Below are 70062 nucleotides of genomic sequence, written 5' to 3'. Positions count from 1 at the left end.
GGGGTCAGTGTGTTCTTCCCTGGGTGTGTTACATTGACAGAGTGAGGTCAGTCTGATCTTCCCTGGGTGGGTTACATTGACAGAGTGGGGTCAGTCTGGTCTTCGCTGGGTGGGTTACAATGACAGTGTGGGGTCAGTCTGCTCTTCCATGGGTGTGTTACATTGACAGAATGGGGTCAGTCTGCTCTTCCCTGGGTGTGTTACATTGACAGAGTGGGGTCAGTCTGCTCTTCCCTGGGTGTGTTACATTGACAGTGTGATGTCAGTCTGCTCTTCCCTGGGTCTGTTACATTGACAGAGTGGGGTCAGTCTGATCTTCCCTGGCTGTGTTACATTGACAGAGTGGGGTCTGTCTATTCTTCCCTGGGTGTGTTACATTGACAGATTGCGGTCAGTCTGCTCTTCCCTGTGTATGTTACATTGACAGAGTGGTGTCAGTCTGCTCTTCCCTGGGTGTGTTACACTGACAGAGTCGGGTCAGTCTGCTGTTCAGTGGGTGTGGTTCATTGACAGAGTGTGGTCAGTCTGCTCTTCCCTGGGTGTGTTACATTGACTGAGTGGGGTCGTACTGCTCTTCCCTGGGTGTGTTACATTGACAGAGTGGGGTCAGTCTTGTCTTCCCTGGGTGTGTTACATTGACAGAGTGTGGTCAGTCTGCTCTTTCCTTGGTGTGTTACATTGACAGAGTGGGGTCAGTCTGCTCTTCCCTGTGTGTGTTACATTGACAGAGTGGGGTCAGTCTGGTCTTCCCTGGGTGGGTTACAATGACAGACTGGGTCAGTCTGTTCTTCCCTGGGTGTGTTACATTGACAGAGTGAGGTCAGTCTGCCCTGCCCTGGGTGGGTTACATTGACAGAGTGGGGTCAGTGTGGTCTTCCCTGGTTGTGTTACATTGATAGAATCGGGTCAGTCTGCTCTTCCTTGTGTGTGTTACATTGACAGAGTTGGGTCAGTCTGCTCTTCCCTGGGTGTGTTACACTGACAGAGTGGGGTCAGTCTGTTCTTCCCTGAGTGTGTTACATTGACAGAGTGAGGTCAGTCTGCTATTCACTGGGTGTGGTAATTGACTGAGTGAGGTCAGTCTGCTCTTCCCTGGGTGTGTTACATTGACAGAGTGGGGTCAGTCTGCTCTTCCCTCGGTGTGTTACATTGACAGTGTGGGGTCAGTCTGTTCTTCCCTGGGTGGGTTACATTGACAGAGTGGGGTCAGTCTGGTCTTCCCTGGGTGGGTTACAATGACAGAGTGGGTCAGTCTGCTCTTACCTAGGTGTGTTACATTGACTGAGTGGGGTCGTACTGCTCTTCCCTGGGTGTGTTACATTGACAGAGTGGGGTCAGTCTTGTCTTCCCTGGGTGTGTTACATTGACAGAGTGGGGTCAGTCTGGTCTTCCCTGGGTGGGTTACAATGACAGACTGGGTCAGTCTGTTCTTCCCTGGGTGTGTTACATTGACAGAGTGAGGTCAGTCTGCCCTGCCCTGGGTGGGTTACATTGACAGAGTGGGGTCAGTCTGGTCTTCCCTGGTTGTGTTACATTGATAGAGTCGGGTCAGTCTGCTCTTCCTTGTGTGTGTTACATTGACAGAGTTGGGTCAGTCTGCTCTTCCCTGGGTGTGTTACACTGACAGAGTGGGGTCAGTCTGTTCTTTCCTGGGTGTGTTACATTGACAGAGTGGGGTCAGTCTGCTCTTCCCTGTGTGTGTTACATTGACAGAGTGGGGTCAGTCTGGTCTTCCCTGGGTGGGTTACAATGACAGACTGGGTCAGTCTGTTCTTCCCTGGGTGTGTTACATTGACAGAGTGAGGTCAGTCTGCCCTGCCCTGGGTGGGTTACATTGACAGAGTGGGGTCAGTCTGGTCTTCCCTGGTTGTGTTACATTGATAGAGTCGGGTCAGTCTGCTCTTCCTTGTGTGTGTTACATTGACAGAGTTGGGTCAGTCTGCTCTTCCCTGGGTGTGTTACACTGACAGAGTGGGGTCAGTCTGTTCTTCCCTGAGTGTGTTACATTGACAGAGTGAGGTCAGTCTGCTATTCACTGGGTGTGGTAATTGACCGAGTGAGGTCAGTCTGCTCTTCCCTGGGTGTGTTACATTGACAGAGTGGGGTCAGTCTGCTCTTCCCTCGGTGTGTTACATTGACAGTGTGGGGTCAGTCTGTTCTTCCCTGGGTGGGTTACATTGACAGAGTGGGGTCAGTCTGGTCTTCCCTGGGTGGGTTACAATGACAGAGTGGGTCAGTCTGCTCTTCCCTGGGTGTGTTACATTGACAGAGTGGGGTCAGTCTGTTCTTCCCTGTGTGGGTTACATTGACAGAGTTGGGTCAGTCTTGTCTTCCCTGGTTGTGTTACATTGACAGAGTGGGGTTAGTCTGCTCTTCCCTGGGTGTGTTACATTGACAGAGTGGGGTCAGTCTGCTCTTCCCTGGGTATGTTACATTGACAGTGTGGGATCAGTCTGGTCTTCCCTGTGTGTGTTACATTGACAGAGTTGGGTCAGTCTGATCTTCCCTGGGTGTGATACAATGACAGTGTGAGGTCAGTCTGGTCTTCCCTGGTTGTGTTACATTGACAGAGTGGGGTCAGTCTGCTCTTCCCTGGGTGCGTTACATTGACAGATTGCGCTCAGTCTGCTCTTCCCTGGGTATGTTTCATTCATAGAGTGGGGTCAATCTGATCTTCTCTGGATGTGTTATATTGACAGAGTGGGTTCAGTCTCTTCTTCCCTGGGTGTATTACATTGACAGAGTGAGGTCAGTCTGCTATTCACTGGGTGTGTTACATTGACAGAGTGGGGTCAGTCTGCTCTTCCATGGGTGTGTTACACTGCCAGAGTCGGGTCAGTCTGCTCTTCACTGGGTGTGGTACATTGACAGAGTGGGGTCAGTCTGCTGTTCCCTAGGTCTGGTACATTGACAGTGTGTGGTCAGTCTGCTCTTCCCTGGGTGTGTTACATTGACAGAGTGGGGTCAGTCTGCTCTTCCCTGGGTGGGTTACATTGACTGAGTGGGGTCTGTCTGCTCTTCCCTGGGTGTGTTACATTGACAGAGTGGGGTCAGTCTGCTCTTCCCTGGGTGTGTTACATTCACAGTGTGGGGTCAGTCTGTTCTTCCCTGGGTGGGTTACATTGACAGAGTGGGGTCAGTCTGGTCTTCCCTGGGTGGGTTACAATGACAGAGTGGGTCAGTCTGCTCTTCCCTGGGTGTGTTACATTGACAGAATGGGGTCAGTCTGTTCTTCCCTGGGTGGGTTACATTGACAGAGTGGGGTCAGTCTGGTCTTCTCTGGTTGTGTTACATTGAAGAGGGGGGTCAGTCTGGTCTTCCCTGGGTGTGTTACACTGACAGAGTGGGGTCAGTCTGCTCTGCCCTGGGTGTGTTACATTGACAGTGTGGGGTCAGTCTGTTCTTCCCTGGGTGGGTTACATTGACAGAGTGGGGTCAGTCTGGTCTTCCCTGGGTGGGTTACAATGACAGAGTGGGTCAGTCTGCTCTTCCCTGGGTGTGTTACATTGACAGAGTGGGGTCAGTCTGTTCTTCCCTGTGTGGGTTACATTGACAGAGTTGGGTCAGTCTTGTCTTCCCTGGTTGTGTTACATTGACAGAGTGGGGTTAGTCTGCTCTTCCCTGGGTGTGTTACATTGACAGAGTGGGGTCAGTCTGCTCTTCCCTGGGTATGTTACATTGACAGTGTGGGATCAGTCTGGTCTTCCCTGGGTGTGTTACATTGACAGAGTGGGGTCAGTCTGATCTTCCCTGGGTGTGATACAATGACAGTGTGAGGTCAGTCTGGTCTTCCCTGGTTGTGTTACATTGACAGAGTGGGGTCAGTCTGCTCTTCCCTGGGTGCGTTACATTGACAGATTGCGCTCAGTCTGCTCTTCCCTGGGTATGTTTCATTCATAGAGTGGGGTCAATCTGATCTTCTCTGGATGTGTTATATTGACAGAGTGGGTTCAGTCTCTTCTTCCCTGGGTGTATTACATTGACAGAGTGAGGTCAGTCTGCTATTCACTGGGTGTGTTACATTGACAGAGTGGGGTCAGTCTGCTCTTCCATGGGTGTGTTACACTGCCAGAGTCGGGTCAGTCTGCTCTTCACTGGGTGTGGTACATTGACAGAGTGGGGTCAGTCTGCTGTTCCCTAGGTCTGGTACATTGACAGTGTGTGGTCAGTCTGCTCTTCCCTGGGTGTGTTACATTGACAGAGTGGGGTCAGTCTGCTCTTCCCTGGGTGGGTTACATTGACTGAGTGGGGTCTGTCTGCTCTTCCCTGGGTGTGTTACATTGACAGAGTGGGGTCAGTCTGCTCTTCCCTGGGTGTGTTACATTCACAGTGTGGGGTCAGTCTGTTCTTCCCTGGGTGGGTTACATTGACAGAGTGGGGTCAGTCTGGTCTTCCCTGGGTGGGTTACAATGACAGAGTGGGTCAGTCTGCTCTTCCCTGGGTGTGTTACATTGACAGAGTGGGATAAGTCTGCTCTCCCCTGGGTGTCTTACATTGACAGAGTGGGGTCAGTCTGTTCTTCCCTGGTTGGGTTACATTGACAGAGTGAGGTCAGTCTGATCTTCCCTGGGTGGGTTACATTGACAGAGTGGGGTCAGTCTGGTCTTCGCTGGGTGGGTTACAATGACAGTGTGGGGTCAGTCTGCTCTTCCATGGGTGTGTTACATTGACAGAATGGGGTCAGTCTGCTCTTCCCTGGGTGTGTTACATTGACAGAGTGGGGTCAGTCTGCTCTTCCCTGGGTGTGTTACATTGACAGTGTGATGTCAGTCTGCTCTTCCCTGGGTCTGTTACATTGACAGAGTGGGGTCAGTCTGATCTTCCCTGGCTGTGTTACATTGACAGAGTGGGGTCTGTCTATTCTTCCCTGGGTGTGTTACATTGACAGATTGCGGTCAGTCTGCTCTTCCCTGTGTATGTTACATTGACAGAGTGGTGTCAGTCTGCTCTTCCCTGGGTGTGTTACACTGACAGAGTCGGGTCAGTCTGCTGTTCAGTGGGTGTGGTTCATTGACAGAGTGTGGTCAGTCTGCTCTTCCCTGGGTGTGTTACATTGACTGAGTGGGGTCGTACTGCTCTTCCCTGGGTGTGTTACATTGACAGAGTGGGGTCAGTCTTGTCTTCCCTGGGTGTGTTACATTGACAGAGTGTGGTCAGTCTGCTCTTTCCTTGGTGTGTTACATTGACAGAGTGGGGTCAGTCTGCTCTTCCCTGTGTGTGTTACATTGACAGAGTGGGGTCAGTCTGGTCTTCCCTGGGTGGGTTACAATGACAGACTGGGTCAGTCTGTTCTTCCCTGGGTGTGTTACATTGACAGAGTGAGGTCAGTCTGCCCTGCCCTGGGTGGGTTACATTGACAGAGTGGGGTCAGTGTGGTCTTCCCTGGTTGTGTTACATTGATAGAATCGGGTCAGTCTGCTCTTCCTTGTGTGTGTTACATTGACAGAGTTGGGTCAGTCTGCTCTTCCCTGGGTGTGTTACACTGACAGAGTGGGGTCAGTCTGTTCTTCCCTGAGTGTGTTACATTGACAGAGTGAGGTCAGTCTGCTATTCACTGGGTGTGGTAATTGACTGAGTGAGGTCAGTCTGCTCTTCCCTGGGTGTGTTACATTGACAGAGTGGGGTCAGTCTGCTCTTCCCTCGGTGTGTTACATTGACAGTGTTGGGTCAGTCTGTTCTTCCCTGGGTGGGTTACATTGACAGAGTGGGGTCAGTCTGGTCTTCCCTGGGTGGGTTACAATGACAGAGTGGGTCAGTCTGCTCTTACCTAGGTGTGTTACATTGACTGAGTGGGGTCGTACTGCTCTTCCCTGGGTGTGTTACATTGACAGAGTGGGGTCAGTCTTGTCTTCCCTGGGTGTGTTACATTGACAGAGTGTGGTCAGTCTGCTCTTTCCTGGGTGTGTTACATTGACAGAGTGGGGTCAGTCTGCTCTTCCCTGTGTGTGTTACATTGACAGAGTGGGGTCAGTCTGGTCTTCCCTGGGTGGGTTACAATGACAGACTGGGTCAGTCTGTTCTTCCCTGGGTGTGTTACATTGACAGAGTGAGGTCAGTCTGCCCTGCCCTGGGTGGGTTACTTTGACAGAGTGGGGTCAGTCTGGTCTTCCCTGGTTGTGTTACATTGATAGAGTCGGGTCAGTCTGCTCTTCCTTGTGTGTGTTACATTGACAGAGTTGGGTCAGTCTGCTCTTCCCTGGGTGTGTTACACTGACAGAGTGGGGTCAGTCTGTTCTTCCCTGAGTGTGTTACATTGACAGAGTGAGGTCAGTCTGCTATTCACTGGGTGTGGTAATTGACCGAGTGAGGTCAGTCTGCTCTTCCCTGGGTGTGTTACATTGACAGAGTGGGGTCAGTCTGCTCTTCCCTCGGTGTGTTACATTGACAGTGTGGGGTCAGTCTGTTCTTCCCTGGGTGGGTTACATTGACAGAGTGGGGTCAGTCTGGTCTTCCCTGGGTGGGTTACAATGACAGAGTGGGTCAGTCTGCTCTTCCCTGGGTGTGTTACATTGACAGAGTGGGGTCAGTCTGTTCTTCCCTGTGTGGGTTACATTGACAGAGTTGGGTCAGTCTTGTCTTCCCTGGTTGTGTTACATTGACAGAGTGGGGTTAGTCTGCTCTTCCCTGGGTGTGTTACATTGACAGAGTGGGGTCAGTCTGCTCTTCCCTGGGTATGTTACATTGACAGTGTGGGATCAGTCTGGTCTTCCCTGTGTGTGTTACATTGACAGAGTTGGGTCAGTCTGATCTTCCCTGGGTTTGATACAATGACAGTGTGAGGTCAGTCTGGTCTTCCCTGGTTGTGTTACATTGACAGAGTGGGGTCAGTCTGCTCTTCCCTGGGTGCGTTACATTGACAGATTGCGCTCAGTCTGCTCTTCCCTGGGTATGTTTCATTCATAGAGTGGGGTCAATCTGATCTTCTCTGGATGTGTTATATTGACAGAGTGGGTTCAGTCTCTTCTTCCCTGGGTGTATTACATTGACAGAGTGAGGTCAGTCTGCTATTCACTGGGTGTGTTACATTGACAGAGTGGGGTCAGTCTGCTCTTCCATGGCTGTGTTACACTGCCAGAGTCGGGTCAGTCTGCTCTTCACTGGGTGTGGTACATTGACAGAGTGGGATCAGTCTGCTGTTCCCTAGGTCTGGTACATTGACAGTGTGTGGTCAGTCTGCTCTTCCCTGGGTGTGTTACATTGACAGAGTGGTGTCAGTCTGCTCTTCCCTGGGTGGGTTACATTGACTGAGTGGGGTCTGTCTGCTCTTCCCTGGGTGTGTTACATTGACAGAGTGGGGTCAGTCTGCTCTTCCCTGGGTGTGTTACATTCACAGTGTGGGGTCAGTCTGTTCTTCCCTGGGTGGGTTACATTGACAGAGTGGGGTCAGTCTGGTCTTCCCTGGGTGGGTTACAATGACAGAGTGGGTCAGTCTGCTCTTCCCTGGGTGTGTTACATTGACAGAATGGGGTCAGTCTGTTCTTCCCTGGGTGGGTTACATTGACAGAGTGGGGTCAGTCTGGTCTTCTCTGGTTGTGTTACATTGAAGAGGGGGGTCAGTCTGGTCTTCCCTGGGTGTGTTACACTGACAGAGTGGGGTCAGTCTGCTCTGCCCTGGGTGTGTTACATTGACAGTGTGGGGTCAGTCTGTTCTTCCCTGGGTGGGTTACATTGACAGAGTGGGGTCAGTCTGGTCTTCCCTGGGTGGGTTACAATGACAGAGTGGGTCAGTCTGCTCTTCCCTGGGTGTGTTACATTGACAGAGTGGGGTCAGTCTGTTCTTCCCTGTGTGGGTTACATTGACAGAGTTGGGTCAGTCTTGTCTTCCCTGGTTGTGTTACATTGACAGAGTGGGGTTAGTCTGCTCTTCCCTGGGTGTGTTACATTGACAGAGTGGGGTCAGTCTGCTCTTCCCTGGGTATGTTACATTGACAGTGTGGGATCAGTCTGGTCTTCCCTGGGTGTGTTACATTGACAGAGTGGGGTCAGTCTGATCTTCCCTGGGTGTGATACAATGACAGTGTGAGGTCAGTCTGGTCTTCCCTGGTTGTGTTACATTGACAGAGTGGGGTCAGTCTGCTCTTCCCTGGGTGCGTTACATTGACAGATTGCGCTCAGTCTGCTCTTCCCTGGGTATGTTTCATTCATAGAGTGGGGTCAATCTGATCTTCTCTGGATGTGTTATATTGACAGAGTGGGTTCAGTCTCTTCTTCCCTGGGTGTATTACATTGACAGAGTGAGGTCAGTCTGCTATTCACTGGGTGTGTTACATTGACAGAGTGGGGTCAGTCTGCTCTTCCATGGGTGTGTTACACTGCCAGAGTCGGGTCAGTCTGCTCTTCACTGGGTGTGGTACATTGACAGAGTGGGGTCAGTCTGCTGTTCCCTAGGTCTGGTACATTGACAGTGTGTGGTCAGTCTGCTCTTCCCTGGGTGTGTTACATTGACAGAGTGGGGTCAGTCTGCTCTTCCCTGGGTGGGTTACATTGACTGAGTGGGGTCTGTCTGCTCTTCCCTGGGTGTGTTACATTGACAGAGTGGGGTCAGTCTGCTCTTCCCTGGGTGTGTTACATTCACAGTGTGGGGTCAGTCTGTTCTTCCCTGGGTGGGTTACATTGACAGAGTGGGGTCAGTCTGGTCTTCCCTGGGTGGGTTACAATGACAGAGTGGGTCAGTCTGCTCTTCCGTGGGTGTGTTACATTGACAGAATGGGGTCAGTCTGTTCTTCCCTGGGTGGGTTACATTGACAGAGTGGGGTCAGTCTGGTCTTCTCTGGTTGTGTTACATTGAAGAGGGGGGTCAGTCTGGTCTTCCCTGGGTGTGTTACACTGACAGAGTGGGGTCAGTCTGCTCTGCCCTGGGTGTGTTACATTGACAGTGTGGGGTCAGTCTGGTCTTCCCTGTTTGTGTTACATTGACAGAGTGGGGTCAGTCTGTTCTTCCCTGGGTTGGTTACGTTGACAGAGTGGGGTCAGTCTGGTCTTCCCTGGTTGTGTTACATTGACAGAGTGGGGTCAGTTTGCTCTTCCCTGAGTGTGTTACATTGACATTGTGGGGTCAGTCTCGTCTTCCCTGGGTGTGTTACATTGACAGAGTGGGGTCAGTCTGGTCTTCCCTGGTTGTGTTACACTGACAGAGTGGGGTCAGTCTGCTCTTCCCTGGGTGTGTTACATTGACATTGTGGGGTCAGTCTGATCTTCCCTGGGTGTGTTACATTGACAGAGTGGGGTCAGTCTGGTCTTCCCTGGGTGTGTTACATTGACAGATTGCAGTCAGTACTCATCCCTGGGTGTGTTACATTGACAGAGTGGGGTCAGTCTGCTCTTCCCTGGGTGTGTTACACTGACAGAGTGGGGTCAGTCTGTTCTTCCCTGAGTGTGTTACATTGACAGAGTGAGGTCAGTCTGCTTTTCACTGGGCGTGGTAATTGACCGAGTGAGATCAGTGTGCTCTTCCCTGGGTGTGTTACATTGACAGTGTGGTTTCAGTCTGTTTTTTTTTACCTGGGTGGGTTACATTGACAGTGTGGGGTCAGGCTGGTCTTCCCTGCGTGGGTTACTTTGACAGAGTGGGGTCAGTCTGGTCTTCCCTGGGTGTGTTACATTGACAGATTGCCGTCAGTCTGCTCTTCCCTGGGTGTGTTACATTGACAGAGTGGGGTCAGTCTGCTCTTCCCTGGGTGTGTTACACTGACAGAGTGGGGTCAGTCTGTTCTTCCCTGAGTGTGTTACATTGAAAGAGTGAGGTCAGTCTGCTATTCACTGGGTTTGGTAATTGACCGAGTGAGGTCAGTGTGCTCTTCCCTGGGATTGTTACATTGACAGAGTGGGGTCAGTCTGCTCTTCACTGGGTGTATTACATTAACAGAGTGGGGTCAGTCTGCTCTTCCATGGGTGTGTTACATTGACAGAATGGGGTCAGTCTGCTCTTACCTGGGTGTGTTACATTGACAGAGTGGGGTCAGTCTGGTCTTCCCTGTGTGTGTTACAATGACAGAGTGGGGTCAGTCTGCTCTTCTCTGGGTGTGGTACATTGACAGAGTGGGGTCAGTCTGCTGTTCCCTAGGTCTGGTACATTGACAGTGTGTGGTCAGTCTGCTCTTCCCTGGGTGTGTTACATTGACAGAGTGGGGTCAGTCTGCTCTTCCCTGGGTGGGTTACATTGACTGAGTGGGGTCTGTCTGCTCTTCCCTGGGTGTGTTACATTGACAGAGTGGGGTCAGTCTGCTCTTCCCTGGGTGTGTTACATTCACAGTGTGGGGTCAGTCTGTTCTTCCCTGGGTGGGTTACATTGACAGAGTGGGGTCAGTCTGGTCTTCCCTGGGTGGGTTACAATGACAGAGTGGGTCAGTCTGCTCTTCCCTGGGTGTGTTACATTGACAGAATGGGGTCAGTCTGTTCTTCCCTGGGTGGGTTACATTGACAGAGTGGGGTCAGTCTGGTCTTCTCTGGTTGTGTTACATTGAAGAGGGGGGTCAGTCTGGTCTTCCCTGGGTGTGTTACACTGACAGAGTGGGGTCAGTCTGCTCTGCCCTGGGTGTGTTACATTGACAGTGTGGGGTCAGTCTGGTCTTCCCTGTTTGTGTTACATTGACAGAGTGGGGTCAGTCTGTTCTTCCCTGGGTTGGTTACGTTGACAGAGTGGGGTCAGTCTGGTCTTCCCTGGTTGTGTTACATTGACAGAGTGGGGTCAGTTTGCTCTTCCCTGAGTGTGTTACATTGACATTGTGGGGTCAGTCTCGTCTTCCCTGGGTGTGTTACATTGACAGAGTGGGGTCAGTCTGGTCTTCCCTGGTTGTGTTACACTGACAGAGTGGGGTCAGTCTGCTCTTCCCTGGGTGTGTTACATTGACATTGTGGGGTCAGTCTGATCTTCCCTGGGTGTGTTACATTGACAGAGTGGGGTCAGTCTGGTCTTCCCTGGGTGTGTTACATTGACAGATTGCAGTCAGTACTCATCCCTGGGTGTGTTACATTGAAAGAGTGGGGTCAGTCTGCTCTTCCCTGGGTGTGTTACACTGACAGAGTGGGGTCAGTCTGTTCTTCCCTGAGTGTGTTACATTGACAGAGTGAAGTCAGTCTGCTTTTCACTGGGCGTGGTAATTGACCGAGTGAGATCAGTGTGCTCTTCCCTGGGTGTGTTACATTGACAGTGTGGTTTCAGTCTGTTTTTTTTTACCTGGGTGGGTTACATTGACAGTGTGGGGTCAGGCTGGTCTTCCCTGCGTGGGTTACTTTGACAGAGTGGGGTCAGTCTGGTCTTCCCTGGGTGTGTTACATTGACAGATTGCCGTCAGTCTGCTCTTCCCTGGGTGTGTTACATTGACAGAGTGGGGTCAGTCTGCTCTTCCCTGGGTGTGTTACACTGACAGAGTGGGGTCAGTCTGTTCTTCCCTGAGTGTGTTACAAAAAAAGAGTGAGGTCAGTCTGCTATTCACTGGGTTTGGTAATTGACCGAGTGAGGTCAGTGTGCTCTTCCCTGGGATTGTTACATTGACAGAGTGGGGTCAGTCTGCTCTTCACTGGGTGTATTACATTAACAGAGTGGGGTCAGTCTGCTCTTCCATGGGTGTGTTACATTGACAGAATGGGGTCAGTCTGCTCTTACCTGGGTGTGTTACATTGACAGAGTGGGGTCAGTCTGGTCTTCCCTGGGTGTGTTACAATGACAGAGTGGGGTCAGTCTGCTCTTCTCTGGTTGTGATTCATTGACTGAGTGGGGTCAGTGTGTTCTTCCCTGGGCGTGTTACATTGACAGAGTGAGGTCAGTCTGATCTTCCCTGGGTGGGTTACATTGACAGAGTAGGGTCAGTCTGGTCTTCGCTGGGTGGGTTACAATGACAGTGTGGGGTCAGTGTGCTCTTCCATGGGTGTGTTACATTGACAGAATGGGGTCAGTCTGCTCTTCCCTGGGTGTGTTACATTGACAGAGTGCGGTCAGTCTGCTCTTCCCTGGGTATGTTACATTGACAGAGTGGTGTCAGTCTGCTCTTCCCTGGGTGTGTTACACTGACTGAGTCGGGTCAGTCTGCTGTTCAGTGGGTGTGGTTCATTGACAGAGTGTGGTCAGTCTGCTCTTCCCTGGGTGTGTTAAATTGACTGAGTGGGGTCGTACTGCTCTTCCCTGGGTGTGTTACATTGACAGAGTGGGGTCAGTCTTGTCTTCCCTGGGTGTGTTACATTGACAGAGTGTGGTCAGTCTGCTCTTTCCTGGGTGTGTTACATTGACAGAGTGGGGTCAGTCTGCTCTTCCCTGTGTGTGTTACATTGACAGAGTGGGGTCAGTCTGGTCTTCCCTGGGTGGGTTACAATGACAGACTGGGTCAGTCTGGTCTTCCCTGGGTGTGTTACATTGACAGAGTGAGGTCTGTCTGCCCTTCCCTGGGTGGGTTACATTGACAGAGTGGGGTCAGTCTGGTCTTCCCTGGTTGTGTTGCATTGATAGAGTCGGGTCAGTCTGCTCTTCCTTGTGTGTGTTACATTGACAGAGTTGGGTCAGTCTGCTCTTCCCTGGGTGTGTTAAACTGACAGAGTGGGGTCAGTCTGTTCATCCCTGAGTGTGTTACATTGACAGAGTTGGGTCAGTCTGCTCTTCCCTGGGTGTGTTACACTGACAGAGTGGGGTCAGACTGTTCTTCCCTGAGTGTGTTACATTGACAGGGTGGGGTCAGTCTGCTCTTCCCTCGGTGTGTTACATTGACAGTGTGGGGTCAGTCTGTTCTTCCCTGGGTGGGTTACATTGACAGGGTGGGGTCAGTCTGGTCTTCCCTGGGTGGGTTACAATGACAGAGTGGGTCAGTCTGCTCTGCCCTGGGTGTGTTACATTGACAGTGTGGGGTCAGTCTGGTCTTCCCTGTTTGTGTTACATTGACAGAGTGGGGTCAGTCTGTTCTTCCCTGGGTTGGTTACATTGACAGAGTGGGGTCAGTCTGGTCTTCCCTGGTTGTGTTACATTGACAGAGTGGGGTCAGTCTGCTCTTCCCTGAGTGTGTTACACTGACAGAGTGGGGTCAGTCTGCTCTTCCCTGGGTGTGTTACATTGACATTGTGGGGTCAGTCTGGTCTTCCCTGGGTGTGTTACATTGTCAGAGTGGGGTCAGTCTGGTCTTCCCTGGGTGTGTTACATTGACAGATTGCAGTTCGTCTTCTCTTCCCTGGGTGTGTTACATTGACAGAGTGGGGTCAGTCTGCTCTTCCCTGGGTGTGTTACACTGACAGAGTGGGGTCAGTCTGTTCTTCCCTGAGTGTGTTACATTGACAGAGTGAGGTCATTCTGCTATTCACTGGGCGTGGTAATTGACCGAGTGAGGTCAGTGTGCTCTTCCCTGGGTGTGTTACATTGACAGTGTGGGTTCAGTCTGTTTTTTTTTCCCTGGGTGGGTTACATTGACAGTGTGGGGTCAGTCTGGTCTTCCCTGCGTGGGTTACATTGACAGAGTGGGGTCAGTCTGGTCTTCCCTGGGTGTGTGACATTGACAGATTGCAGTCAGTCTGCTCTTCCCTGGGTGTGTTACATTGACAGAGTGGGGTCAGTCTGCTCTTCCCTGGGTGTGTTACACTGACAGAGTGGGGTCAGTCTGTTCTTCCCTAAGTGTGTTACATTGAAAGAGTGAGGTCAGTCTGCTATTCACTGGGTGTGGTAATTGACCGAGTGAGGTCAGTGTGCTCTTCCCTGGGATTGTTACATTGACAGAGTGGGGTCAGTCTGCTCTTCACTGGGTGTGTTACATTAACAGAGTGGGGTCAGTCTGCTGTTCATTGGGTGTGGTTCATTGACAGAGTGGTGTCAGTCTGGTCTTCCCTGGGTGGGTTACAATGACAGTGTCGGGTCAGTCTGCTCTTCCATGCGTGTGTTACATTGACAGAATGGGGTCAGTCTGCTCTTACCTGGGTGTGTTACATTGACAGAGTGGGGTCAGTCTGGTCTTCCCTGGGTGTGTTACAATGACAGAGTGGGGTCAGTCTGCTCTTCGCTGGTTGTGATTCATTGACTGAGTGGGGTCAGTGTGTTCTTCCCTGGGTGTGTTACATTGACAGAGTGAGGTCAGTCTGATCTTCCCTGGGTGGGTTACATTGACAGAGTGGGGTCAGTCTGGTCTTCGCTGGGTGGGTTACAATGACAGTGTGGGGTCAGTCTGCTCTTCCATGGGTGTGTTACATTGACAGAATGGGGTCAGTCTGCTCTTCCCTGGGTGTGTTACATTGACAGTGTGATGTCAGTCTGCTCTTCCCTGGGTCTGTTACATTGAAAGAGTGGGGTCAGTCTGATCTTCCCTGGCTGTGTTACATTGACAGAGTGGGGTCTGTCTATTCTTCCCTGGGTGTGTTACATTGACAGATTGCGGTCAGTCTGCTCTTCCCTGTGTATGTTACATTGACAGAGTGGTGTCAGTCTGCTCTTCCCTGGGTGTGTTACACTGACAGAGTCGGTTCAGTCTGCTGTTCAGTGGGTGTGGTTCATTGACAGAGTGTGGTCAGTCTGCTCTTCCCTGGGTGTGTTACATTGACTGAGTGGGGTCGTACTGCTCTTCCCTGGGTGTGTTACATTGACAGAGTGGGGTCAGTCTTGTCTTCCCTGGGTGTGTTACATTGACAGAGTGTGGTCAGTCTGCTCTTTCCTGGGTGTGTTACATTGACAGAGTGGGGTCAGTCTGCTCTTCCCTGTGTGTGTTACATTGACAGAGTGGGGTCAGTCTGGTCTTCCCTGGGTGGGTTTCAATGACAGACTGGATCAGTCTGTTCTTCCCTGGGTGTGTTACATTGACAGAGTGAGGTCAGTCTGCCCTGCCCTGGGTGGGTTACATTGACAGAGTGGGGTCAGTCTGGTCTTCCCTGGTTGTGTTACATTGATAGAGTCGGGTCAGTCTGCTCTTCCCTGGGTGTGTTACATTGACAGAGTTGGGTCAGTCTGCTCTTCCCTGGGTGTGTTACACTGACAGAGTGGGGTCAGTCTGTTCTTCCCTGAGTGTGTTACATTGACAGAGTGAGGTCAGTCTGCTATTCACTGGGTGTGGTAATTGACCGAGTGAGGTCAGTCTGCTCTTCCCTGGGTGTGTTACATTGACAGAGTGGGGTCAGTCTGCTCTTCCCTCGGTGTGTTACATTGACAGTGTGGGGTCAGTCTGTTCTTCCCTGGGTGGGTTACATTGACAGAGTGGGGTCAGTCTGGTCTTCCCTGGGTGGGTTACAATGACAGAGTGGGTCAGTCTGCTCTTCCCTGGGTGTGTTACATTGACTGAGTGGGGTCGTACTGCTCTTCCCTGGGTGTGTTACATTGACAGAGTGGGGTCAGTCTTGTCTTCCCTGGGTGTGTTACATTGACAGAGTGTGGTCAGTCTGCTCTTTCCTGGGTGTGTTACATTGACAGAGTGGGGTCAATCTGCTCTTCCCTGGGTATGTTACATTGACAGTGTGGGATCAGTCTGGTCTTCCCTGTGTGTGTTACATTGACAGAGTGGGGTCAGTCTGATCTTCCCTGGGTGTGATACAATGACAGTGTGAGGTCAGTCTGGTCTTCCCTGGTTGTGTTACATTGACAGAGTGGGGTCAGTCTGCTCTTCCCTGGGTGTGTTACATTGACAGATTGCGCTCAGTCTGCTCTTCCCTGGGTATGTTACATTCATAGAGTGGGGTCAATCTGATCTTCTCTGGGTGTGTTATATTGACAGAGTGGGTTCAGTCTCTTCTTCCCTGGGTGTATTACATTGACAGAGTGAGGTCAGTCTGCTATTCACTGGGTGTGTTACATTGACAGAGTGGGGTCAGTCTGCTCTTCCATGGGTGTGTTACACTGCCAGAGTCGGGTCAGTCTGCTCTTCACTGGGTGTGGTACATTGACAGAGTGGGGTCAGTCTGCTGTTCCCTAGGTCTGGTACATTGACAGTGTGTGGTCAGTCTGCTCTTCCCTGGGTGTGTTACATTGACAGAGTGGGGTCAGTCTGCTCTTCCCTGGGTGTGTTACATTGACAGTGTGATGTCAGTCTGCTCTTCCCTGCGTCTGTTACATTGACAGAGTGGGGTCAGTCTGATCTTCCCTGGCTGTGTTACATTGACAGTGTGGGGTCAGTCTGTTCTTCCCTGGGTGGGTTACATTGACAGAGTGGGGTCAGTCTGGTCTTCCCTGGGTGGGTTACAATGACAGAGTGGGTCAGTCTGCTCTTCCCTGGGTGTGTTACATTGACAGAATGGGGTCAGTCTGTTCTTCCCTGGGTGGGTTACATTGACAGAGTGGGGTCAGTCTGGTCTTCTCTGGTTGTGTTACATTGACAGAGGGAGGTCAGTCTGGTCTTCCCTGGGTGTGTTACACTGACAGAGTGGGGTCAGTCTTCTCTGCCCTGGTTGTGTTACATTGACAGTGTGGGGTCAGTCTGGTCTTCCCTGTTTGTGTTACATTGACAGAGTGGGGTCAGTCTGTTCTTCCCTGTGTTGGTTACGTTGACAGAGTGGGGTCAGTCTGGTCTTCCCTGGTTGTGTTACTTTGACAGAGTGGGGTCAGTCTGCTCTTCCCTGAGTGTGTTACATTGACATTGTGGGGTCAGTCTCGTCTTCCCTGGGTGTGTTACATTGACAGAGTGGGGTCAGTCTGGTCTTCCCTGGTTGTGTTACACTGACAGAGTGGGGTCAGTCTGCTCTTCCCTGGGTGTGTTACATTGACATTGTGGGGTCAGTCTGGTCTTCCCTGGGTGTGTTACATTGACAGAGTGGGGTCAGTCTGGTCTTCCCTGGGTGTGTTACATTGACAGTGTGGGTTCAGTCTGTTTTTTTTTACCTGGGTGGGTTACATTAACAGTGTGGGGTCAGGCTGGTCTTCCCTGCGTGGGTTACATTGACAGAGTGGGGTCAGTCTGGTCTTCCCTGGGTGTGTTACATTGACAGATTGCCGTCAGTCTGCTCTTCCCTGGGTGTGTTACATTGACAGAGTGGGGTCAGTCTGCTCTTCCCTGGGTGTGTTACACTGACAGAGTGGGTTCAGTCTGTTCTTCCCTGAGTGTGTTACATTGAAAGAGTGAGGTCAGTCTGCTATTCACTGGGTTTGGTAATTGACCGAGTGAGGTCAGTGTGCTCTTCCCTGGGATTGTTACATTGACAGAGTGGGGTCAGTCTGCTCTTCACTGGGTGTGTTACATTAACAGAGTGGGGTCAGTCTGGTCTTCCCTGGGTGGGTTACAATGACAGAGTGGGTCAGTCTGCTCTTCCCTGGGTGTGTTACATTGACAGAATGGGGTCAGTCTGTTCTTCCCTGGGTGGGTTACATTGACAGAGTGGGGTCAGTCTGGTCTTCTCTGGTTGTGTTACATTGACAGAGGGGGGTCAGTCTGGTCTTCCCTGGGTGTGTTACACTGACAGAGTGGGGTCAGTCTGCTCTGCCCTGGGTGTGTTACATTGACAGTGTGGGGTCAGTCTGGTCTTCCCTGTTTGTGTTACATTGACAGAGTGGGGTCAGTCTGTTCTTCCCTGTGTTGGTTACGTTGACAGAGTGGGGTCAGTCTGGTCTTCCCTGGTTGTGTTACATTGACAGAGTGGGGTCAGTCTGCTCTTCCCTGAGTGTGTTACATTGACATTGTGGGGTCAGTCTCGTCTTCCCTGGGTGTGTTACATTGACAGAGTGGGTTCAGTCTGGTCTTCCCTGGTTGTGTTACACTGACAGAGTGGGGTCAGTCTGCTCTTCCCTGGGTGTGTTACATTGACATTGTGGGGTCAGTCTGGTCTTCCCTGGGTGGGTTACAATGACAGTGTCGGGTCAGTCTGCTCTTCCATGGGTGTGTTACATTGACAGAATGGGGTCAGTCTGCTCTTACCTGGGTGTGTTACATTGACAGAGTGGGGTCAGTCTGGTCTTCCCTGGGTGTGTTACAATGACAGAGTGGGGTCAGTCTGCTCTTCGCTGGTTGTGATTCATTGACTGAGTGGGGTCAGTGTGTTCTTCCCTGGGTGTGTTACATTGACAGAGTGAGGTCAGTCTGATCTTCCCTGGGTGGGTTACATTGACAGAGTGGGGTCAGTCTGGTCTTCGCTGGGTGGGTTACAATGACAGTGTGGGGTCAGTCTGCTCTTCCATGGGTGTGTTACATTGACAGAATGGGGTCAGTCTGCTCTTCCCTGGGTGTGTTACATTGACAGAGTGGGGTCAGTCTGCTCTTCCCTGGGTGTGTTACATTAACAGTGTGATGTCAGTCTGCTCTTCCCTGAGTCTGTTACATTGACAGAGTGGGGTCAGTCTGATCTTCCCTGGCTGTGTTACATTGACAGAGTGGGGTCTGTCTATTCTTCCCTGGGTATGTTACTTTGATAGAGAGGGGTCAGTCTGCTCTTACCTGGGTGTGTTACATTGACAGATTGCGGTCAGTCTGCTCTTCCCTGTGTATGTTACATTGACAGAGTGGTGTCAGTCTGCTCTTCCCTGGGTGTGTTACACTGACAGAGTCGGGTCAGTCTGCTGTTCAGTGGGTGTGGTTCATTGACAGAGTGTGGTCAGTCTGCTCTTCCCTGGGTGTGTTACATTGACTGAGTGGGGTCGTACTGCTCTTCCCTGGGTGTGTTACATTGACAGAGTGGGGTCAGTCTTGTCTTCCCTGGGTGTGTTACATTGACAGAGTGTGGTCAGTCTGCTCTTTCCTGGGTGTGTGACATTGACAGAGTGGGGTCAGTCTGCTCTTCCCTGTGTGTGTTACATTGACAGAGTGGGGTCAGTCTGGTCTTCCCTGGGTGGGTTACAATGACAGACTGGGTCAGTCTGTTCTTCCCTGGGTGTGTTACATTGACAGAGTGAGGTCAGTCTGGCCTGCCCTGGGTGGGTTACATTGACAGAGTGGGGTCAGTCTGGTCTTCCCTGGTTGTGTTACATTGATAGAGTCGGGTCAGTCTGCTCTTCCTTGTGTGTCTTGCATTGACAGAGTTGGGTCAGTCTGCTCTTCCCTGGGTGTGTTACATTGACAGAGTGGGGTCAGTCTGGTCTTCCCTGGGTGGGTTACAATGACAGAGTGGGGTCAGTCTGGTCTTCGCTGGGTGGGTTACAATGACAGTGTGGGGTCAGTGTGCTCTTCCATGGGTGTGTTACATTGACAGAATGGGGTCAGTCTGCTCTTCCCTGGGTGTGTTACATTGACAGAGTGCGGTCAGTCTGCTCTTCCCTGGGTATGTTACATTGACAGAGTGGTGTCAGTCTGCTCTTCCCTGGGTGTGTTACACTGACTGAGTCGGGTCAGTCTGCTGTTCAGTGGGTGTGGTTCATTGACAGAGTGTGGTCAGTCTGCTCTTCCCTGGGTGTGTTAAATTGACTGAGTGGGGTCGTACTGCTCTTCCCTGGGTGTGTTACATTGACAGAGTGGGGTCAGTCTTGTCTTCCCTGGGTGTGTTACATTGACAGAGTGTGGTCAGTCTGCTCTTTCCTGGGTGTGTTACATTGACAGAGTGGGGTCAGTCTGCTCTTCCCTGTGTGTGTTACATTGACAGAGTGGGGTCAGTCTGGTCTTCCCTGGGTGGGTTACAATGACAGACTGGGTCAGTCTGGTCTTCCCTGGGTGTGTTACATTGACAGAGTGAGGTCTGTCTGCCCTGCCCTGGGTGGGTTACATTGACAGAGTGGGGTCAGTCTGGTCTTCCCCGGTTGTGTTGCATTGATAGAATCGGGTCAGTCTGCTCTTCCTTGTGTGTGTTACATTGACAGAGTTGGGTCAGTCTGCTCTTCCCTGGGTGTGTTAAACTGACAGAGTGGGGTCAGTCTGTTCATCCCTGAGTGTGTTACATTGACAGAGTGAGGTCAGTCTGCTATTCACTGGGTGTGGTAATTGACCGAGTGAGGTCAGTCTGCTCTTCCCTGGGTGTGTTACATTGACAGAGTGGGGTCAGTCTGCTCTTCCCTCGGTGTGTTACATTGACAGTGTGGGGTCTGTCTGTTCTTCCCTGGGTGGGTTACATTGACAGAGTGGGGTCAGTCTGGTCTTCCCTGGGTGGGTTACAATGACAGAGTGGGTCAGTCTGCTCTTCCCTGGGTGTGTTACATTGACAGAGTGGGGTCAGTCTGTTCTTCCCTGTGTGGGTTACATTGACAGAGTTGGGTCAGTCTTGTCTTCCCTGGTTGTGTTACATTGACAGAGTGGGGTTAGTCTGCTCTTCCCTGGGTGTGTTACATTGACAGAGTGGGGTCAGTCTGCTCTTCCCTGGGTATGTTACATTGACAGTGTGGGATCAGTCTGGTCTTCCCTGTGTGTGTTACATTGACAGAGTGGGGTCAGTCTGATCTTCCCTGGGTGTGATACAATGACAGTGTGAGGTCAGTCTGGTCTTCCCTGGTTGTGTTACATTGACAGAGTGGGGTCAGTCTGCTCTTCCCTGTGTGTGTTACATTGACAGATTGCGCTCAGTCTGCTCTTCCCTGGGTATGTTACATTCATAGAGTGGGGTCAATCTGATCTTCTCTGGGTGTGTTATATTGACAGAGTGGGTTCAGTCTCTTCTTCCCTGGGTGTATTACATTGACAGAGTGAGGTCAGTCTGCTATTCACTGGGTGTGTTACATTGACAGAGTGGGGTCAGTCTGCTCTTCCATGGGTGTGTTACACTGCCAGAGTCGGGTCAGTCTGCTCTTCACTGGGTGTGGTACATTGACAGAGTGGGGTCAGTCTGCTGTTCCCTGGGTCTGGTACATTGACAGTGTGTGGTCAGTCTGCTCTTCCCTGGGTGTGTTACATTGACAGAGTGGGGTCAGTCTGCTCTTCCCTGGGTGGGTTACATTGACTGAGTGGGGTCTGTCTGCTCTTCCCTGGGTGTGTTACATTGACAGAGTGGGGTCAGTCTGCTCTTCCCTGGGTGTGTTACATTGACAGTGTGGGGTCAGTCTGTTCTTCCCTGGGTGGGTTACATTGACAGAGTGGGGTCAATCTGGTCTTCCCTGGGTGGGTTACAATAACAGAGTAGGTCAGTCTGCTCTTCCCTGGGTGTGTTACATTGACAGAGTGGGGTCAGTCTGTTCTTCCCTGGGTGGGTTACATTGACAGAGTGGGGTCAGTCTGGTCTTCCCTGGTTGTGTTACATTGACAGAGGGGGGTCAGTCTGGTCTTCCCTGGGTGTGTTACACTGACAGAGTGGGGTCAGTCTGCTCTGCCCTGGGTGTGTTACATTGACAGTGTGGGGTCAGTCTGGTCTTCCCTGTTTGTGTTACATTGACAGAGTGGGGTCAGTCTGTTCTTACCTGGGTTGGTTACATTGACAGAGTGGGGTCAGTCTGCTATTCACTGGGCGTGGTAATTGACCGAGTGAGGTCAGTGTGCTCTTCCCTGGGTGTGTTACATTCACAGTGTGGGTTCAGTCTGTTTTTTTTTACCTGGGTGGGTTACATTGACAGTGTGGGGTCAGGCTGGTCTTCCCTGCGTGGGTTACATTGACAGAGTGGGGTCAGTCTGCAGTTCATTGGGTGTGTTACATTGACAGATTGCAGTCAGTCTGCTCTTCCCTGGGTGTGTTACATTGACAGAGTGGGGTCAGTCTGCTCTTCCCTGGGTGTGTTACACTGACAGAGTGGGGTCAGTCTGTTCTTCCCTGAGTGTGTTACATTGAAAGAGTGAGGTCAGTCTGCTATTCACTGGGTGTGGTAATTGACCGAGTGAGGTCAGTGTGCTCTTCCCTGGGTGTGTTACCATGACAGAGTGGGGTCAGTCTGCTCTTCACTGGGTGTGTTACATTGGCAGAGTGGGGTCAGTCTGCTGTTCATTGGGTGTGGTTCATTGACAGAGTGGTGTCAGTCTGCTCTTCCCTGAGTGTGTTACATTGACAGAGTGGGGTCAGTCTGCTCTTCCCTGGGTGTGTTACATTGAAAGAGTGAGGTCAGTCTGCTATTCACTGGGTGTGGTAATTGACCGAGTGAGGTCAGTGTGCTCTTCCCTGGGTGTGTTACATTGACAGAGTGGGATCAGTCTGCTCTTCACTGGGTGTGTTACATTGACAGAGTGGGGTCAGTCTGCTGTTCATTGGGTGTGGTTCATTGACAGAGTGGTGTCAGTCTGGTCTTCACTGGGTGGGTTACAATGACAGTGTCGGGTCAGTCTCCTCTACCATGGGTGTGTTATATTGACAGAATGGGGTCAGTCTGCTCTTACCTAGGTGTGTTACGTTGATAGAGTGGGGTCAGTCTGGTCTTCCCTGGGTGTATTACAATGACAGAGTGGGGTCAGTCTGCTCTTCGCTGGTTGTGATTCATTGACTGAGTGGGGTCAGTGTGTTCTTCCCTGGGTGTGTTACATTGACAGAGTGAGGTCAGTCTGATCTTCCCTGGGTGGGTTACATTGACAGAGTGGGGTCAGTCTGGTCTTCGCTGGGTGGGTTACAATGACAGTGTGGGGTCAGTCTGCTCTTCCATGGGTGTGTTACATTGACAGAATGGGGTCAGTCTGCTCTTCCCTGGGTGTGTTACATTGACAGAGTGGGGTCAGTCTGCTCTTCACTGGGTGTGTTACATTGACAGTGTGATGTCAGTCTGCTCTTCCCTGGGTCTGTTACATTGACAGAGTGGGGTCAGTCTGATCTTCCCTGGGTGCGTTACATTGACAGAGTGGGGTCAGTCTTGTCTTCCCTGGGTGTGTTACATTGACAGAGTGTGGTCAGTCTGCTCTTTCCTGGGTGTGTTACATTGACAGAGTGGGGTCAGTCTGCTCTTCCCTGTGTGTGTTACATTGACAGAGTGGGGTCAGTCTGGTCTTCCCTGGGTGGGTTACAATGACAGACTGGGTCAGTCTGTTCTTCCCTGGGTGTGTTACATTGACAGAGTGAGGTCAGTCTGCCCTGCCCTGGGTGGGTTACATTGACAGAGTGGGGTCAGTCTGGTCTTCCCTGGTTGTCTTACATTGATAGAGTCGGGTCAGTCTGCTCTTCCTTGTGTGTGTTACATTGACAGAGTTGGGTCAGTCTGCTCTTCCCTGGGTGTGTTACACTGACAGAGTGGGGTCAGTCTGTTCTTCCCTGAGTGTGTTACATTGACAGAGTGAGGTCAGTCTTCTATTCACTGGGTGTGGTAATTGACCGAGTGAGGTCAGTCTGCTCTTCCCTGGGTGTGTTACATTGACAGAGTGGGGTCAGTCTGCTCTTCCCTCGGTGTGTTACATTGACAGTGTGGGGTCAGTCTGTTCTTCCCTGGGTGGGTTACATTGACAGAGTGGGTTCAGTCTGTTTTTTTTTACCTGGGTGGGTTACATTGACAGAGTGTGGTCAGTCTGATCTTCCCTGGGTGTGTTACAATGACAGAGTGGGTCAGTCTGCTCTTCCCTGGGTGTGTTACCTTGACAGAGTGGGGTCAGTCTGGTCTTCCCTGGGTGGGTTACAATGACAGAGTGGGTCAGTCTGCTCTTCCCTGGGTGTGTTACCTTGACAGAGTGGGGTCAGTCTGTTCTTCCCTGTGTGGGTTACATTGACAGAGTTGGGTCAGTCTTGTCTTCCCTGGTTGTGTTACATTGACAGAGTGGGGTTAGTCTGCTCTTCCCTGGGTGTGTTACATTGACAGAGTGGGGTCAGTCTGCTCTTCCCTGGGTATGTTACATTGACAGTGTGGGATCAGTCTGGTCTTCCCTGTGTGTGTTACATTGACAGAGTGGGGTCAGTCTGGTCTTCCCTGGGTTGGTTACATTGACAGAGTGGGGTCAGTCTGGTCTTCCCTGGTTGTGTTACATTGATAGAGTGGGGTCAGTCTGCTCTTCCCTGAGTCTGTTACACTGACAGAGTGGGGTCAGTCTGCTCTTCCCTGGGTGTGTTACATTGACATTGTGGGGTCAGTCTGGTATTCCCTGGGTGTGTTACATTGACAGAGTGGGGTCAGTCTGGTCTTCCCTGGGTGTGTTACATTGACAGATTGCAGTCAGTCTGCTCTTCCCTGGGTGTGTTACATTGACAGAGTTGGGTCAGTCTGCTCTTCCCTGGTTGTGTTACACTGACAGAGTGGGGTCAGTCTGTTCTTCCCTGAGTGTGTTACATTGACAGAGTGAGGTCAGTCTGCTATTCACTGGGTGTGGTAATTGACCGACTGAGGTCAGTGTGCTCTTCCCTGGGTGTGTTACATTGACAGTGTGGGTTCAGTCTGTTTTTTTTTACCTGGGTGGGTTACATTGACAGAGTGTGGTCAGTCTGATCTTCCCTGGGTGTGTTACATTGACAGAGTGGCGTCAGTCTGGTCTTCCCTGGGTGTGATACAATGACAGTGTGGGGTCAGTCTGCTCTTCCCTGGGTGTGTTACATTGACAGAGTGGGGTCAGTCTGCTCTTCCCTGGGTCTGTTACATTGACAGAGTGGGGTCAGTCTGATCTTCCCTGGGTGTGTTACATTGACAGTATGAGGTCAGTATACTCTTCCCTCGTGGCTTACATTGACAGAGTGTGGTCTGTCTATTCTTCCCTGGGTGTGTTACTTTGATAGAGTGTGGTCAGTCTGCTCTTACCTGGGTGTGTTACATTGACAGATTGCGGTCAGTCTGCTCTTCCCTGCTATGTTACATTGACAGAGTGGTGTCAGACTGCTCTTCCCTGGGTGTGTTACATTGACAGAGTCGGGTCAGTCTGCTGTTCAGTGGGTGTGGTTCATTGACAGAGTGTGGTCAGTCTGCTCTTCCCTGGGTGTGTTACATTGACTGAGTGGGGTCGTACTGCTCTTCCCTGGGTGTGTTACATTGACAGAGTGGGGTCAGTCTTGTCTTCCCTGGGTGTGTTACATTGACAGAGTGGGGTCAGTCTGCTCTTCCCTGTGTGTGTTACATTCATAGAGTGGGGTCAATCTGATCTTCTCTGGGTGTGTTATATTGACGGAGTGGGTTCAGTCTCTTCTTCCCTGGGTGTGTTACATTGACCGAGTGAGGTCAGTCTGCTATTCACTGGGTGTGTTACATTGACAGAGTGGGGTCAGTCTGCTCTTCCCTCGGTGTGTTACATAGACAGTGTGGGGTCAGTCTGTTCTTCCCTGGGTGGGTTACATTGACAGAGTGGGGTCAGTCTGGTCTTCCCTGGGTGGGTTACAATGACAGAGTGGGTCAGTCTGCTCTTCCCTGGGTGTGTTACATTGACAGAGTGGGGTCAGTCTGTTCTTCCCTGTGTGGGTTACATTGACAGAGTTGGGTCAGTCTTGTCTTCCCTGGTTGTGTTACATTGACAGAGTGGGGTTAGTCTGCTCTTCCCTTGGTGTGTTACATTGACAGAGTGGGGTCAGTCTGCTCTTCCCTGGGTATGTTACATTGACAGTGTGGGATCAGTCTGGTCTTCCCTGTGTGTGTTACATTGACAGAGTGGGGTCAGTCTGATCTTCCCTGGGTGTGATACAATGACAGTGTGAGGTCAGTCTGGTCTTCCCTGTGTGTGTTACATTGACAGAGTGGGGTCAGTCTGATCTTCCCTGGGTGTGATACAATGACAGTGTGAGGTCAGTCTGGTCTTCCCTGGTTGTGTAACATTGACAGATTGTGGTCAATCTGATCTTCTCTGGGTGTGTTATATTGACAGAGTGGGTTCAGTCTCTTCTTCCCTGGGTGTATTACATTGACAGAGTGAGGTCAGTCTGCTATTCACTGGGTGTGTTACATTGACAGAGTGGGGTCAGTCTGCTCTTCCATGGGTGTGTTACACTGCCAGAGTCGGGTCAGTCTGCTCTTCACTGGGTGTGGTACATTGACAGAGTGGGGTCAGTCTGCTGTTCCCTGGGTCTGGTACATTGACAGTGTGTGGTCCGTCTGCTCTTCCCTGGGTGTGTTACATTGACAGAGTGGGGTCAGTCTGCTCTTCCCTGGGTGGGTTACATTGACTGAGTGGGGTCTGTCTGCTCTTCCCTGGGTGTGTTACATTGACAGAGTGGGGTCAGTCTGCTCTTCCCTGGGTGTGTTACATTGACAGTGTGGGGTCAGTCTGTTCTTCCCTGGGTGGGTTACATTGACAGAGTGGGGTCAGTCTGGTCTTCCCTGGGTGGGTTACAATGACAGAGTGGGTCAGTCTGCTCTTCCCTGGGTGTGTTACATTGACAGAGTGGGGTCAGTCTGTTCTTCCCTGGGTGGGTTACATTGACAGAGTGGGGTCAGTCTGGTCTTCCCTGGTTGTGTTACATTGACAGAGGGGGGTCAGTCTGGTCTTCCCTGGGTGTGTTACACTGACAGAGTGGGGTCAGTCTGCTCTGCCCTGGGTGTGTTACATTGACAGTGTGGGGTCAGTCTGGTCTTCCCTGTTTGTGTTACATTGACAGAGTGGGGTCAGTCTGTTCTTCCCTGGGTTGGTTACATTGACAGAGTGGGGTCAGTCTGGTCTTCCCTGGTTATGTTACATTGACAGAGTGGGGTCAGTCTGCTCTTCCCTGAGTGTGTTACACTGACAGAGTGGGGTCAGTCTGCTCTTCCTTGGGTATGTTACATTGACATTGTGGGGTCAGTCTGGTCTTCCCTGGGTGTGTTACATTGACAGAGTGGGGTCAGTCTGGTCTTCCTTGGGTGTGTTACATTGACAGATTGCAGTCAGTCTGCTCTTCCCTGGGTGTGTTACATTGACAGAGTGGGGTCAGTCTGCTCTTCCCTGGGTGTGTTACACTGACAGAGTGGGGTCAGTCTGTTCTTCCCTGAGTGTGTTACATTGACAGAGTGAGGTCAGTCTGCTATTCACTGGGCGTGGTAATTGACCGAGTGAGGTCAGTGTGCTCTTCCCTGGGTGTTTTACATTGACAGTGTGGGTTCAGTCTGTTTTTTTTTACCTGGGTGGGTTACATTGACAGTGTGGGGTCAGGCTGGTCTTCCCTGCGTCGGTTACATTGACAGAGTGGGGTCAGTCTGGTCTTCCCTGGGTGTGTTACATTGACAGATTGCAGTCAGTCTGCTTTTCCCTGGGTGTGTTACATTGACAGAGTGGGGTCAGTCTGCTCTTCCCTGGGTGTGTTACACTGACAGAGTGGGGTCAGTCTGTTCTTCCCTGAGTGTGTTACATTGAAAGAGTGAGGTCAGTCTGCTATTCACTGGGTGTGGTAATTGACCGAGTGAGGTCAGTGTGCTCTTCCCTGGGTGTGTTACATTGACAGAGTGGGGTCAGTCTGCTCTTCACTGGGTGTGTTACATTGACAGAGTGGGGTCAGTCTGCTGTTCATTGGGTGTGTTACATTGACAGATTGCAGTCAGTCTGCTCTTCCCTGGGTGTGTTACAATGACAGTGTCGGGTCAGTCTGCTCTTCCATGGGTGTGTTACATTGACAGAATGAGGTCAGTCTGCTGTTCATTGGGTGTGGTTCATGACAGAGTGGTGTCAGTCTGGTCTTCCCTGGGTGGGTTACAATGACAGTGTCGGGTCAGTGTGCTCTTCCCTGGGTGTGTTACATTGACAGAGTGGGGTCAGTCTGCTCTTCACTGGGTGTGTTACATTGACAGAGTGGGGTCAGTCTGCTGTTCATTGGGTGTGGTTCATGACAGAGTGGTGTCAGTCTGGTCTTCCCTGGGTGGGTTACAATGACAGTGTCGGGTCAGTCTGATCTTCGCTGGGTGTATTACAATGACAGAGTGGGGTCAGTCTGCTCTTCGCTGGTTGTAATTCATTGACTGAGTGGGGTCAGTGTGTTCTTCCCTGGGTGTGTTACATTGACAGAGTGAGGTCAGTCTGATCTTCGCTGAGTGGGTTACAATGACAGTGTGGGGTCAGTCTGCTCTTCCATGGGTGTGTTACATTGACAGAATGGGGTCAGTCTGCTCTTCCCTGGGTGTGTTACATTGACAGAGTGGGGTCAGTCTGCTCTTCCCTGTGTGTGTTACATTGACAGTGTGATGTCAGTCTGCTCTTCCCTGTGTATGTTACATTGACAGAGTGGGGTCAGTCTGCTCTTCCCTGGGTGTGTTACACTGACAGAGTCGGGTCAGTCTGCTGTTCAGTGGGTGTGGTTCATTGACAGAGAGTGGTCAGTCTGCTCTTCCCTGGGTGTGTTACATTGACTGACTGGGGTCGTACTGCTCTTCCCTGGGTGTGTTACATTGACAGAGTGGGGTCAGTCTGCTCTTTCCTGGGTGTGTTACATTGACAGAGTGGGGTCAGTCTGCTCTTCCCTGTGTGTGTTACATTGACAGAGTGGGGTCAGTCTGGTCTTCCTTGGGTGGGTTACATTGACAGAATGGGGTCAGTCTGCTCTTACCTGGGTGTGTTACGTTGACAGAGTGGGGTCAGTCTGTTCTTCCCTGGGTGTATTACAATGACAGAGTGGGGTCAGTCTGCTCTTCGCTGGTTGTGATTCATTGACTGAGTGGGGTCAGTGTGTTCTTCCCTGGGTGTGTTACATTGACAGAGTGAGGTCAGTCTGATCTTCCCTGGGTGGGTTACATTGACAGAGTGGGGTCAGTCTGGTCTTCGCTGGGTGGGTTACAATGACAGTGTGGGGTCAGTCTGCTCTTCCATGGGTGTGTTACATTGACAGAATGGGGTCAGTCTGCTCTTCCCTGGGTGTGTTACATTGACAGAGTGGGGTCAGTCTGCTCTTCCCTGGGTGTGTTACATTGACAGTGTGATGTCAGTCTGCTCTTCCCTGGGTCTGTTACATTGACAGAGTGGGGTCAGTCTGATCTTCCCTGGGTGTGTTACATTGACAGAGTGGGGTCAGTCTTGTCTTCCCTGGGTGTGTTACATTGACAGAGTGTGGTCAGTCTGCTCTTTCCTGGGTGTGTTACATTGACAGAGTGGGGTCAGTCTGCTCTTCCCTGTGTGTGTTACATTGACAGAGTGGGGTCAGTCTGGTCTTCCCTGGGTGGGTTACAATGACAGACTGGGTCAGTCTGTTCTTCCCTGGGTGTGTTACATTGACAGAGTGAGGTCAGTCTACCCTGCCCTGGGTGGGTTACATTGACAGAGTGGGGTCAGTCTGGTCTTCCCTGGTTGTGTTACATTGATAGAGTCGGGTCAGTCTGCTCTTCCTTGTGTGTGTTACATTGACAGAGTTGGGTCAGTCTGCTCTTCCCTGGGTGTGTTACACTGACAGAGTGGGGTCAGTCTGTTCTTCCCTGAGTGTGTTACATTGACAGAGTGAGGTCAGTCTGCTATTCACTGGGTGTGGTAATTGACCGAGTGAGGTCAGTCTGCTCTTCCCTGGGTGTGTTACATTGACAGAGTGGGGTCAGTCTGCTCTTCCCTCGGTGTGTTACATTGACAGTGTGGGGTCAGTCTGTTCTTCCCTGGGTGGGTTACATTGACAGAGTGGGGTCTGTCTGGTCTTCCCTGGGTGGGTTACAATGACAGAGTGGGTCAGTCTGCTCTTCCCTGGGTGTGTTACATTGACAGAGTGGGGTCAGTCTGTTCTTCCCTGTGTGGGTTACATTGACAGAGTTGGGTCAGTCTTGTCGTCCCTGGTTGTGTTACATTGACAGCGTGGGGTTAGTCTGCTCTTCCCTGGGTGTGTTACATTGACAGAGTGGGGTCAGTCTGCTCTTCCTTGGGTATGTTACATTGACAGTGTGGGATCAGTCTGGTCTTCCCTGTGTGTGTTACATTGACAGAGTGGGGTCAGTCTGCTCTTCCCTGGGTGTGTTACACTGACAGAGTGGGGTCAGTCTGTTCTTCCCTGAGTGTGTTACATTGACAGAGTGATGTCAGTCTGCTATTCACTGGGTATGGTAATTGACCGACTGAGGTCAGTGTGCTCTTCCCTGGGTGTGTTACATTGACAGTGTTGGTTCAGTCTGTTTTTTCTTTACCTGGGTGGGTTATATTGACAGAGTGGGGTCAGTCTGGTCTTCCCTGGGTGGGTTACAATGACAGAGTGCGGTCAGTCTGCTCTTCGCTGGTTGTGATTCAATGACTGAGTGGGGTCAGTGTGTTCTTCCCTGGGTGTGTTACATTGACAGAGTGAGGTCAGTCTGATCTTCCCTGGGTGGGTTACATTGACAGAGTGGGGTCAGTCTGGTCTTCCCTGGGTGTGTTACATTGACAGATTGCAGTCAGTCTGCTCTTCCCTGGGTGTGTTACATTGACAGAGTGGGGTCAGTCTGCTCTTCCCTGGGTGTGTTACACTGAGAGAGTGGGGTCAGTCTGTTCCTCCCTGAGTGTGTTACATTGATAGAGTGTGGTCAGTCTGCTATTCACTGGGTGAGGTAATTGACCGAGTGAGTTCAGTGTGCTCTTCCCTGGGTGTGTTACATTGACAGTGTGGGTTCAGTCTGTTTTTTTTTACCTGGGTGGGTTACATTGACAGAGTGTGGTCAGTCTGATCTTCCCTGGGTGTGTTACATTGACAGAGTGGCGTCAGTCTGGTCTTCCCTGGGTGTGATACAATGACAATGTGAGGTCAGTCTGCTCTTCCCTGGGTGTGTTACATTGACAGAGTGGGGTCAGTCTGCTCTTCCCTGGGTCTGTTACATTGACAGAGTGGGGTCAGTCTGCTCTTCCCTGCTATGTTACATTGACAGAGTGGTGTCAGTCTGCTCTTCCCTGGGTGTGTTACACTGACAGAGTCGGGTCAGTCTGCTGTTCAGTGGGTGTGGTTCATTGACAGAGTGTGGTCAGTCTGTTCTTCCCTGGGTGTGTTACATTGACTGAGTGGGGTCGTACTGCTCTTCCCTGCGTGTGTTACATTCATAGAGTGGGGTCAATCTGATCTTCTCTGGGTGTGTTATATTGACAGAGTGGGTTCAGTCTCTTCTTCCCTGGGTGTATTACATTGACCGAGTGAGGTCAGTCTGCTATTCACTGGGTGTGTTACATTGACAGAGTGGGGTCAGTCTGCTCTTCCCTGGGTGTGTTACATTGACAGTGTGGGGTCAGTCTGTTCTTCCCTGGGTGGGTTACATTGACAGAGTGGGGTCAGTCTGGTCTTCCCTGGGTGGTTTACAATGACAGAGTGGGTCAGTCTGCTCTTCCCTGGGTGTGTTACATTGACAGAGTGGGGTCAGTCTGTTCTTCCCTGTGTGGGTTACATTAACAGAGTTGGGTCAGTCTTGTCTTCCCTGGTTGTGTTACATTGACAGAGTGGGGTTAGTCTGCTCTTCCCTGGGTGTGTTACATTGACAGAGTGGGGTCAGTCTGCTCTTCCCTGGGTATGTTACATTGACAGTGTGGGATCAGTCTGGTCTTCCCTGTATGTGTTACATTGACAGAGTGGGGTCAGTCTGATCTTCCCTGGGTGTGATACAATGACAGTGTGAGGTCAGTCTGGTCTTCCCTGGTTGTGTTACATTGACAGAGTGGGGTCAGTCTGCTCTTCCCTGGGTGTGTTACATTGACAGATTGCGCTCAGTCTGCTCTTCCCTGGGTATGTTACATTCATAGAGTGGGGTCAATCTGATCTTCTCTGGGTGTGTTATATTGACAGAGTGGGTTCAGTCTCTTCTTCCCTGGGTGTATTACATTGACAGAGTGAGGTCAGTCTGCTATTCACTGGGTATGTTACATTGACAGAGTGGGGTCAGTCTGCTCTTCCATGGGTGTGTTACACTGCCAGAGTCGGGTCAGTCTGCTCTTCACTGGGTGAGGTACATTGACAGAGTGGGGTCAGTCTGCTGTTCCATGGGTCTGGTACATTGACAGTGTGTGGTCAGTCTGCTCTTCCCTGGGTGTGTTACATTGACAGAGTGGGGTCAGTCTGCTCTTCCCTGGGTGGGTTACATTGACTGAGTGGGGTCTGTCTGCTCCTCCCTGGGTGTGTTACATTGACAGAGTGGGGTCAGTCTGCTCTTCCCTGGGTGTGTTACATTGACAGTGTGGGGTCAGTCTGCTCTTCCCTGGGTGAGTTACAATGACAGAGTGGGTCAGTCTGCTCTTCCCTGGGTGTGTTACATTGACAGAGTGGGTTCAGTCTGTTGTTCCCTGGGTGGGTTACATTGACAGAGTGGGGTCAGTCTGGTCTTCCCTGGTTGTGTTACATTGACAGAGGGGGGTCAGTCTGGTCTTCCCTGGGTGTGTTACACTGACAGAGTGGGGTCAGTCTGCTCTGCCCTGGGTGTGTTACATTGACAGTGTGGGGTCAGTCTGGTCTTCCCTGTTTGTGTTACATTGACAGAGTGGGGTCAGTCTGTTCTTCCCTGGGTTGGTTACATTGACAGAGTGGGGTCAGTCTGGTCTTCCCTGGTTATGTTACATTGACAGAGTGGGGTCAGTCTGCTCTTCCCTGAGTGTGTTACACTGACAGAGTGGGGTCAGTCTGCTCTTCCCTGGGTGTCTTACATTGACATTGTGGGGTCAGTCTGGTCTTCCCTGGGTGTGTTACATTGACAGAGTGGGGTCAGTCTGGTCTTCCCTGGGTGTGTTACATTGACAATTTGCAGTCAGTCTGCTCTTCCCTGGGTGTGTTACATTGACAGAGTGGGGTCAGTCTGTTCTTCCCTGTGTGTGTTACATTGACAGAGTGGGGTCAGTCTGTTCTTCCCTGAGTGTGTTACATTGACAGAGTGAGGTCAGTCTGCTTTTCACTGGGCGTGGTAATTGACCGAGTGAGGTCAGTGTGCTCTTCCCTGGGTGTGTTACATTGACAGTGTGGGTTCAGTCTGTTTTTTTTTACCTGGGTGGGTTACATTGACAGTGTGGGGTCAGGCTGGTCTTCCCTGCGTGGGTTACATTGACAGAGTGGGGTCAGTCTGGTCTTCCCTGGGTGTGTTACATTGACAGATTGCAGTCAGTCTGCTTTTCCCTGGGTGTGTTACATTGACAGAGTGGGGTCATTCTGCTCTTCCCTGGGTGTGTTACACTGACAGAGTGGGGTCAGTCTGTTCTTCCCTGAGTGTGTTACATTGAAAGAGTGAGGTCAGTCTGCTATTCACTGGGTGTGGTAATTGACCGAGTGAGGTCAGTGTGCTCTTCCCTGGGTGTGTTACATTGACAGAGTGGGGTCAGTCTGCTCTTCACTGGGTGTGTTACATTGACAGAGTGGGGTCAGTCTGCTGTTCATTGGGTGTGGTTCATGACTGAGTGGTGTCAGTCTGGTCTTCCCTGGGTGGGTTACAATGACAGTGTCGGGTCAGTCTGCTCTTCCATGGGTGTGTTACATTGACAGAATGGGGTCAGTCTGCTCTTACCTGGGTGTGTTACGTTGACAGAGTGGGGTCAGTCTGGTCTTCCCTGGGTGTATTACAATGACAGAGTGGGGTCAGTCTGCTCTTCGCTGGTTGTGATTCATTGACTGAGTGGGGTCAGTGTGTTCTTCCCTGGGTGTGTTACATTGACAGAGTGAGGTCAGTCTGATCTTCCCTGGCTGTGTTACATTGACAGAGTGGGGTCAGTCTGGTCTTCCCTGGGTGTGTTACATTGACAGTTTGCAGACAGTCTGCTCTTCCCTGGGTGTGTTACATTGACAGAGTGGGGTCAGTCTGTTCTTCCCTGTGTGTGTTACATTGACAGAGTGGGGTCAGTCTGTTCTTCCCTGAGTGTGTTACATTGACAGAGTGAGGTCAGTCTGCTATTCACTGGGCGTGGTAATTGACCGAGTGAGGTCAGTGTGCTCTTCCCTGGGTGTGTTACATTGACAGTGTGGGTTCAGTCTGTTTTTTTTTACCTGGGTGGGTTACATTGACAGTGTGGGGTCAGGCTGGTCTTCCCTGCATGGGTTACATTGACAGAGTGGGGTCAGTCTGGTCTTCCCTGGGTGTGTTACATTGACAGATTGCAGTCAGTCTGCTTTTCCCTGGGTGTGTTACATTGACAGAGTGGGGTCATTCTGCTCTTCCCTGGGTGTGTTACACTGACAGAGTGGGGTCAGTCTGTTCTTCCCTGAGTGTGTTACATTGAACGAGTGAGGTCAGTCTGCTATTCACTGGGTGTGGTAATTGACCGAGTGAGGTCAGTGTGCTCTTCCCTGGGTGTGTTACATTGACAGAGTGGGGTCAGTCTGCTCTTCACTGGGTGTGTTACATTGACAGAGTGGGGTCAGTCTGCTGTTCATTGGGTGTGTTACATTGACAGATTGCAGTCAGTCTGCTCTTCCCTGGGTGTGTTACATTGACAGAGTGGGGTCAGTCTGCTCTTCACTGGGTGTGTTACACTGACAGAGTGGGGTCAGTCTGTTCTTCCCTGAGTGTGTTACATTGAAAGAGTGAGGTCAGTCTGCTATTCACTGGGTGTGGTAATTGACCGAGTGAGGTCAGTGTGCTCTTCCCTGTGTGTGTTACATTGACAGATTGGGTCAGTCTGCTCTTCACTGGGTGTGTTACATTGACAGAGTGGGGTCAGTCTGCTGTTCATTGGGTGTGGTTCATGACAGAGTGGTGTCAGTCTGGTCTTCCCTGGGTGGGTTACAATGACAGTGTCGGGTCAGTCTGCTCTTCCATGGGTGTGTTACATTGACAGAATGGGGTCAGTCTGCTCTTACCTGGGTGTGTTACGTTGACAGAGTGGGGTCAGTCTGGTCTTCCCTGGGTGTATTACAATGACAGAGTGGGGTCAGTCTGCTCTTCGCTGGTTGTGATTCATTGACTGAGTGGGGTCAGTGTGTTCTTCCCTGGGTGTGTTACATTGACAGAGTGAGGTCAGTCTGATCTTCCCTGGGTGGGTTACATTGACAGAGTGGGGTCAGTCTGGTCTTCGCTGGGTGGGTTACAATGACAGTGTGGGGTCAGTCTGCTCTTCCATGGGTGTGTTACATTGACAGAATGGGGTCAGTCTGCTCTTCCCTGTGTGTGTTACATTGACAGTGTGATGTCAGTCTGCTCTTCCCTGGGTCTGTTACATTGACAGAGTGGGGTCAGTCTGATCTTCCCTGGCTGTGTTACATTGACAGAGTGGGGTCTGTCTATTCTTCCCTGGGTGTGTTACTTTGATAGAGTGTGGTCAGTCTGCTCTTACCTGGGTGTGTTACATTGACAGATTGCGGTCAGTCTGCTCTTTCCTGGGTATGTTACATTGATAGAGTGGTGTCAGTCTGCTCTTCCCTGGGTGTGTTACACTGACAGAGTCGGGTCAGTCTGTTCCTCCCTGAGTGTGTTACATTGATAGAGTGAGGTCAGTCTGCTATTCACTGGGTGTGGTAATTGACCGAGTGAGTTCAGTGTGCTCTTCCCTGGGTGTGTTACATTGACAGTGTGGGTTCAGTCTGTTTTTTTTTACCCGGGTGGGTTACATTGACAGAGTGGGGTCAGTCTGCTCTTCCCTGGGTGTGTTACACTGACAGAGTTGGGTCAGTCTGTTCTTCCCTGAGTGTGTTACATTGAAAGAGTGAGGTCAGTCTGCTATACACTGGGTGTGGTAATTGACCGAGTGAGGTCAGTGTGCTCTTCCCTGGGTGTGTTACATTGACAGAGTGGGGTCAGTCTGCTCTTCACTGGGTGTGTTACATTGACAGAGTGGGGTCAGTCTGCTGTTCATTGGGTGTGTTACATTGACAGATTGCAGTCAGTCTGCTCTTCCCTGGGTGTGTTACATTGACAGAGTGGGGTCAGTCTGCTCTTCCCTGGGTGTGTTACACTGACAGAGTGGGGTCAGTCTGTTCTTCCCTGAGTGTGTTACATTGAAAGAGTGAGGTCAGTCTGATCTTCCCTGGGTGGGTTACATTGACAGAGTGGGGTCAGTCTGCTGTTCATTGGGTGTGGTAATTGACCGAGTGGGGTCAGTCTGCTCTTCACTGGGTGTGTTACATTGACAGAGTGGGGTCAGTCTGCTGTTCATTGGGTGTGGTTCATGACAGAGTGGTGTCAGTCTGGTCTTCCCTGGGTGGGTTACAATGACAGTGTCGGGTCAGTCTGCTCTTCCATTGGTGTGTTACATTGACAGAATGGGGTCAGTCTGCTCTGACCTGGGTGTGTTACGTTGACAGAGTGGGGTCAGTCTGGTCTTCCCTGGGTGTATTACAATGACATAGTGGGGTCAGTCTGCTCTTCGCTGGTTGTGATTCATTGACTGAGTGGGGTCAGTGTGTTCTTCCCTGGGTGTGTTACATTGACAGAGTGAGGTCAGTCTGATCTTCCCTGGGTGGGTTACATTGACAGTGTGGGGTCAGTCTGGTCTTCGCTGGGTGGGTTACAATGACAGTGTGGGGTCAGTCTGCTATTCCATGGGTGTGTTACATTGACAGAATGGGTTCAGTCTGCTCTTCCCTGGGTGTGTTACATTGACAGAGTGGGGTCAGTCTGCTCTTCCCTGGGTGTGTTACATTGACAGTGTGATGTCAGTCTGCTCTTCCCTGGGTCTGTTACATTGACAGAGTGGGGTCAGTCTGATCTTCCCTGGCTGTGTTACATTGACAGAGTGGGGTCTGTCTATTCTTCCCTGGGTGTGTTACTTTGACAGAGTTTGGTCAGTCTGCTCTTACCTGGGTGTGTTACATTGACAGAGTGGGGTCAGTCTGCTCTTCCCTGGGTATGTAACATTGACAGTGTGGGGTCAGTTTGCTCTTCCCTGAGTGTGTTACACTGACATTGTGGGGTCAGTCTGGTCTTCCCTGGGTGTGTTACATTGACAGAGTGGGGTCAGTCTGGTCTTCCCTGGGTGTGTTACATTGACAGATTGCAGTCAGTCTGCTCTTCCCTGGGTGTGTTACACTGACAGAGTCGGGTCAGTCTGCTGTTCAGTGGGTGTGGTTCATTGACAGAGAGTGGTCAGTCTGCTCTTCCCTGGGTGTGTTACATTGACTGAGTGGGGTCGTACTGCTCTTCCCTGGGTGTGTTACATTGACAGAGTGGGGTCAGTCTTGTCTTCCCTGGGTGTGTTACATTGACAGAGTGTGGTCAGTCTGCTCTTTCCTGGGTGTGTTACATTGACAGAGTGGGGTCAGTCTGGTCTTCCCTGGGTGGGTTACAATGACAGACTGGGTCAGTCTGTTCTTCCCTGGGTGTGTTACATTGACAGAGTGAGGTCAGTCTGCCCTGCCCTGGGTGGGTTACATAGACAGAGTGGGGTCAGTCTGGTCTTCCCTGGTTGTGTTACATTGATAGAGTCGGGTCAGTCTGCTCTTCCTTGTGTGTGTTACATTGACAGAGTTGGGTCAGTCTGCTCTTCCCTGGGTGTGTTACACTGACAGAGTGGGGTCAGTCTGTTCTTCCCTGAGTGTGTTACATTGACAGAGTGAGGTCAGTCTGCTATTCACTGGGTGTGGTAATTGACCGAGTGAGGTCAGTCTGCTCTTCCCTGGGTGTGTTACATTGACAGAGTGGGGTCAGTCTGCTCTTCCCTCGGTGTGTTACATTGACAGTGTGGGGTCAGTCTGTTCTTCCCTGGGTGGGTTACATTGACAGAGTGGGGTCAGTCTGGTCTTCCCTGGGTGGGTTACAATGACAGAGTGGGTCAGTCTGCTCTTCCCTGGGTGTGTTACATTGACAGAGTGGGGTCAGTCTGTTCTTCCCTGTGTGGGTTACATTGACAGAGTTGGGTCAGTCTTGTCTTCCCTGGTTGTGTTACATTGACAGAGTGGGGTTAGTCTGCTATTCCCTGGGTGTGTTACATTGACAGAGTGGGGTCAGTCTGCTCTTCCCTGGGTATGTTACATTGACAGTGTGGGATCAGTCTGGTCTTCCCTGTGTGTGTTACATTGACAGAGTGGGGTCAGTCTGGTCTTCCCTGGGTTGGTTACATTGACAGAGTGGGGTCAGTCTGGTCTTCCCTGGTTGTGTTACATTGATAGAGTGGGGTCAGTCTGCTCTTCCCTGAGTCTGTTACACTGACAGAGTGGGGTCAGTCTGCTCTTCCCTGGGTGTGTTACATTGACATTGTGGGGTCAGTCTGGTCTTCCCTGGGTGTGTTACATTGACAGTGTGGGGTCAGTCTGGTCTTCCCTGGGTGTGTTACATTGACAGAGTGGTGTCAATCTGCTCTTCCCTGGGTGTGTTACACTGACAGAGTCGGGTCAGTCTGTTCCTCCCTGAGTGTGTTACATTGATAGAGTGAGGTCAGTCTGCTATTCACTGGGTGTGGTAATTGACCGAGTGAGTTCAGTGTGCTCGTCCCTGGGTGTGTTACATTGACAGTGTGGGTTCAGTCTGTTTTTTTTTACCTGGGTGTGTTACATTGACAGTGTGGGGTCAGGCTGGTCTTCCCTGCGTGGGTTACATTGACAGAGTGGGGTCAGTCTGGTCTTCCCTGGGTGTGTTACATTGACAGATTGCAGTCAGTCTGCTTTTCCCTGGGTGTGTTACATTGACAGAGTGGGGTCAGTCTGCTCTTCCCTGGGTGTGTTACACTGACAGAGTGGGGTCAGTCTGTTCTTCCCTGAGTGTGTTACATTGAAAGAGTGAGGTCAGTCTGCTATACACTGGGTGTGGTAATTGACCGAGTGAGGTCAGTTTGCTCTTCCCTGGGTGTGTTACATTGACAGAGTGGGGTCAGTCTGCTCTTCACTGGGTGTGTTACATTGACAGAGTGGGGTCAGTCTGCTGTTCATTGGGTGTGTTACATTGACAGATTGCAGTCAGTCTGCTCTTCCCTGGGTGTGTTACATTGACAGAGTGGGGTCAGTCTGCTCTTCCCTGGTTGTGTTACACTGACAGAGTGGGGTCAGTCTGTTCCTCCCTGAGTGTGTTACATTGATAGAGTGAGGTCAGTCTGCTATTCACTGGGTGTGGTAATTGACCGAGTGAGTTCAGTGTGCTCTTCCCTGGGTGTGTTACATTGACAGTGTGGGTTCAGTCTGTTTTTTTTTACCTGGGTGGGTTACATTGACAGAGTGGGGTCAGTCTGTTCTTCCCTGGGTGGGTTACATTGACAGAGTGGGGTCAGTCTGGTCTTCCCTGGTTGTGTTACATTGACAGAGGGGGGTCAGTCTGGTCTTCCCTGGGTGTGTTACACTGACAGAGTGGGGTCAGTCTGCTCTGCCCTGGGTGTGTTACATTGACAGTGTGGGGTCAGTCTGGTCTTCCCTGTTTGTGTTACATTGACAGAGTGGGGTCAGTCTGTTCTTCCCTGGGTTGGTTACATTGACAGAGTGGGGTCAGTCTGGTCTTCCCTGGTTGTGTTACATTGACAGAGTGGGGTCAGTCTGCTCTTCCCTGAGTGTGTTACACTGACAGAGTGGGGTCAGTCTCCTCTTCCTTGGGTATGTTACATTGACATTGTGGGGTCAGTCTGGTCTTCCCTGGGTGTGTTACATTGACAGAGTGGGGTCAGTCTGGTCTTCCTTGGGTGTGTTACATTGACAGATTGCAGTCAGTCTACTCTTCCCTGGGTGTGTTACATTGACAGAGTGGGGTCAGTCTGCTCTTCCCTGGGTGTGTTACACTGACAGAGTGGGGTCAGTCTGTTCTTCCCTGAGTGTGTTACATTGACAGAGTGAGGTCAGTCTGCTATTCACTGGGCGTGGTAATTGACCGAGTGAGGTCAGTGTGCTCTTCCCTGCGTGTGTAACATTGACAGTGTGGGTTCAGTCTGTTTTTTTTTACCTGGGTGGGTTACATTGACAGTGTGGGGTCAGGCTGGTCTTCCCTGCGTGGGTTACATTGACAGAGTGGGGTCAGTCTGGTCTTCCCTGGGTGTGTTACATTGACAGATTGCAGTCAGTCTGCTTTTCCCTGGGTGTGTTACATTGACAGAGTGGGGTCAGTCTGCTCTTCCCTGGGTGTGTTACACTGACAGAGTGGGGTCAGTCTGTTCTTCCCTGAGTGTGTTACATTGAAAGAGTGAGGTCAGTCTGCTATTCACTGGGTGTGGTAATTGACCGAGTTAGGTCAGTGTGCTCTTCCCTGGGTGTGTTACATTGACAGAGTGGGGTCAGTCTGCTCTTCCCTGGGTGTGTTACATTGACAGAGTGGGGTCAGTCTGCTCTTCACTGGGTGTGTTACATTGACAGAGTGGGGTCAGTCTGCTGTTCATTGGGTGTGGTTCATGACAGAGTGGTGTCCGTCTGGTCTTCCCTGGGTGGGTTACAATGACAGTGTCGGGTCAGTCTGCTCTTCCATGGGTGTGTTACATTGACAGAATGGGGTCAGTCTGCTCTTACCTGGGTGTGTTACGTTGATAGAGTGGGGTCAGTCTGGTCTTCCCTGGGTGTATTACAATGACAGAGTGGGGTCAGTCTGCTCTTCGCTGGTTGTGATTCATTGACTGAGTGGGGTCAGTGTGTTCTTCCCTGGGTGTGTTACATTGACAGAGTGATGTCAGTCTGCTCTTCCCTGGGTCTGTTACATTGACAGGGTGGGGTCAGTCTGATCTTCCCTGGCTGTGTTACATTGACAGAGTGGGGTCTGTCTATTCTTCCCTGGGTGTGTTACTTTGATAGAGTGTGGTCAGTCTGCTCTTCCCTGTGTATGTTACATTGACAGAGTGGGGTCAGTCTGCTCTTCCCTGGGTGTGTTACACTGACAGAGTCGGGTCAGTCTGCTGTTCAGTGGGTGTGGTTCATTGACAGAGAGTGGTCAGTCCGCTCTTCCCTGGGTGTGTTACATTGACTGACTGGGGTCGTACTGCTCTTCCCTGGGTGTGTTACATTGACAGAGTGGGGTCAGTCTGCTCTTCCCTGTGTGTGTTACATTGACAGAGTGGGGTCAGTCTGGTCTTCCCTGGGTGGGTTAAATTGACAGAATGGGGTCAGTCTGCTCTTACCTGGGTGTGTTACGTTGACAGAGTGGGGTCAGTCTGGTCTTCCCTGGGTGTATTACAATGACAGAGTGGGGTCAGTCTGCTCTTCGCTGGTTGTGATTCATTGACTGAGTGGGGTCAGTGTGTTCTTCCCTGGGTGTGTTACATTGACAGAGTGAGGTCAGTCTTATCTTCCCTGGGTGGGTTACATTGACAGAGTGGGGTCAGTCTGGTCTTCGCTGGGTGGGTTACAATGACAGTGTGGGGTCAGTCTGCTCTTCCATGGGTGTGTTACATTGACAGAATGGGTTCAGTCTGCTCTTCCCTGGGTGTGTTACATTGACAGAGTGGGGTCAGTCTGCTCTTCCCTGGGTGTGTTACATTGACAGTGTGATGTCAGTCTGCTCTTCCCTGGGTCTGTTACATTGACAGAGTGGGGTCAGTCTGATCTTCCCTGGGTGTGTTACATTGACAGAGTGGGGTCAGTCTTGTCTTCCCTGGGTGTGTTACATTGACTGAGTGTGGTCAGTCTGCTCTTTCCTGGGTGTGTTACATTGACAGAGTGGGGTCAGTCTGCTCTTCCCTGTGTGTGTTACATTGACAGAGTGGGGTCAGTCTGGTCTTCCCTGGGTGGGTTACAATGACAGACTGGGTCAGTCTGTTCTTCCCTGGGTGTGTTACATTGACAGAGTGAGGTCAGTCTACCCTGCCCTGGGTGGGTTACATTGACAGAGTGGGGTCAGTCTGGTCTTCCCTGGTTGTGTAACATTGATAGAGTCGGGTCAGTCTGCTCTTCCTTGTGTGTGTTACATTGACAGAGTTGGGTCAGTCTGCTCTTCCCTGGGTGTGTTACACTGACAGAGTGGGGTCAGTCTGTTCTTCCCTGAGTGTGTTACATTGACAGAGTGAGGTCAGTCTGCTATTCACTGGGTGTGGTAATTGACCGAGTGAGGTCAGTCTGCTCTTCCCTGGGTGTGTTACATTGACAGAGTGGGGTCAGTCTGCTCTTCCCTCGGTGTGTTACATTGACAGTGTGGGGTCAGTCTGTTCTTCCCTGGGTGGGTTACATTGACAGAGTGGGGTCAGTCTGGTCTTCCCTGGGTGGGTTACAATGACAGAGTGGGTCAGTCTGCTCTTCCCTGGGTGTGTTACATTGACAGAGTGGGGTCAGTCTGTTCTTCCCTGTGTGGGTTACATTGACAGAGTTGGGTCAGTCTTGTCGTCCCTGGTTGTGTTACATTGACAGAGTGGGGTTAGTCTGCTCTTCCCTGGGTGTGTTACATTGACAGAGTGGGGTCAGTCTGCTCTTCCCTGGGTATGTTACATTGACAGTGTGGGATCAGTCTGGTCTTCCCTGTGTGTGTTACATTGACAGAGTGGGGTCAGTCTGCTCTTCCCTGGGTGTGTTACACTGACAGAGTGGGGTCAGTCTGTTCTTCCCTGAGTGTGTTACATTGACAGAGTGAGGTCAGTCTGCTATTCACTGGGTATGGTAATTGACCGACTGAGGTCAGTGTGCTCTTCCCTGGGTGTGTTACATTGACAGTGTTGGTTCAGTCTGTTTTTTCTTTACCTGGGTGGGTTATATTGACAGAGTGGGGTCAGTCTGGTCTTCCCTGGGTGGGTTACAATGACAGAGTGGGGTCAGTCTGCTCTTCGCTGGTTGTGATTCAATGACTGAGTGGGGTCAGTGTGTTCTTCCCTGGGTGTGTTACATTGACAGAGTGAGGTCAGTCTGATCTTCCCTGGGTGGGTTACATTGACAGAGTGGGGTCAGTCTGGTCTTCCCTGGGTGTGTTACATTGACAGATTGCAGTCAGTCTGCTCTTCCCTGGGTGTGTTACATTGACAGAGTGGGGTCAGTCTGCTCTTCCCTGGGTGTGTTACACTGAGAGAGTGGGGTCAGTCTGTTCCTCCCTGAGTGTGTTACATTGATAGAGTGAGGTCAGTCTGCTATTCACTGGGTGAGGTAATTGACCGAGTGAGTTCAGTGTGCTCTTCCCTGGGTGTGTTACATTGACAGTGTGGGTTCAGTTTGTTTTTTTTGACCTGGGTGGGTTACATTGACAGAGTGTGGTCAGTCTGATCTTCCCTGGGTGTGTTACATTGACAGAGTGGCGTCAGTCTGGTCTTCCCTGGGTGTGATACAATGACAGTGTGAGGTCAGTCTGCTCTTCCCTGGGTGTGTTACATTGACAGAGTGGGGTCTGTCTGCTCTTCCCTGGGTCTGTTACATTGACAGAGTGGGGTCAGTCTGCTCTTCCCTGCTATGTTACATTGACAGAGTGGTGTCAGTCTGCTCTTCCCTGGGTGTGTTACACTGACAGAGTCGGGTCAGTCTGCTGTTCAGTGGGTGTGGTTCATTGACAGAGTGTGGTCAGTCTGCTCTTCCCTGGGTGTGTTACATTGACTGAGTGGGGTCGTACTGCTCTTCCCTGGGTGTGTTACATTGACAGAGTGGGGTCAGTCTTGTCTTCCCTGGGTGTGTTACATTGACAGAGTGTGGTCAGTCTGCTCTTTCCTGGGTGTGTTACATTGACAGAGGGGGGTCAGTCTGCTCTTCCCTGTGTGTGTTACATTCATAGAGTGGGGTCAATCTGATCTTCTCTGGGTGTGTTATATTGACAGAGTGGGTTCAGTCTCTTCTTCCCTGGGTGTATTACATTGACCGAGTGAGGTCAGTCTGCTATTCACTGGGTGTGTTACATTGACAGAGTGGGGTCAGTCTGCTCTTCCCTGGGTGTGTTACATTGACAGTGTGGGGTCAGTCTGTTCTTCCCTGGGTGGGTTACATTGACAGAGTGGGGTCAGTCTGGTCTTCCCTGGGTGGTTTACAATGACAGAGTGGGTCAGTCTGCTCTTCCCTGGGTGTGTTACATTGACAGAGTGGGGTCAGTCTGTTCTTCCCTGTGTGGGTTACATTGACAGAGTTGGGTCAGTCTTGTCTTCCCTGGTTGTGTTACATTGACAGAGTGGGGTTAGTCTGCTCTTCCCTGGGTGTGTTACATTGACAGAGTGGGGTCAGTCTGCTCTTCCCTGGGTATGTTACATTGACAGTGTGGGATCAGTCTGGTCTTCCCTGTGTGTGTTACATTGACAGAGTGGGGTCAGTCTGATCTTCCCTGGGTGTGATACAATGACAGTGTGAGGTCAGTCTGGTCTTCCCTGGTTGTGTTACATTGACAGAGTGGGGTCAGTCTGCTCTTCCCTGGGTGTGTTACATTGACAGATTGCGCTCAGTCTGCTCTTCCCTGGGTATGTTACATTCATAGAGTGGGGCCAATCTGATCTTCTCTGGGTGTGTTATATTGACAGAGTGGGTTCAGTCTCTTCTTCCCTGGGTGTATTACATTGACAGAGTGAGGTCAGTCTGCTATTCACTGGGTGTGTTACATTGACAGAGTGGGGTCAGTCTGCTCTTCCATGGGTGTGTTACACTGCCAGAGTCGGGTCAGTCTGCTCTTCACTGGGTGAGGTACATTGACAGAGTGGGGTCAGTCTGCTGTTCCCTGGGTCTGGTACATTGACAGTGTGTGGTCAGTCTGCTCTTCCCTGGGTGTGTTACATTGACAGAGTGGGGTCAGTCTGCTCTTCCCTGGGTGGGTTACATTGACTGAGTGGGGTCTGTCTGCTCTTCCCTGGGTGTGTTACATTGACAGAGTGGGGTCAGTCTGCTCTTCCCTGGGTGTGTTACATTGACAGTGTGGGGTCAGTCTGTTCTTCCCTGGGTGGGTTACATTGACAGAGTGGGGTCAGTCTGGTCTTCCCTGGGTGAGTTACAATGACAGAGTGGGTCAGTCTGCTCTTCCCTGGGTGTGTTACATTGACAGAGTGGGTTCAGTCTGTTCTTCCCTGGGTGGGTTACATTGACAGAGTGGGGTCAGTCTGGTCTTCCCTGGTTGTGTTACATTGACAGAGGGGGGTCAGTCTGGTCTTCCCTGGGTGTGTTACACTGACAGAGTGGGGTCAGTCTGCTCTGCCCTGGGTGTGTTACATTGACAGTGTGGGGTCAGTCTGGTCTTCCCTGTTTGTGTTACATTGACAGAGTGGGGTCAGTCTGTTCTTCCCTGGGTTGGTTACATTGACAGAGTGGGGTCAGTCTGGTCTTCCCTGGTTGTGTTACATTGACAGAGTGTGGTCAGTCTGCTCTTCCCTGAGTGTGTTACACTGACAGAGTGGGGTCAGTCTGCTCTTCCCTGGGTGTCTTACATTGACATTGTGGGGTCAGTCTGGTCTTCCCTGGGTGTGTTACATTGACAGAGTGGGGTCAGTCTGGTCTTCCCTGGGTGTGTTACATTGACAGTTTGCAGTCAGTCTGCTCTTCCCTGGGTGTGTTACATTGACAGAGTGGGGTCAGTCTGCTCTTCCCTGGGTGTGTTACACTGACAGAGTGGGGTCAGTCTGTTCTTCCCTGAGTGTGTTACATTGACAGAGTGAGGTCAGTCTGCTATTCACTGGGCGTGGTAATTGACCGAGTGAGGTCAGTGTGCTCTTCCCTGGGTGTGTTACATTGACAGTGTGGGTTCAGTCTGTTTTTTTTTACCTGGGTGGGTTACATTGACAGTGTGGGGTCAGGCTGGTCTTCCCTGCGTGGGTTACATTGACAGAGTGGGGTCAGTCTGGTCTTCCCTGGGTGTGTGACATTGACAGATTGCAGTCAGTCTGCTTTTCCCTGGGTGTGTTACATTGACAGAGTGGGGTCAGTCTGCTCTTCCCTGGGTGTGTTACACTGACAGAGTGGGGTCAGTCTGTTCTTCCCTGAGTGTGTTACATTGAAAGAGTGAGGTCAGTCTGCTATTCACTGGGTGTGGTAATTGACCGAGTGAGGTCAGTGTGCTCTTCCCTGGGTGTGTTACATTGACAGAGTGGGGTCAGTCTGCTCTTCACTGGGTGTGTTACATTGACAGAGTGGGGTCAGTCTGCTGTTCATTGGGTGTGTTACATTGACAGATTGCAGTCAGTCTGCTCTTCCCTGGGTGTGTTACATTGACAGAGTGGGGTCAGTCTGCTCTTCCCTGGGTGTGTTACACTGACAGAGTGGGGTCAGTCTGTTCTTCCCTGAGTGTGTTACATTGAAAGAGTGAGGTCAGTCTGCTATTCACTGGGTGTGGTAATTGACCGAGTGAGGCCAGTGTGCTCTTCCCTGTGTGTGTTACATTGACAGAGTGGGGTCAGTCTGCTCTTCACTGGGTGTGTTACATTGACAGAGTGGGGTCAGTCTGCTGTTCATTGGGTGTGGTTCATGACAGAGTGGTGTCAGTCTGGTCTTCCCTGGGTGGGTTTCAATGACAGTGTCGGGTCAGTCTGCTCTTCCATGGGTGTGTTACATTGACAGAATTGGTTCAGTCTGCTCTTACCTGGGTGTGTTACGTTGACAGAGTGGGGTCAGTCTGGTCTTCCCTGGGTGTATTACAATGACAGAGTGGGGTCAGTCTGCTCTTCGCTGGTTGTGATTCATTGACTGAGTGGGGTCAGTGTGTTCTTCCCTGGGTGTGTTACATTGACAGAGTGAGGTCAGTCTGATCTTCCCTGGGTGGGTTACATTGACAGAGTGGGGTCAGTCTGGTCTTCGCTGGGTGGGTTACAATGACAGTGTGGGGTCAGTCTGCTCTTCCATGGGTGTGTTACATTGACAGAATGGGGTCAGTCTGCTCTTCCCTGGGTGTGTTACATTGACAGAGTGGGGTCAGTCTGCTCTTCCCTGTGTGTGTTACATTGACAGTGTGATGTCAGTCTGCTCTTCCCTGGGTCTGTTACATTGACAGAGTGGGGTCAGTCTGATCTTCCCTGGCTGTGTTACATTGACAGAGTGGGGTCTGTCTATTCTTCCCTGGGTGTGTTACTTTGATAGAGTGTGGTCAGTCTGCTCTTACCTGGGTGTGTTACATTGACAGATTGCGGTCAGTCTGCTCTTCCCTGGGTATGTTACATTGACAGAGTGGTGTCAGTCTGCTCTTCCCTGGGTGTGTTACACTGACAGAGTCGGGTCAGTCTGTTCCTCCCTGAGTGTGTTACATTGATAGAGTGAGGTCAGTCTGCTATTCACTGGGTGTGGTAATTGACCGAGTGAGTTCAGTGTGCTCTTCCCTGGGTGTGTTACATTGACAGTGTGGGTTCAGTCTGTTTTTTTTTACCTGGGTGGGTTACATTGACAGAGTGGGGTCAGTCTGCTCTTCCCTGGGTGTGTTACACTGACAGAGTGGGGTCAGTCTGTTCTTCCCTGAGTGTGTTATATTGAAAGAGTGAGGTCAGTCTGCTATACACTGGGTGTGGTAATTGACCGAGTGAGGTCAGTGTGCTCTTCCCTGGGTGTGTTACATTGACAGAGTGGGGTCAGTCTGCTCTTCACTGGGTGTGTTACATTGACAGAGTGGGGTCAGTCTGCTGTTCATTGGGTGTGGTTCATGACAGAGTGGTGTCAGTCTGGTCTTCCCTGGGTGGGTTACAATGACAGTGTCGGGTCAGTCTGCTCTTCCATGGGTGTGTTACATTGACAGAATGGGGTCAGTCTGCTCTTACCTGGGTGTGTTACTTTGCAGAGTGGGGTCAGTCTGGTCTTCCCTGGGTGTGTTACAATGACAGAGTGGGGTCAGTCTGCTCTTCGCTGGTTGTGATTCATTGACTGAGTGGGGTCAGTGTGTTCTTCCCTGGGTGTGTTACATTGACAGAGTGAGGTCAGTCTGATCTTCCCTGGGTGGGTTACATTGACTGAGTGGGGTCAGTCTGGTCTTCCCTGGGTGTGTTACATTGACAGAGTGGGGTCAGTCTGCTCTTCCCTGGGTGTGTTACATTGACAGAGTGGGGTCAGTCTGCTCTTCCCTGTGTGTGTTACAATGACAGTGTGATGTCAGTCTGCTCTTCTCTGGGTCTGTTACATTGACAGAGTGGGGTCAGTCTGATCTTCCCTGGCTGTGTTACATTGACAGAGTGGGGTCTGTCTATTCTTCCCTGGGTGTGTTACTTTTATAGAGTGGGGTCAGTCTGCTCTTACCTGCGTGTGTTACATTGACAGATTGCGGTCAGTCTGCTCTTCCCTGGGTATGTTACATTGACAGAGTGGTATCAGTCTGCTCTTCCCTGGGTGTGTTACACTGACAGAGTCGGGTCAGTCTGCTGTTCAGTGGGTGTGGTTCATTGACAGAGAGTGGTCAGTCTGCTCTTCCCTGGGTGTGTTACATTGACTGAGTGGGGTCGTACTGCTCTTCCCTGGGTGTGTTACATTGACAGAGTGGGGTCAGTCTTGTCTTCCCTGGGTGTGTTACATTGACAGAGTGTGGTCAGTCTGCTCTTTCCTGGGTGTGTTACATTGACAGAGTGGGGTCAGTCTGCTCTTCCCTGTGTGTGTTACATTGACAGAGTGGGGTCAGTCTGGTCTTCCCTGGGTGGGTTACAATGACAGACTGGGTCAGTCTGTTCTTCCCTGGGTGTGTTACATTGACAGAGTGAGGTCAGTCTGCCCTGCCCTGGGTTGGTTACATTGACAGAGTGGGGTCAGTCTGGTCTTCCCTGGTTGTGTTACATTGATAGAGTCGGGTCAGTCTGCGCTTCCTTGTGTGTGTTACATTGACAGAGTTGGGTCAGTCTGCTCTTCCCTGGGTGTATTACACTGACAGAGTGGGGTCTGTCTGTTTTTCCCTGAGTGTGTTACATTGACAGAGTGAGGTCAGTCTGCTCTTCACTGGGTGTGGTAATTGACCGAGTGAGGTCAGTCTGCTCTTCCCTGGGTGTGTTACATTGACAGAGTGGGGTCAGTCTGCTCTTCCCACGGTGTGTTACATTGACAGTGTGGGGTCAGTCTGTTCTTCCCTGAGTGTGTTACATTGAAAGAGTGAGGTCAGTCTGCTATTCACTGGGTGTGGTAATTGACCGAGTGAGGTCAGTGTGCTCTTCCCTGGGTGTGTTACATTGACAGAGTGGGGTTAGTCTGCTGTTCATTGGGTGTGGTTCATGACAGAGTGGTGTCAGTCTGGTCTTCCCTGGGTGGGTTACAATGACAGTGTCGGGTCAGTCTGCTCTTCCATGGGTGTGTTACATTGACAGAGTGGGGTCTGTCTATTCTTCCCTGGGTGTGTTACTTTGATAGAGTGTGGTCAGTCTGCTCTTCCCTGGGTGTGTTACATTGACAGATTGCGGTCAGTCTGCTCTTCCCTGCTATGTTACATTGACAGAGTGGTGTCAGTCTGCTCTTCCCTGGGTGTGTTACACTGACAGAGTCGGGTCAGTCTGCTGTTCAGTGGGTGTGGTTCATTGACAGAGCGTGGTCAGTCTGCTCTTCCCTGGGTGTGTTACATTGACTGAGTGGGGTCGTACTGCTCTTCCCTGGGTGTGTTACATTGACAGAGTGGGGTCAGTCTTGTCTTCCCTGGGTGTGTTACATTGACAGAGTGTGGTCAGTCTGGTCTTTCCTGTGTGTGTTACATTGACAGAGTGGGGTCAGTCTGCTCTTCCCTGTGTGTGTTACATTGACAGAGTGGGGTCAGTCTGGTCTTCCCTGGGTGGGTTACAATGACAGACTGGGTCAGTCTGTTCTTCCCTGGGTGTGTTACATTGACAGAGTGAGGTCAGTCTGCCCTGCCCTGGGTGGGTTACATTGACAGAGTGGGGTCAGTCTGGTCTTCCCTGGTTGTGTTACATTGATAGAGTCGGGTCAGTCTGCTCTTCCTTGTGTGTGTTACATTGACAGAGTTGGGTCAGTCTGCTCTTCCCTGGGTGTGTTACACTGACAGAGTGGGGTCAGTCTGTTCTTCCCTGAGTGTGTTACATTGACAGAGTGAGGTCAGTCTGCTATTCACTGGTTGTGGTAATTGACCGAGTGAGGTCAGTCTGCTCTTCCCTGGGTGTGTTACATTGACAGAGTGGGGTCAGTCTGCTCTTCCCTGGGTGTGTTACACTGACAGAGTGGGGTCAGTCTGTTCTTCCCTGAGTGTGTTACATTGAAAGAGTGAGGTCAGTCTGCTATTCACTGGGTGTGGTAATTGACCGAGTGAGGTCAGTGTGCTCTTCCCTGGGTGTGTTACATTGACAGAGTGGGGTCAGTCTGCTCTTCACTGGGTGTGTTACATTGACAGAGTGGGGTCAGTCTGCTGTTCATTGGGTGTGTTACATTGACAGATTGCAGTCAGTCTGCTCTTCCCTGGGTGTGTTACATTGACAGAGTGGGGTCAGTCTGCTCTTCCCTGGGTGTGTTACACTGACAGAGTGGGGTCAGTCTGTTCTTCCCTGAGTGTGTTACATTGAAAGAGTGAGGTCAGTCTGCTATTCACTGGGTGTGGTAATTGACCGAGTGAGGTCAGTGTGCTCTTCCCTGTGTGTGTTACATTGACAGAGTGGGGTCAGTCTGCTCTTCACTGGGTGTGTTACATTGACAGAGTGGGGTCAGTCTGCTGTTCATTGGGTGTGGTTCATGACAGAGTGGTGTCAGTCTGGTCTTCCCTGGGTGGGTTTCAATGACAGTGTCGGGTCAGTCTGCTCTTCCATGGGTGTGTTACATTGACAGAATGGGGTCAGTCTGCTCTTACCTGGGTGTGTTACGTTGACAGAGTGGGGTCAGTCTGGTCTTCCCTGGGTGTATTACAATGACAGAGTGGGGTCAGTCTGCTCTTCGCTGGTTGTGATTCATTGACTGAGTGGGGTCAGTGTGTTCTTCCCTGGGTGTGTTACATTGACAGAGTGAGGTCAGTCTGATCTTCCCTGGGTGGGTTACATTGACAGAGTGGGGTCAGTCTGGTCTTCGCTGGGTGGGTTACAATGACAGTGTGGGGTCAGTCTGCTCTTCCATGGGTGTGTTACATTGACAGAATGGGGTCAGTCTGCTCTTCCCTGGGTGTGTTACATTGACAGAGTGGGGTCAGTCTGCTCTTCCCTGTGTGTGTTACATTGACAGTGTGATGTCAGTCTGCTCTTCCCTGGGTCTGTTACATTGACAGAGTGGGGTCAGTCTGATCTTCCCTGGCTGTGTTACATTGACAGAGTGGGGTCTGTCTATTCTTCCCTGGGTGTGTTACTTTGATAGAGTGTGGTCAGTCTGCTCTTACCTGGGTGTGTTACATTGACAGATTGCGGTCAGTCTGCTCTTCCCTGGGTATGTTACATTGACAGAGTGGTGTCAGTCTGCTCTTCCCTGGGTGTGTTACACTGACAGAGTCGGGTCAGTCTGTTCCTCCCTGAGTGTGTTACATTGATAGAGTGAGGTCAGTCTGCTATTCACTGGGTGTGGTAATTGACCGAGTGAGTTCAGTGTGCTCTTCCCTGGGTGTGTTACATTGACAGTGTGGGTTCAGTCTGTTTTTTTTTACCTGGGTGGGTTACATTGACAGAGTGGGGTCAGTCTGCTCTTCCCTGGGTGTGTTACACTGACAGAGTGGGGTCAGTCTGTTCTTCCCTGAGTGTGTTATATTGAAAGAGTGAGGTCAGTCTGCTATACACTGGGTGTGGTAATTGACCGAGTGAGGTCAGTGTGCTCTTCCCTGGGTGTGTTACATTGACAGAGTGGGGTCAGTCTGCTCTTCACTGGGTGTGTTACATTGACAGAGTGGAGTCAGTCTGCTGTTCATTGGGTGTGTTACATTGACAGATTGCAGTCAGTCTGCTCTTCCCTGGGTGTGTTACATTGACAGAGTGGGGTCAGTCTGCTCTTCCCTGGGTGTGTTACACTGACAGAGTGGGGTCAGTCTTTTCTTCCCTGAGTGTGTTACATTGAAAGAGTGAGGGCAGTCTGCTAATCACTGGGTGTGGTAATTGACCGAGTGAGGTCAGTGTGCTCTTCCCTGGGTGTGTTACATTGACAGAGTGGGGTCAGTCTGCTCTTCACTGGGTGTGTTACATTGACAGAGTGGGGTCAGTCTGCTGTTCATTGGGTGTGGTTCATGACAGAGTGGTGTCAGTCTGGTCTTCCCTGGGTGGGTTACAATGACAGTGTCGGGTCAGTCTGCTCTTCCATGGGTGTGTTACATTGACAGAATGGGGTCAGTCTGCTCTTACCTGGGTGTGTTACGTTGACAGAGTGGGGTCAGTCTGGTCTTCCCTGGGTGTGTTACAATGACAGAGTGGGGTCAGTCTGCTCTTCGCTGGTTGTGATTCATTGACTGAGTGGGGTCAGTGTGTTCTTCCCTGGGTGTGTTACATTGACAGAGTGAGGTCAGTCTGATCTTCCCTGGGTGGGTTACATTGACTGAGTGGGGTCAGTCTGGTCTTCGCTGGGTGGGTTACAATGACAGTGTGGGGTCAGTCTGCTCTTCCATGGGTGTGTTACATTGACAGAATGGGGTCAGTCTGCTCTTCCCTGGGTGTGTTACATTGACAGAGTGGGGTCAGTCTGCTCTTCCCTGTGTGTGTTACAATGACAGTGTGATGTCAGTCTGCTCTTCCCTGGGTCTGTTACATTGACAGAGTGGGGTCAGTCTGATCTTCCCTGGCTGTGTTACATTGACAGAGTGGGGTCTGTCTATTCTTCCCTGGGTGTGTTACTTTGATAGAGTGGGGTCAGTCTGCTCTTACCTGGGTGTGTTACATTGACAGATTGCGGTCAGTCTGCTCTTCCCTGGGTATGTTACATTGACAGAGTGGTGTCAGTCTGCTCTTCCCTGGGTGTGTTACACTGACAGAGTCGGGTCAGTCTGTTCCTCCCTGAGTGTGTTACATTGATAGAGTGAGGTCAGTCTGCTATTCACTGGGTGTGGTAATTGACCGAGTGAGTTCAGTGTGCTCTTCCCTGGGTGTGTTACATTGACAGTGTGGGTTCAGTCTGTTTTTTTTTACCTGGGTGGGTTACATTGACAGAGTGGGGTCAGTCTGCTCTTCCCTGGGTGTGTTACACTGACAGAGTGGGGTCAGTCTGTTCTTCCCTGAGTGTGTTATATTGAAAGAGTGAGGTCAGTCTGCTATACACTGGGTGTGGTAATTGACCGAGTGAGGTCAGTGTGCTCTTCCCTGGGTGTGTTACATTGACAGAGTGGGGTCAGTCTGCTCTTCACTGGGTGTGTTACATTGACAGAGTGGAGTCAGTCTGCTGTTCATTGGGTGTGTTACATTGACAGATTGCAGTCAGTCTGCTCTTCCCTGGGTGTGTTACATTGACAGAGTGGGGTCAGTCTGCTCTTCCCTGGGTGTGTTACACTGACAGAGTGGGGTCAGTCTGTTCTTCCCTGAGTGTGTTACATTGAAAGAGTGAGGGCAGTCTGCTAATCACTGGGTGTGGTAATTGACCGAGTGAGGTCAGTGTGCTCTTCCCTGGGTGTGTTACATTGACAGAGTGGGGTCAGTCTGCTCTTCACTGGGTGTGTTACATTGACAGAGTGGGGTCAGTCTGCTGTTCATTGGGTGTGGTTCATGACAGAGTGGTGTCAGTCTGGTCTTCCCTGGGTGGGTTACAATGACAGTGTCGGGTCAGTCTGCTCTTCCATGGGTGTTTTACATTGACAGAATGGGGTCAGTCTGCTCTTACCTGGGTGTGTTACGTTGACAGAGTGGGGTCAGTCTGGTCTTCCCTGGGTGTGTTACAATGACAGAGTGGGGTCAGTCTGCTCTTCGCTGGTTGTGATTCATTGACTGAGTGGGGTCAGTGTGTTCTTCCCTGGGTGTGTTACATTGACAGAGTGAGGTCAGTCTGATCTTCCCTGGGTGGGTTACATTGACTGAGTGGGGTCAGTCTGGTCTTCGCTGGGTGGGTTACAATGACAGTGTGGGGTCAGTCTGCTCTTCCATGGGTGTGTTACATTGACAGAATGGGGTCAGTCTGCTCTTCCCTGGGTGTGTTACATTGACAGAGTGGGGTCAGTCTGCTCTTCCCTGTGTGTGTTACAATGACAGTGTGATGTCAGTCTGCTCTTCCCTGGGTCTGTTACATTGACAGAGTGGGGTCAGTCTGATCTTCCCTGGCTGTGTTACATTGACAGAGTGGGGTCTGTCTATTCTTCCCTGGGTGTGTTACTTTGATAGAGTGGGGTCAGTCTGCTCTTACCTGGGTGTGTTACATTGACAGATTGCGGTCAGTCTGCTCTTCCCTGGGTATGTTACATTGACAGAGTGGTATCAGTCTGCTCTTCCCTGGGTGTGTTACACTGACAGAGTCGGGTCAGTCTGCTGTTCAGTGGGTGTGGTTCATTGACAGAGAGTGGTCAGTCTGCTCTTCCCTGGGTGTGTTACATTGACTGAGTGGGGTCGTACTGCTCTTCCCTGGGTGTGTTACATTGACAGAGTGGGGTCAGTCTTGTCTTCCCTGGGTGTGTTACATTGACAGAGTGTGGTCAGTCTGCTCTTTCCTGGGTGTGTTACATTGACAGAGTGGGGTCAGTCTGCTCTTCTCTGTGTGTGTTACATTGACAGAGTGGGGTCAGTCTGGTCTTCCCTGGGTGGGTTACAATGACAGACTGGGTCAGTCTGTTCTTCCCTGGGTGTGTTACATTGACAGAGTGAGGTCAGTCTGCCCTGCCCTGGGTGGGTTACATTGACAGAGTGGGGTCAGTCTGGTCTTCCCTGCTTGTGTTACATTGATAGAGTCGGGTCAGTCTGCGCTTCCTTGTGTGTGTTACATTGACAGAGTTGGGTCAGTCTGCTCTTCCCTGGGTGTGTTACACTGACAGAGTGGGGTCTGTCTGTTTTTCCCTGAGTGTGTTACATTGACAGAGTGAGGTCAGTCTGCTCTTCACTGGGTGTGGTAATTGACCGAGTGAGGTCAGTCTGCTCTTCCCTGGGTGTGTTACATTGACAGAGAGGGGTCAGTCTGCTCTTCCCACGGTGTGTTACATTGACAGTGTGGGGTCAGTCTGTTCTTCCCTGAGTGTGTTACATTGAAAGAGTGAGGTCAGTCTGCTATTCACTGGGTGTGGTAATTGACCGAGTGAGGTCAGTCTGCTCTTCCCTGGGTGTGTTACATTGACAGAGTGGGGTCAGTCTGCTCTTCCCACGGTGTGTTACATTGACAGTGTGGGGTCAGTCTGTTCTTCCCTGAGTGTGTTACATTGACAGAGTGAGGTCAGTCTGCTCTTCACTGGGTGTGGTAATTGACCGAGTGAGGTCAGTCTGCTCTTCCCTGGGTGTGTTACATTGACAGAGTGGGGTCAGTCTGCTCTTCCCACGGTGTGTTACATTGACAGTGTGGGGTCAGTCTGTTCTTCCCTGAGTGTGTTACATTGAAAGAGTGAGGTCAGTCTGCTATTCACTGGGTGTGGTAATTGACCGAGTGAGGTCAGTGTGCTCTTCCCTGGGTGTGTTACATTGACAGAGTGCGGTTAGTCTGCTGTTCATTGGGTGTGGTTCATGACAGAGTGGTGTCAGTCTGGTCTTCCCTGGGTGGGTTACAATGACAGTGTCGGGTCAGTCTGCTCTTCCATGGGTGTGTTACATTGACAGTGTGGGGTCTGTCTATTCTTCCCTGGGTGTGTTACTTTGATAGAGTGTGGTCAGTCTGCTCTTCCCTGGGTGTGTTACATTGACAGATTGCGGTCAGTCTGCTCTTCCCTGCTATGTTACATTGACAGAGTGGTGTCAGTCTGCTCTTCCCTGGGTGTGTTACACTGACAGAGTCGGGTCAGTCTGCTGTTCAGTGGGTGTGGTTCATTGACAGAGTGTGGTCAGTCTGCTCTTCCCTGGGTGTGTTACATTGACTGAGTGGGGTCGTACTGCTCTTCCCTGGGTGTGTTACATTGACAGAGTGGGGTCAGTCTTGTCTTCCCTGGGTGTGTTACATTGACAGAGTGTGGTCAGTCTGGTCTTTCCTGTGTGTGTTACATTGACAGAGTGGGGTCAGTCTGCTCTTCCCTGTGTGTGTTACATTGACAGAGTGGGGTCAGTCTGGTCTTCCCTGGGTGGGTTACAATGACAGACTGGGTCAGTCTGTTCTTCCCTGGGTGTGTTACATTGACAGAGTGAGGTCAGTCTGCCCTGCCCTGGGTGGGTTACATTGACAGAGTGGGGTCAGTCTGGTCTTCCCTGGTTGTGTTACATTGATAGAGTCGGGTCAGTCTGCTCTTCCTTGTGTGTGTTACATTGACAGAGTTGGGTCAGTCTGCTCTTCCCTGCGTGTGTTACACTGACAGAGTGGGGTCAGTCTGTTCTTCCCTGAGTGTGTTACATTGACAGAGTGAGGTCAGTCTGCTATTCACTGGTTGTGGTAATTGACCGAGTGAGGTCAGTCTGCTCTTCCCTGGGTGTGTTACATTGACAGAGTGGGGTCAGTCTGCTCTTCCCTCGGTGTGTTACATTGACAGTGTGGGGTCAGTCTGTTCTTCCCTGAGTGTGTTACATTGAAAGAGTGAGGTCAGTCTGCTATTCACTGGGTGTGGTAATTGACCGAGTGAGGTCAGTGTGCTCTTCCCTGGGTGTGTTACATTGACAGAGTGGGGTCAGTCTGCTCTTCACTGGGTGTGTTACATTGACAGAGTGGTGTCAGTCTGGTCTTCCCTGGGTGGGTTACAATGACAGTGTCGGGTCAGTCTGCTCTTCCATGGGTGTGTTACATTGACAGAATGGGGTCAGTCTGCTCTTACCTGGGTGTGTTACGTTGACAGAGTGGGGTCAGTCTGGTCTTCCCTGGGTGTATTACAATGACAGAGTGGGGTCAGTCTGCTCTTCGCTGGTTGTGATTCATTGACTGAGTGGGGTCAGTGTGTTCTTCCCTGGGTGTGTTACATTGACAGAGTGAGGTCAGTCTGATCTTCCCTGGGTGGGTTACATTGACAGAGTGGGGTCAGTCTGGTCTTCGCTGGGTGGGTTACAATGACAGTGTGGGGTCAGTCTGCTCTTCCATGGGTGTGTTACATTGACAGAATGGGTTCAGTCTGCTCTTCCCTGGGTGTGTTACATTGACAGAGTCGGGTCAGTCTGCTCTTCCCTGGGTGTGTTACATTGACAGTGTGATGTCAGTCTGCTCTTCCCTGGGTCTGTTACATTGACAGAGTGGGGTCAGTCTGATCTTCCCTGGCTGTGTTACATTGACAGAGTGGGGTCTGTCTATTCTTCCCTGGGTGTGTTACTTTGATAGAGTTTGGTCAGTCTGCTCTTACCTGGGTGTGTTACATTGACAGAGTGGGGTCAGTCTGCTCTTCCCTGGGTATGTAATATTGACAGTGTGGGGTCAGTTTGCTCTTCCCTGAGTGTGTTACACTGACATTGTGGGGTCAGTCTGGTCTTCCCTGGGTGTGTTACATTGACAGAGTGGGGTCAGTCTGGTCTTCCCTGGGTGTGTTACATTGACAGATTGCAGTCAGTCTGCTCTTCCCTGGGTGTGTTACACTGACAGAGTCGGGTCAGTCTGCTGTTCAGTGGGTGTGGTTCATTGACAGAGAGTGGTCAGTCTGCTCTTCCCTGGGTGTGTTACATTGACTGAGTGGGGTCGTACTGCTCTTCCCTGGGTGTGTTACATTGACAGAGTGGGGTCAGTCTGGTCTTCCCTGGGTGGGTTACAATGACAGACTGGGTCAGTCTGTTCTTCCCTGGGTGTGTTACATTGACAGAGTGAGGTCAGTCTGCCCTGCCCTGGGTGGGTTACATAGACAGAGTGGGGTCAGTCTGGTCTTCCCTGGTTGTGTTACATTGATAGAGTCGGGTCAGTCTGCTCTTCCTTGTGTGTGTTACATTGACAGAGTTGGGTCAGTCTGCTCTTCCCTGGGTGTGTTACACTGACAGAGTGGGGTCAGTCTGTTCTTCCCTGAGTGTGTTACATTGACAGAGTGAGGTCAGTCTGCTATTCACTGGGTGTGGTAATTGACCGAGTGAGGTCAGTCTGCTCTTCCCTGGGTGTGTTACATTGACAGAGTGGGGTCAGTGTGCTCTTCCCTCGGTGTGTTACATTGACAGTGTGGGGTCAGTCTGTTCTTCCCTGGGTGGGTTACATTGACAGAGTGGGGTCAGTCTGGTCTTCCCTGGGTGGGTTACAATGACAGAGTTGGTCAGTCTGCTCTTCCCTGGGTGTGTTACATTGACAGAGTGGGGTCAGTCTGTTCTTCCCTGTGTGGGTTACATTGACAGAGTTGGGTCAGTCTTGTCTTCCCTGGTTGTGTTACATTGACAGAGTGGGGTTCGTCTGCTCTTCCCTGGGTGTGTTACATTGACAGAGTGGGGTCAGTCTGGTCTTCCCTGTGTGTGTTACATTGACAGAGTGGGGTCAGTCTGGTCTTCCCTGGGTTGGTTACATTGACAGAGTGGTGTCAGTCTGGTCTTCCCTGGGTGGGTTACAATGACAGTGTCGGGTCAGTCTGCTCTTCCATGGGTGTGTTACATTGACAGAATTGGGTCAGTCTGCTCTTCCCTGGGTGTGTTAAATTGACTGAGTGGGGTCAGTCTGCTCTTCCCTGGGTGTGTTACATTGACAGCGTGATGTCAGTCTGCTCTTCCCTTGGTCTGTTACATTGACAGAGTGGGGTCAGTCTGATCTTCCCTGGCTGTGTTACATTGACAGAGTGGGGTCAGTCTGCTCTTCCCTGGGTGTGTTACTTTGATAGAGTGTGGTCAGTCTGCTCTTCCATGGGTGTGTTACATTGACAGAGTGCGGTCAGTCTGCTCTTCCCTGGGTATGTTACATTGACAGTGTGTGGTCAGTCTGCTCTTCCCTGGGTGTGTTACACTGACAGAGTCGGGTCAGTCTGCTGTTCACTGGGTGTGGTTCATTGACAGAGTGTGGTCAGTCTGCTCTTCCCTGGGTGTGTTACATTGACTGAGTGGGGTCGTACTGCTCTTCCCTGGGTGTGTTATATTGACAGATTGGGGTCAGTCTGCTCTTCCCTGGGTGTGTTACACTGACAGAGTCGGGTCAGTCAGCTCTTCACTAGGTGTGGTACATTGACGAATTCGGGTCAGTCTGCTGTTCCCTGGGTGCGGAACATTGACAGATTGTGGTCAGTCTGCTCTTCCCTGGGTGCGTTACATTGACAGTGTGAGTTCAGTCTGCTCTTCCCTGCGTGTGTTACATTGACAGTTTGAGGTCAGTCTGCTCTTCCCTGGTGGCTTACATTGACAGAGTGGGGTCTGTCTATTCTTCCCTGGGTGTGTTACTTTGACCGAGTGTGGTCAGTCTGCTCTTCCCTGGCAGTGTTACATTGACAGATTGCGGTCAGTCTGCTCTTCCCTTGGTATGTTACATTGATAGAGTGGGGTCAATCTGATCTTCTCTGGGTGTGTAATATTGACAGAGTGGGTTCAGTCTGTTCTTCCCTGGGTGTGTTACATTGACAGAGTGATGTCAGTCTGCTATTCACTGGGTGTGTTACATTGACAGAGTGGGGTCAGTCTGCTCTTCCCTGGGGGTGTTACACTGACAGAGTCGGGTCAGTCTGCTCTTCACTGGGTGTGGTACATTGACACAGTGTGGACTGTCTGCTCTTCCCTGGGTGTGTTACATTGACTGAGTGGGGTCGTACTGCTCTTCCCTGGGTGTGTGACATTGACAGAGCGGGGTCAGTCTGCTCTTCCCTGTGGGTGTTCCATTGACAGAGTGGGGTCAGTCTGGTCTTCCCTGGGTGGGTTACAATGACAGACTGGGTCAGTCTGCTCTTCCCTGGGTGTGTTACATTGACAGAGTGGGGTCAGTCTGTTCTTCCCTGGGTGTGTTACATTGACAGATTGAGGTCAGTCTGCTCTTCCCTGGGAGGGTTAGATTGACAGAGTGGGGTCAGTCTGGTCTTCCCTGGTTGTGTTACATTGATAGAGTCGGGTCACTCTGCTCTTCCTTGGGTGTGTTACATTGACAGAGTGGGGTCAGTCTGCTCTTCCCTGGGTGTGTTACATTGACAGAGTGGGGTCAGTCTGCTCTTCCCTGGGTCTGTTACGTTGACAGTGTGAGGTCAGTCTGCTCTTCCCTGGGTGTGTTACATTGACAGATTGCGCTTAGTCTGCTCTTCACTGGGTATGTTACATTCATAGAGTGGGGTCAATCTGATCTTCTCTGGGTTTGTTATATTGAAAGAGTGGGTTCAGTCCCTTCTTCCCTGGGTGTATTACATTGACAGAGTGAGGTCAGTCTGCTATTCATTGGGTGTGTTATATTGACAGAGTGGGGTCAGTCTGCTCTTCCATGGGTGTGTTACACTGAAAGAGTCGGGTCAGTCTGCTCTTCACTGGGTGTGGTACATTGACAGAGTGGGGTCAGTCTGCTGTTCCCTGGGTCTGGTACCTTGACAGTGTGTGGTCAGTCTGCTCTTCCCTGGGTGTGTTACATTGACAGAGTGGGGTCAATCTGCTCTTCACTAGGTGTGTTCCATTGACAGAGTGGGGTCAGTCTGCTCTTCCCTGGGTGGGTTACATTGACTGAGTGGGGTCTGTCTGCTCTTTCCTGGGTGTGTTACATTGACAGAGTGTGGTCAGTCTGCTCTTCCCTGGGTGTGTTACATTGACAGAGTGGGGTCAGTCTGATCTTCCCTGGGTGTGATACAATGACAGTGTGAGGTCAGTCTGCTCTTCCCTGGGTGTGTTACATTGACAGAGTGGGGTCAGTCTGCTCTTCCCTGGGTGTGTTACATTGACAGAGTGTGGTCAGTCTGCTCTTCCCTGGGTGTGTTACATTGACAGAGTGGGGTCAGTCTGATCTTCCCTGGGTGTGATACAATGACAGTGTGTGGTCAGTCTGCTCTTCCCTGGGTGTGTTACATTGACAGAGTGGGGTCAATCTGCTCTTCACTAGGTGTGTTCCATTGACAGAGTGGGGTCAGTCTGCTCTTTCCTGGGTATGTTACTTTGATAGAGTGGGGTCAGTCTGGTCTTCCCTGGGTGGGTTACAATGACAGAGTGGGTCAGTCTGCTCTTCCCTGTGTGTGTTACATTGACAGAGTGGGGTCAGTCTGTTCTTCCCTGGGTCGGTTACATTGACAGATTGGGGTCAGTCTGGTCTTCCCTGGTTGTGTTACATTGACAGAGGGGGGTCAGTCTGCTCTTCCCTGGGTGTGTTACACTGACAGAGTGGGGTCAGTCTGCTCTTCCCTGGGTGTGTTACATTGACAGTGTGGAGTCTGTCTGGTCTTCCCTGTTTGTGTTACATTGACAGAGTGGGGTCAGTCTGGTCTTCCCTGGGTTGGTTACATTGACAGAGTGGGGTCAGTCTGGTCTTCCCTGGTTGTGTTACATTGACAGAGTGGGGTCAGTCTGCTCTTCCCTGAGTGTGTTACACTGACAGAGTGGGGTCAGTCTGCACTTCCCTGGGTGTGTTACATTGACATTGTGTGGTCAGTCTGGGCTTCCCTGCGTGTGTTACATTGACAGAGTGGGGTCAGTCTGGTCTTCCCTGGGTGTGTTACATTGACAGATTGCAGTCACTCTGGTCTTCCCTGTGTGTTTTACATTGACAGAGTGGGGTCAGTCTGCTCTTCCCTGGGTGTGTTACACTGACAGAGTGGGGTCAGTCTGTTCTTCCCTGAGTGTGTTACATTGACAGAGTGAGGTCAGTCTGCTATTCACTGGGCGTGGTAATTGACCGAGTGAGGTCAGTGTGCTCTTCCCTGGGTGTGTTACATTGACAGTGTGGGTTCAGTCTGTTTTTTTTTACCTGGGTGGGTTACATTGAGAGTGTGGGGTCAGTCTGGTCTTCCCTGGGTGGGTTACAATGACAGAGTGGGGTCAGTCTGCTCTTCGCTGGTTGTGATTCATTGACTGAGTGTGGTCAGTGTGTTCTTCCCTGGGTGTGTTACATTGACAGAGTGAGGTCAATCTGATCTTCCCTGAGTGGGTTACATTGACAGAGTGGGGTCAGTCTGGTCTTCCCTGGGTGTGTTACATTGACAGATTGCAGTCAGTCTGCTGTTCCCTGGGTGTGTTACATTGACAGAGTGGGGTCAGTCTGCTCTTCCCTGGGTGTGTTACACTGACAGAGTGGGGTCAGTCTGTTCTTCCCTGAGTGTGTTACATTGACAGAGTGAGGTCAGTCTGCTATTCACTGGGTGTGGTAATTGACCGAGTGAGGTCAGTGTGCTCTTCCCTGGGTGTGTTACATTGACAGTGTGGTTTCAGTCTGTTTTTTTTTTACCTGGGTGGGTTACATTGAGAGTGTGGGGTCAGTCTGGTCTTCCCTGGGTGGGTTACAATGACAGAGTGGGGTCAGTCTGCTCTTCGCTGGTTGTGATTCATTGACTGAGTGTGGTCAGTGTGTTCTTCCCTGGGTGTGTTACATTGACAGAGTGAGGTCAATCTGATCTTCCCTGGGTCGGTTACATTGACAGAGTGGGGTCAGTCTGGTCTTCCCTGGGTGTGTTACATTGACAGATTGCAGTCAGTCTGCTCTTCCCTGGGTGTGTTACATTGACAGAGTGGGGTCAGTCTGCTCTTCCCTGGGTGTGTTACACTGACAGAGTGGGGTCAGTCTGTTCTTCCCTGAGTGTGTTACATTGACAGAGTGAGGTCAGTCTGCTATTCACTGGGTGTGGTAATTGACCGAGTGAGGTCAGTGTGCTCTTCCCTGGATGTGTTACATTGACAGTGTGGGTTCATTTTTTTTTTTTTATTACCTGGGTGGGTTACATTGACAGAGTGGGGTCAGTATGGTCTTCCCTGGGTTGGTTACAATGACAGAGTGGGGTCAGTCTGCTCTTAGCTGGTTGTGATTCATTGACTGACTGGGGTCAGTCTGATATTCCCTGGCTGTGTTACATTGACAGAGTGGGGTCAGTCTGATCTTCCCTGGGTGTGATACAATGACAGTGTGAGGTCAGTCTGCTCTTTCCTGGGTGTGTTACATTGACTGAGTGGGGTCGTACTGCTCTTCCCTGGGTGTGTTATATTGACAGATTGGGGTCAGTCTGCTCTTCCCTGGGTGTGTTACACTGACAGAGTCGGGTCAGTCTTCTCTTCACTGGGTGTGGTACATTGACGAAGTCGGGTCAGTCTGCTGTTCCCTCGGTGCGGTACATTGACAGATTGTGGTCAGTCTGCTCTTCCCTGGGTTCGTTACATTGACAGTGTGAGTTCAGTCTGCTCTTCCCTGCGTGTGTTACATTGACAGTTTGAGGTCAGTCTGCTCTTCCCTGGTGGCTTACATTGACAGAGTGGGGTCTGTCTATTCTTCCCTGGGTGTGTTACTTTGACCGAGTGTGGTCAGTCTGCTCTTCCCTGGCAGTGTTACATTGACAGATTGCGGTCAGTCTGCTCTTCCCTTGGTATGTTACATTGATAGAGTGGGGTCAATCTGATCTTCTCTGGGTGTGTAATATTGACAGAGTGGGTTCAGTCTGTTCTTCCCTGGGTGTGTTACATTGACAGAGTGATGTCAGTCTGCTATTCACTGGGTGTGTTACATTGACAGAGTGGGGTCAGTCTGCTCTTCCCTGGGGGTGTTACACTGACAGAGTCGGGTCAGTCTGCTCTTCACTGGGTGTGGTACATTGACACAGTGTGGACTGTCTGCTCTTCCCTGGGTGTGTTACATTGACTGAGTGGGGTCGTACTGCTCTTCCCTGGGTGTGTGACATTGACAGAGCGGGGTCAGTCTGCTCTTCCCTGTGGGTGTTCCATTGACAGAGTGGGGTCAGTCTGGTCTTCCCTGGGTGGGTTACAATGACAGACTGGGTCAGTCTGCTCTTCCCTGGGTGTGTTACATTGACAGAGTGGGGTCAGTCTGTTCTTCCCTGGGTGTGTTACATTGACAGATTGAGGTCAGTCTGCTCTTCCCTGGGAGGGTTAGATTGACAGAGTGGGGTCAGTCTGGTCTTCCCTGGTTGTGTTACATTGATAGAGTCGGGTCACTCTGCTCTTCCTTGGGTGTGTTACATTGACAGAGTGGGGTCAGTCTGCTCTTCCCTGGGTGTGTTACATTGACAGAGTGGGGTCAGTCTGCTCTTCCCTGGGTCTGTTACATTGACAGTGTGAGGTCAGTCTGCTCTTCCCTGGGTGTGTTACATTGACAGTATGAGGTCAGTATACTCTTCCCTGGTGGCTTACATTGACAGAGTGGGGTCTGTCTATTCTTCCCTGGGTGTGTTACTTTGACAGAGTGTGGTCAGTCTGCTCTTCCCTGGTTGTGTTATATTGACAGATTGCGGTCAGTCTGCTCTTCCCTGAGTATGTTATATTGATAGAGTGGGGTCAATCTGATCTTCTCTGGGTGTGTTATATTGACAGAGTGCGTTCAGTCTGTTCTTCCCTGGGTGTGTGACATTGACAGACTGAGGTCAGTCTGCGATTCACTGGGTGTGTGACATTGACAGATTGCGGTCAGTCTGCTCTTCCCTGGGTGTGTTACATTGACAGATTGCGCTTAGTCTGCTCTTCACTGGGTATGTTACATTCATAGAGTGGGGTCAATCTGATCTTCTCTGGGTTTGTTATATTGACAGAGTGGGTTCAGTCCCTTCTTCCCTGGGTGTATTACATTGACAGAGTGAGGTCAGTCTGCTATTCATTGGGTGTGTTACATTGACAGAGTGGGGTCAGTCTGCTCTTCCATGGGTGTGTTACACTGAAAGAGTCGGGTCAGTCTGCTCTTCACTGGGTGTGGTACATTGACAGAGTGGGGTCAGTCTGCTGTTCCCTGGGTCTGGTACATTGACAGTGTGTGGTCAGTCTGCTCTTCCCTGGGTGTGTTACATTGACAGAGTGGGGTCAATCTGCTCTTCACTAGGTGTGTTCCATTGACAGAGTGGGGTCAGTCTGCTCTTCCCTGGGTGGGTTACATTGACTGAGTGGGGTCTGTCTGCTCTTTCCTGGGTGTGTTACATTGACAGATTGTGGTCAGTCTGCTCTTCCCTGGGTGTGTTACATTGACAGAGTGGGGTCAGTCTGATCTTCCCTGGGTGTGATACAATGACAGTGTGAGGTCAGTCTGCTCTTCCCTGGGTGTGTTACATTGACAGAGTGGGGTCAGTCTGCTCTTCCCTGGGTGTGTTACATTGACAGAGTGTGGTCAGTCTGCTCTTCCCTGGGTGTGTTACATTGACAGAGTGGGGTCAGTCTGATCTTCCCTGGGTGTGATACAATGACAGTGTGTGGTCAGTCTGCTCTTCCCTGGGTGTGTTACATTGACAGAGTGGGGTCAATCTGCTCTTCACTAGGTGTGTTCCATTGACAGAGTGGGGTCAGTCTGCTCTTTCCTGGGTATGTTACTTTGATAGAGTGGGGTCAGTCTGGTCTTCCCTGGGTGGGTTACAATGACAGAGTGGGTCAGTCTGCTCTTCCCTGTGTGTGTTACATTGACAGAGTGGGGTCAGTCTGTTCTTCCCTGGGTCGGTTACATTGACAGATTGGGGTCAGTCTGGTCTTCCCTGGTTGTGTTACATTGACAGAGGGGGGTCAGTCTGCTCTTCCCTGGGTGTGTTACACTGACAGAGTGGGGTCAGTCTGCTCTTCCCTGGGTGTGTTACATTGACAGTGTGGAGTCTGTCTGGTCTTCCCTGTTTGTGTTACATTGACAGAGTGGGGTCAGTCTGGTCTTCCCTGGGTTGGTTACATTGACAGAGTGGGGTCAGTCTGCTCTTCGCTGGTTGTGATTCATTGACTGAGTGTGGTCAGTGTGTTCTTCCCTGGGTGTGTTACATTGACAGAGTGAGGTCAATCTGATCTTCCCTGAGTGGGTTACATTGACAGAGTGGGGTCAGTCTGGTCTTCCCTGGGTGTGTTACATTGACAGATTGCAGTCAGTCTGCTCTTCCCTGGGTGTGTTACATTGACAGAGTGGGGTCAGTCTGCTCTTCCCTGGGTGTGTTACACTGACAGAGTGGGGTCAGTCTGTTCTTCCCTGAGTGTGTTACATTTAAAGAGTGAGGTCAGTCTGCTATTCACTGGGTGTGGTAATTGACCGAGTGAGGTCAGTGTGCTCTTCCCTGGGTGTGTTACATTGACAGTGTGGGTTCAGTCTGTTTTTTTTTTACCTGGGTGGGTTACATTGAGAGTGTGGGGTCAGTCTGGTCTTCCCTGGGTGGGTTACAATGACAGAGTGGGGTCAGTCTGCTCTTCGCTGGTTGTGATTCATTGACTGAGTGTGGTCAGTGTGTTCTTCCCTGGGTGTGTTACATTGACAGAGTGAGGTCAATCTGATCTTCCCTGGGTCGGTTACATTGACAGAGTGGGGTCAGTCTGGTCTTCCCTGGGTGTGTTACATTAACAGATTGCAGTCAGTCTGCTCTTCCCTGGGTGTGTTACATTGACAGAGTGGGGTCAGTCTGCTCTTCCCTGGGTGTGTTACACTGACAGAGTGGGGTCAGTCTGTTCTTCCCTGAGTGTGTTACATTGACAGAGTGAGGTCAGTCTGCTATTCACTGGGTGTGTTACATTGACAGTGTGGGTTCAGTCTGTTTTTTTTTTACCTGGGTGGGTTACATTGACAGAGTGGGGTCAGTCTGGTCTTCCCTGGGTTGGTTACAATGACAGAGTGGGGTCAGTCTGCTCTTAGCTGGTTGTGATTCATTGACTGACTGTGGTCAGTCTGATCTTCCCTGGCTGTGTTACATTGACAGTGTGGGGTCAGTCTGATCTTCCCTGGGAGTGTTACATTGACAGAGTGAGGTCAGTCTGATCTTCCCTGGGTGTGTTACATTGACAGTGTGGGGTCAGTCTGGTATTCGCTGGGTGGGTTACAATGACAGAGTAGGTCAGTCTGCTCTTCCCTGGGTGTGTTACCTTGACAGAGTGGGGTCAGTCTGTTCTTCCCTGTGTGGGATACATTGACAGAGTTGGGTCAGTCTGATCTTCCCTGAGTTGGTTACATTGACAGAGTGGAGTCAGTCTGCTCTTCCATGGGTGTGTTACACTGCCAGAGTGGGGTCAGTCTGCTCTTCACTGGGTGTGGTACATTGACAGAGTGGGGTCAGTCTGCTCTTCCCTGGGTGTGTTACATTGTCAGAGTGGGGTCAATCTGCTCTTCACTGGGTGTTTTAAATTGACAGAGTGGGATCAGTCTGCTCTCCCCTGGGTGGGTTATATTGACTGAATGGGGTCTGTCTGCTCTTTCCTGGGTGTGTTACATTGACAGAGTGTGGTCAGTCTGCTCTTCCCTGGGCGTGTTACATTGACAGAGTGGGGTCAGTCTGACCTTCCCTGGGTGTGATGCAATGACAGTGTGAGCTCAGTCTGCTCTTCCCAGGGTGTGTTACATTGACAGAGTGGGGTCAGTCTGCTCTTCCCTGGGTGTGTTACATTGATAGTGTGGGGACAGTCTGTTCTTCCCTGGGTGGGTTACATTGACAGAGTGGGGTCAGTCTGATCTTCCCTGGGAGTGTTACATTGACAGAGTGGGGTCAGTCTGATCTTCCCTGGGTGTGATACAATGACAGTGTGAGGTCAGTCTGCTCTTCCCTGGGTGTGTTACATTGACAGAGTGAGGTCAGTCTGATCTTCCCTGGGTGTGTTACATTGACAGATTGCAGTCAGTCTGCTCTTCCCTGGGTGTGTTACATTGACAGAGTGGGGTCAGTCTGCTCTTCCCTGGGTGTGTTACACTGACAGAGTGGGGTCAGTCTGTTCTTCCCTGAGTGTGTTACATTGACAGAGTGAGGTCAGTCTGCTATTCACTGGGTGTGGTAATTGACCGAGTGAGTTCAGTGTGCTCTTCCCTGGGTGTGTTACATTGACAGTGTGGGTTCAGTCTGTTTTTTTTTACCTGGGTGGGTTACATTGACAGAGTGGGGTCAGTCTGGTCTTCCCTGGGTGGGTTACAATGACAGAGTGGGGTCAGTCTGCTCTTCGCCGGATGTGATTCATTGACTGACTGGGGTCAGTGTGTTCTTCCCAGGGTGTGTTACATTGACAGAGTGAGGTCAGTCTGATCTTCCCTGGGTGGGTTACATTGACAGAGTGGGGTCAGTCTGGTCTTCCCTGGGTGGGTTACAATGACAGAGTGGGGTCAGTCTGCTCTTCGCTGGTTGTGATTCATTGACTGATTGTGGTCAGTGTGTTCTTCCCTGCGTGTGTTACATTGACAGAGTGAGGTCAGTCTGATCTTCCCTGGGTGGGTTACATTGACAGAGTGGGGTCAGTCTGGTCTTCCCTGGGTGTGTTACATTGACAGATTGCAGTCAGTCTGCTCTTCCCTGGGTGTGTTACATTGACAGAGTGGGGTCAGTCTGCTCTTCCCTGGGTGTGTTACACTGACAGAGTGGGGTCAGTCTGTTCTTCCCTGAGTGTGTTACATTGACAGAGTGAGGTCAGTCTGCTATTCACTGGGTGTGGTAATTGACCGAGTGAGTTCAGTGTGCTCTTCCCTGGGTGTGTTACATTGACAGAATGGGGTCAGTCTGCTCTTCACTGGGTGTGTTACATTGACAGAGTGGGGTCAGTCTGCTGTTCATTGGGTGTGGTTCATTGACAGAGTGGTGTCAGTCTGGTCTTCCCTGCGTGGGTTTCAATGACAGTGTCGGGTCAGTCTGCTCTTCCATGGGTGTGTTACATTGACAGAATGGGGTCAGTCTGCTCTTCCCTGGGTGTGTTAAATTGACTGAGTGTGGTCAGTCTGCTCTTCCCTTGGTGTGTTACATTGACAGCGTTATGTCAGTCTGCTCTTCCCTGGGTCTGTTACATTGACAGAGTGGGGTCAGTCTGATCTTCCCTGGCTGTGTGACATTGACAGAGTGGGGTCAGTCTGATCTTCCCTGGCTGTGTTACATTGACAGAGTGGGGTCTGTCTATTCTTACCTGGGTGTGTTACATTGACAGAGTGCGGTCAGTCTGCTCTTCCCTGGGTATGTTACATTGACAGAGTGGGGTCAGTCTGCTCTTCCCTGGGTGTGTTACACTGACAGAGTCGGGTCAGTCTGCTATTCACTGGGTGTGGTTCATTGACAGAGTGTGGTCAGTCTGCTCTTCCCTGGGTGTGTTACATTGACTGAGTGGGGTCGTACTGCTCTTCCCTGGGTGTGTTATATTGACAGATTGGGGTCAGTCTGCTCTTCCCTGGGTGTGTTACACTCACAGAGTCGGGTCAGTCTGCTCTTCACTGGGTGTGGTACATTGACGAAGTCGGGTCAGTCTGCTGTTCCCTGGGTGTGGTACATTGACATATTGTGGTCAGTCTGCTCTTCCCTGGGTGCGTTACATTGACAGTTTGAGGTCAGTCTGCTCTTCCCTGGTGGCTTACATTGACAGAGTGGGGTCTGTCTATTCTTCCCTGGGTGTGTTACTTTGACCGAGTGTGGTCAGTCTGCTCTTCCCTGGCAGTGTTACATTGACAGATTGCGGTCAGTCTGCTCTTCCCTTGGTATGTTACATTGATAGAGTGGGGTCAATCTGATCTTCTCTGGGTGTGTAATATTGACAGAGTGGGTTCAGTCTGTTCTTCCCTGGGTGCGTTACATTGACAGAGTGATGTCAGTCTGCTATTCACTGGGTGTGTTACATTGACAGAGTGGGGTCAGTCTGCTCTTCCCTGGGGGTGTTACACTGACAGAGTCGGGTCAGTCTGCTCTTCACTGGGTGTGGTACATTGACCGAGTCGGTTCAGTCTGCTGTTCACTGGGTGTGTTGCATTGACACAGTGTGGACTGTCTGCTCTTCCCTGGGTGTGTTACATTGACTGAGTGGGGTCGTACTGCTCTTCCCTGGGTGTGTGACATTGACAGAGCGGGGTCAGTCTGCTCTTCCCTGTGGGTGTTCCATTGACAGAGTGGGGTCAGTCTGGTCTTCCCTGGGTGGGTTACAATGACAGACTGGGTCAGTCTGCTCTTCCCTGGGTGTGTTACATTGACAGAGTGGGGTCAGTCTGTTCTTCCCTGGGTGTGTTACATTGACAGATTGAGGTCAGTCTGCTCTTCCCTGGGAGGGTTAGATTGACAGAGTGGGGTCAGTCTGGTCTTCCCGGGTTGTGTTACATTGATAGAGTCGGGTCACTCTGCTCTTCCTTGGGTGTGTTACATTGACAGAGTGGGGTCAGTCTGCTCTTCCCTGGGTGTGTTGCATTGACAGAGTGGGGTCAGTCTGCTCTTCCCTGGGTCTGTTACATTGACAGTGTGAGGTCAGTCTGCTCTTCCCTGGGTGTGTTACATTGACAGTATGAGGTCAGTATACTCTTCCCTGGTGGCTTACATTGACAGAGTGGGGTCTGTCTATTCTTCCCTGGGTGTGTTACTTTGATAGAGTGTGGTCAGTCTGCTCTTCCCTGGGTGTGTTATATTGACAGATTGCGGTCAGTCTGCTCTTCCCTGAGTATGTTATATTGATAGAGTGGGGTCAATCTGATCTTCTCTGGGTGTGTTATATTGACAGAGTGCGTTCAGTCTGTTCTTCCCTGGGTGTGTGACATTGACAGACTGAGGTCAGTCTGCGATTCACTGGGTGTGTGACATTGACAGATTGCGGTCAGTCTGCTCTTCCCTGGGTGTGTTACATTGACAGATTGCGCTTAGTCTGCTCTTCCCTGGGTATGTTACATTCATAGAGTGGGGTCAATCTGATCTTCTCTGGGTTTGTTATATTGACAGAGTGGGTTCAGTCTCTTCTTCCCTGGGTGTATTACATTGACAGAGTGAGGTCAGTCTGCTATTCATTGGGTGTGTTACATTGACAGAGTGGGGTCAGTCTGCTCTTCAATGGGTGTGTTACACTGAAAGAGTCGGGTCAGTCTGCTCTTCACTGGGTGTGGTACATTGACAGAGTGGGGTCAGTCTGCTGTTCCCTGGGTCTGGTACATTGACAGTGTGTGGTCAGTCTGCTCTTCCCTGGGTGTGTTACATTGACAGAGTGGGGTCAACCTGCTCTTCACTAGGTGTGTTCAATTGACAGAGTGGGGTCAGTCTGCTCTTCCCTGGGTGGGTTACATTGACTGAGTGGGGTCTGT

Source organism: Chiloscyllium punctatum, chromosome 52 (assembly GCF_047496795.1).
Source record: "Chiloscyllium punctatum isolate Juve2018m chromosome 52, sChiPun1.3, whole genome shotgun sequence".
Lineage (NCBI taxonomy): Eukaryota > Metazoa > Chordata > Chondrichthyes > Orectolobiformes > Hemiscylliidae > Chiloscyllium > Chiloscyllium punctatum.
Note: the sequence above shows the minus strand (reverse complement) of the source record.